Source organism: Elephas maximus, chromosome 25 (assembly GCF_024166365.1).
Source record: "Elephas maximus indicus isolate mEleMax1 chromosome 25, mEleMax1 primary haplotype, whole genome shotgun sequence".
Taxonomy (NCBI): Eukaryota; Metazoa; Chordata; class Mammalia; order Proboscidea; family Elephantidae; genus Elephas; species Elephas maximus.
This window is the reverse complement of record NC_064843.1, coordinates 38,514,987-38,587,075: the sequence shown is the minus strand read 5'-3', so window position 1 is coordinate 38,587,075 and position 72,089 is coordinate 38,514,987. Positions and strand designations below refer to the sequence as shown.

General features: G+C 42.5%; 1 protein-coding gene across 2 annotated transcripts; it reads left to right on the top strand.

The window, feature by feature from the left end:
• The first annotated feature begins 21,022 nt into the window (after nt 1-21,022).
• On the top strand, nt 21,023-69,091 carry CSNK2A1 (casein kinase 2 alpha 1). Of its 2 annotated transcripts, none has more exons than XM_049869099.1 (13): nt 21,023-21,152; nt 46,291-46,498; nt 48,535-48,646; nt 51,611-51,712; nt 52,202-52,252; nt 53,730-53,789; nt 55,194-55,277; nt 59,660-59,770; nt 61,306-61,407; nt 62,800-62,900; nt 63,710-63,858; nt 64,983-65,069; nt 67,737-69,091. In XM_049869099.1, the coding sequence occupies exons 2-13, from the start codon at nt 46,398-46,400 to the stop codon at nt 67,850-67,852; spliced, it is 1,176 nt and encodes a 391-aa protein (XP_049725056.1). In that variant the 5' UTR covers nt 21,023-21,152; nt 46,291-46,397; the 3' UTR covers nt 67,853-69,091. The 2 variants fall into 2 exon arrangements, with proteins under 2 accessions (XP_049725056.1, XP_049725057.1); XM_049869100.1 differs by lacking the exon at nt 21,023-21,152 and adding an exon at nt 45,220-45,303.
• Nucleotides 69,092-72,089: the final 2,998 nt, after the last annotated feature.

Here is a 72,089-nt window from a genome sequence, read left to right as displayed (position 1 = left end):
ATTATCCCATTTTACAGATTAGGAAGCTGGAGTGCAAAGAGCTTCAGGCTCCTGACTCCAAAGCCCAAGCTCCATCATAGCACCTGGCTGGCAGACTGGGGTCCTTGTGCAGGTCTCCATACCTGCACCCAACTGAGCACCCCTTAGGACCTCCTTTAAGCTCTTCCATACTCCTGCTCAGTAACTCCCCTCCCCAATTTTCCCAGGTACTTGCTTACCCCTCCAGGGCTAAACCCCTCCAGGGCTCAGATCCTAGCCAAGCAGCAGAAAACCAATGCCAGGTCAACTTCACTTTTCACCCCGATTCCAGAACAGAAGAGCCTTGGATGTCTGGTGCTTCTAGCAGTTACCTCATGCGAGAGGCTCTTATTCCCATTTTAGACTATGGCTCTGAGAAATTAGTGAGTGACCTGCCCGAGGTCCCACAACTGGGGAGAATGTGAGCCAGAACTGAAATACAGGACTCTCTGCCTCCAGAAACCCTGTTTGCTGGATGTCAGCCTTCAAGTAGCTGAGCGACTTTGCATGTCTTGATTCCCAGCTCTCATCCTCTGTTTCCTCAACTAGAAAGAGGAGATGGTAACACTTCATGGGAGTTGTGGAGATAAAATAGGATGAGTTTGTGATGGGCCCAGCACAGCACTGGGCACACAGGTGTGGCATGGCTATAGGATCAGGGGTTCTGAGGTCAGGCAGACTTGGGGTCAACTCCCAGCCTCATCACTCTGCTTGTGTCCTCAGTCAATTACACCACCTCTCTGAGCTTCATTAGACCCACCTGGAAAACAGGGACCACCAGCTCTTTCTCACAAACACAGTGCTGGTGTTAAAGTTGCTTTTTTTAAAGACATGACTCTCATAGAAATAAAAAGTGAGCCTGTGCCAAAATTGCATTTACCTCATTAGCATTAACTCCTCAGCAGGATGGTGAAGCTGGATGGTGAGTCTGAAATGTCTGCAGTCAATCAAAGACAAAGTGCTGAAATAAGACTGTGAAATGAAACATGAAACTGGTTAATGTCTTACAGGAAAACAAAACTATAACTTTTGGGGTAATCTTTTCTATTGGACAAAAATCATTTGCAACTTAAATCTACAATGAACACATCACTTCTCCAAGTTTGGGCCTTAGTAAATAAATAAATGACAAGTCAAACAAAGACCCGCTCTCCTAGAGAGTTAGATAGCCCTTGAGTGAGGCTGTTGGACAATGCTCCAGCATGTTACTGCAAGGCCATGCAGGCCTCTTTTGCATTATTTCCAAGTTTTGGATAATTCTTTCTATACCCGAGGATGCAGTGCAATCATGCAGGTAAACCTACTGCTGTTGAGTCGATTCTGACTCATAGCGACCCCACAGGACAGAGTAGAGCTGCCCCACAGAGTTTCCAAGGAGAACCTGGCAGATTCAAACTGCCGACCTCTTGGTTAGCAGCCATAGTACTTAACCACTACACCACCAGGGTTTCCAATTATGGAGGTAGAAGGGATTTAACTCATTTCCAAGCCTTCAATGTTCCTTGGCTTCAATTTGTTCAGTGTCTCTGCCCACCAAACCCAGAACTCTGAGGGAGTCCCTGCCAGCAGCCCCTACGCTACCCCATCGAGGTGCTCGGTGAGCTAGGAACACTCACTAGACTGTAAACGGCTTGCAGAAATGGTCTTACTCATCTTTATTTCCTTCCAGAGCGCTCTAACACCAGGGCTGGGACTAGGGTGAGGCCAGCGAGTCCCAGACTGTTAAACATCACACTCTCCATAAGTACCCTTCACCTAGAGCCTCCACTCCCCCACTGACTACCTGGCAGAGACTGGGAAAGTCTTTAGTTTTGTTTATTTAACAATTTTTTCCTGAGGGCCTACTTGATGCCAGGCACTATCCTGAGCATTTGGGATGAAACAGAAAATAAGACAGATGCTGTGCTTGCCCTCAAAGGCCTAGAATCTAGGAGGGAGACAGACAATTAACCAAGATAGAGACTAAAAAATTATAAATCTCAATAATAACTAAACAGGAAAAGGGCAAGAGTTAACCACTCTTTGGGCCACCCAGAGCATCACCAGGGAAAAGCCCCCCTGAGGAGGCGACATTTAAGTTGAGGGTGAAGACCCTGAGGACACCAGCCAACAGAAAGGTAAAGGGAAAGCATCCCAGGTGGAAGGTACAGCATGTGCAAAGGACCAGACTTCAAGCAAAGGAAAGAAACACTGTAGCCATTAGTCAGGGAATGAGGAGAGTGGCAGGAGATGAGGTGGGAGAAAGGCAGGACTGGAATCATGGCTTGCCAAGGTGCTGGCAAGAGGCCTGGATTTTATTCTACATGTGATGGGGAGATAATGGAGTGTTTTGATCAGAGGCCTCCATTACCCCACCTGTGAAAAGGAAGGTGGTACTCATTTCTATCTCAGGGCTCCAACCAGGGGTTCTCGAAGTGTGAGTTCAAAACCAGCAGCATCAGCATCACCTGGAACTTGTTAGAGATGCAGATTCCTGGGCCGAAGCCCAGACCTACTGATGAAACACTCTGGGTGTGGGCTCCAGTAATCTGTCTTGTATTCAGCCCTACAGATGATTCTGTGGTCAAGTTTGGGAACTACAAGCTCTAAAAAGGAGGCAATAACCCACAAGTTAGAAACATGACCCAGCGTCGCCATCTGGTGGTGTTTTGGAGGAGCTATGTTTTGCCCATCACTTCCGCCACCAACCCTTTGTCTCCAGTATCACAGGACACTTTCCACCCAAGGACTTGGGCCAGGTGGCTTTAAAGTCTGCCCATCCCTCTTCTCACATGCAAGCACATACAACATAGGAAGCTTACCCTGGTGAATAACCCTTCAAAGTTTTCTCCCTGTCCAAACTCCTCACAGTCTCACCCTTCCAGATGACTCTGCCCTCATTTGCTCTCCCCCTACTCACTCGCTTCCAGCCACACTGGCCTCCTTGCTGTCTCTCAAGCAGACCAAGCATATTCCCACCTCAGGGGGTTGGTATTTTCTGTTCCCTCTGCTTGGAATGTGCTCCCCCAGATACTGGCATTGCTGCTCCTTCACTTCGCTCAGATGGATATTCGAATGCCACCTCCTCAGGGAAGCCTTCCACTCACCAAGAAGCCCAGATTCCAGTCTCCATCTATGACCCTGCCTGATTCTTCTTCATCCCTGACTTACCTTATCTATTTACTTGATTTTTGTCTCTCCCAGTCATGAGACCGTGAGCTCCAAGAGGGCAGAGATGTTTATCTGTTCTGTTCACTGCTCTATTCCCAGTGCAAACACTAGGTGCTTAATAAATGTTTACTAAATGAGTGAGTATATTCTGTGAGGCAGGTATTATCACCCTCTTTCCTACCTATGGAGAAACTGAGACTCAGTGAAGTGACATGACTCACTCCAGGTCATAGTGAGTGGCTGGGACCTAGATTTGAAACAAGATTTCCGGAAGCTCAAGTGTGAGCTGTGTCCACCATGGCACCTTGAGGCTCCTGGAGCTGGGGAGGCTTCAGTCAGGGTGTGTCTTAGGCTGGGTTCTCTAGAGAAGCAAAACCAGTGAAGAGTGTATACACACACGGAAAGATTTATCTCAAGGAAATGGCTCACATAGTTGTAGAGGATAGCAAGTCCTAAGTCCACGGATGAGGCATCAGGCTGGAAGCTTCTCCTAACTCATGTAGCTGCAGAGGCTGACAAACTCAAGATCAGTAGTAGGTCAGTCAGCAGGCCACTGGCTCATGGATGGCAGAGGCTGACAAATCCCAAGATCAGCAGCTGGCTCAAGACCCAAGAAGCAGAAGTCAGATAATGAGGAGCCAGATGCAAAATCTGGAGCAAGGGAGTGAGCTTTGCCAAAAAGTCCATATATGTACATTGGATATAGGCCACACCCCCAAGGAAACTCCCCTTACAACTGATTGGCTGATCCCATCAGATCACACAACTGCCAAACCACTGAGAATCATGGCCGGGCCAAGTTGACACACAACCTTAACCATCACAAGGCACCCTGTCCTCGTTACTCAAGATCAACAAGCAGGTAGCTGTGACTTCTAAGGGATGTCCCTCCCTGTAAGGGGACGGAGAGGCCTGCAGCCAAGATAGCACTGTCTGGGGGTGTTGAGCAGTGTCCAATGATTGGAAGGGGTTCCTCTGGCATGGAGTGGACTTGGGGAGGGATCAGGGGTGCAGACACCCTGCAACATGCCCCAATTTCTAAACAGTGTTCAAATCTTTCTTATATAATTCACATAAGTGAAAAACCTGTTTATTAGAATGATCCGAGCTTAGGACCAAATTCCATTTTTAAACACAAAGTGTGTTTTGCTTGGTTTTAATACACAGTGAATTTGCTAAGAGAATGACTGCCGCATAAATTGGAGACAGGCGGGGTTGTGTTTGGTTGAGAACTTTCCCTAGAACTGCTGGCATTTTGGAAGCAGTCAGGGTACTTGAGTTGTCAGTACAGCTGCCTGATTCAGCCAGCAGGTTTCCTGGGGTTCCGCTTAGAGCCGCCCCTTCCAACGCCCTCCTTAGGTCTTTTGGTGGATTGTGCCCCAGGATTTACATATTAATTTTTTTAAATAACTTTCATTTTATTTGCTTTTATATTTCCATTAAGGTATTATTTATATTTAAAATTATGTGTGTCAGTAGGTGATATTATTTATGAATTTCATTTTAGAACAGTAAAAGAAGCATCGAAACTATTGCTGAAGGGAGCATAGGGTCTGCTCAGGTTTCACCTCACAGTCATATGCATAATAATCACCACAGCAGCCAGCGCTGGCCCCTCAAAAGGCATTGTGCTGGGGAAGTAACCCATACGTATGCATCAGCCCATCCTCACAGCTCCCCTGCCAGGTGGCCACAAGACGTACGTATGGTGTTATCTCTGTTTCACAGAGGGGGAAAGTGAGGGTGAGAAAGAATAAGGCTCCCTTCAGTGGGGCTGGAATTTCAATCTAAGCCATCTATGCTCCTAACCACCAAGCTACTTAGCTGCAATTTCCTGGGTCCAGAAAGCCCGTTGTGGTGAGTTCAGCATCCCTAGGCAGACAGGGAGCCCAGGAAAGGACAGGGAGGCACGTGGTGGAGCAGAGAGGTCAAGAGCCGGGGCTTGGGGGCCAGAAAGGTCTGGGTTCTAATCTTGGCTCTGTTACTTGCTCATGTGTGACCCCGGTCACTTCCCCTCTCTGAGCCTCCATTTTCTCATCTGTAAAACGGAGGTGATGTCACCCAAGTGAAGCAGGACTGTTGCTCCTTACGTTATTGATGAGAAAAGTGTGGCTCAAAGAAGACACACATTTAAATGCCCAGGACTAAGTGGGGTGTGTTGGGATAATCCTCTAAGGACAGGGCCCACTTGCCCAGCTAGGTCCTTGTGGTTCCTCCAAAGCCCAATCCAAGACTCACGGGTCACCTGGCAAAGGTTAGGGATCACCTGCCCTGGCCACCCCTCCCCCAATCTAACCACCAGCCATGTGAGGTATCAGAAAGCCCCCAATGAGCTGGGAGAGCTGTGGAGCTGTCCTTGGACACACTAGGCCTCAGTTTCCCTGGGATGGACTCCAGCTCAGAAATAGGTCCCAAGTCTATCCACTCTTCTGCATCCAACCTAGTACATGCCACCATCACCTCTCACCTGGACCACCCCCTAGTCCACTTCATCCCCCACCCCAGTTCCTTCCCTGCCCAGCAGCCAGAGATCTTTCATAAATGAAAAATTATATGAAGCCACTCCCCTGCTCCAACCTTCCGTGGCTCCCCATTGCTCTTAAGCCATACTCCTCTGCATGGTGCATAGGCCAGACCCTTCCCACCTCTCTCATCTCACTCCCACCATGCTCCCTCCATTCCTCCATCTTCTCCATCAATGTTCGGGCCACATGGCCACCTTGATATTCCTTTAATGCATCACACATGTCCGTACCTCAAGGCCTTTGTCCCTACAGGTCCTCCTCCCGGGCCAGCCCTACGCACCATCTCCTCCTGCCCTTTCCCTGGGCAAACTCCCCCTCCCCCGCCACTCCCATTCCACCATCACTATGTTGTCAGCTTTCCCTGTCTTGCACTCTCATGCCCCACCTGCTCATCCCTCCTAGCACTAATCCCAGTTTGCAGTGATGGATTGTCTGATTACCTTCTTCCCATTTGACCGAGCTTCACGGGAACAGGGACACTGACCTGTTCCCACTGTGTGCCCAGAACCTGGAAGAGCGTCTGTCCCAGAGCAGATGCTCAGGAAAGACCTACCAAATGGCAGACTGCAGGCATGAATGAGCAGCCACCCAGAGGAGAAGAGTGGCCCATCTCCTCCTCCGTGTGGGCTGACATTCAAAGCAATCTGAAGGGAAAGAGGAACTGGGGGAAGAAATGGAAGGCAAAGGGAAGCTGAAGTACAATTCAGTTTGCTGTTCAGCAGGAGCCTACAGGTGCTAGAAGCCATGTTGTGCACTGAGAATATTGAATATATGCCAGGGTGATTGAGAGAACAAGCTCTGAGCCAGACTGCCTGGGCTCGAAGTCCGACTCACTATTCACCAGCTGTGCAAGCTTGGGCAAGTCACTACACCTCTCTGAACCTCGGAGTCCTTGACCACAAAATGGGGCAATCATAGCTACTGAACATTGTTGTGAGGATCACCTGAGAAAATCCACGTGGACTGTTCAGCGCAGTGACTAGCATGTCAACTAATTCAGCACACATTTACTGAGCCCCTGCTCTGTGCTAGGCACTGTTGCAAGTTCTAAGGGTTCCCCTGTGAACAAAGCAAAGTCCCTGAGCAGAGTCCCATTTCACTGGGGAGCAGACAACGAAGCAACACACACATAGTAATATAATGCCAGGGGGTGCAATCTTAACAGAAGCCGAAGCCTATCTTCCTCTCAGAATAAAGGCCTGGTGATCTGCTTCCATTAAGACTGAAGCCAAGAAAACCCTATGGAGCAGTTCTATTCTGTAACACATGGAGTTGCCATGCGTGGGAATGGATGAGGTGGCAGCAACTAAAAACAACAACAAAAATGATAAGGCTATGGAGAGAAATAAGACAGGGTAAAGGAATGCAGAGGGACAGGGTGGCCAGGGAAAGCCCCTCTGGGGAAGTGACATTTGAACGAAGACCTGGCTGAAGCAAAGGAACGAGCCATGGGGATACCTCAGAGAGGAGGTTTGTGTTAGTTTCCTGTGGCTACTGTATCATGATCTTAGTGCCTTAAAACAATGCAAATTAATTCTCTTACAGTTCTGGGGGTCAGAAGTTCAACATGAGTCTCACTGGGCTAAAATCAAGATGTCGGCAGGGCTGCGCTCCTTCTGGAGGCTCTAGGGGAGAACCCACTTCCTCGCCTTTTCTAGTTTCTACAGGCCGCCTGCATTTCTTGGCTCTTGGCCCCTTCCATCTTCAAAGCAGCAGTGAAGTCCTCACGTCACATCACCCTGACCTTGCTTCCCTCTTCAGTCCTCTCTCTGTGTCTCTGTCTCTGTCTCCTGAACCCTTTTACAGTAACCTGTTGACATGATTCCCCGTAATTATAAATACTTCCATGTGCATTTCCTAAAGGCAAGGACATTCTCTTACATAACCATAGTACAATAACCAAAATCAGAGTTTTACATTGATATAGTACTATTATCTAATCTACAGACCTTATTCAAATTTTACCAATCGTCCTTTACAGTGAAAACTATTTTTTTTTCTGATTCAAAATCCAATCCAGGATCTCTCATTGCGTTTAGTTGTTCTCTTTAGAACTAGTTCCTCAGTCTAGAATAGTCTAAAATTATTTCTCCATCTGTCTTTGTCATTCATGACCTCAACCTTTTTTGAAGAGTATAGGTCAGTTATTTTTCAGAAGTATTCTTCAGTTTGGGTTTGTCTGATGTTTCCTCATGAATCAGTTATGCATTTTTGGCAGAAATACCACGGACATGAAGCCATGTCCTTCTCAGTGAATCCTATCAGGAGACTAATGATGTCAGTTTTCCCTATTACAGGTGATGCACATTTCTATCACTTGGCAAATGTGATGTCTACCAGATTTCTCCACTATAAAGTTACTGTTTTACCCTTTGCAATTAGTGTCTGTGGGGAGATGCATAAGACCATGCAAACATCTTGTTTCTCATCAAACTTCAATCCACTCGTTGTATAATAGCACCCGTCGATGATTCTTTCCTGAAATAATTCTCACTATGGTGGTCATCAAATGGTAAATTCCAAATCCTATTTTTCCACATCTAAAAAAAAAGAAAAAAAATTTTTTTAATAGTTAGCTGTCTACTTTAAGAGCTTTCTCTACCCTTTCTTTCTTCCATCTTCCCTTCCTTCCTTCTTTTCTGTATATATGTATGAATGAATGTATTCATACCTTCCACTCTCTCTTAGTCCCACCTCCAGTCAGGCTTTTGCTCCTATCATTCTGCCTAAACTCTTCCTGTAGAGGTCACAATGCCTTCCACCTTGTTAAATCGGTTCTCATTTCTCATCTTCTTCAACCTCTCAGCAGCATTTGATACAGATGACCACTTCTCCCTTCTTGAAATGTTTTCTTTACTCAGCTCCCAGGATGCTGACATCACTGGTGACTCCTTCTCAGGCCCCTGTGCCAGCTCCTTGTCTCTGCAACCTCTCAACGTGGGATGCCCAGGGCTCAGTCCTTGGTTTTCCTCCCTGCCTACGTTCCCTCCTTTGCAGATCTCATTTAGTCTCATGGCTTTAAAAACCATCACTACATCCAGCTGCAGACTCAGCAACTCTACTTGGAAGTCTGATAGGCACCTCGAATTTAACAAGTCCTAAATGGAAGTGTGAATCCTCCCCCATGGGAAAAAAAAAAAAGTTCTCCTCCAGACTTCCTCATCTCAGTTAATGGCAAATTCATTCTTTCAGACCAAGACTCTCAGAGTCATCCTCAAATCCTTTCTTTCTCAAATATCCCAACCCAACCTGTTAGCAAATCCTTTTGGATTTACTTTCCAAATATTCCCAGAATCTAACTTTGGTTCAAACCATCACTGCCTCTAGCCTGTATTATGGCAGTAGCTTCTTACCAGGTGTCCCTGTGTCTGCCCTCATTCTTTCCGTTTATTCTCCACCCAGCTGCTGGAGAACCCATTGACCCATCCTTCGTGACTGAGTCAATTCTGACTTACAGTGACCCTATAAAAGGAGTCCTGGTGGCGCAATGGTTAAGCGCTTGGCTGCTAATCAAAAGGTCAAAAGTTCAAACCCACCAGTTGCTCTGCAGGAGAAAGATGTGGCAGTGGGCTTCTGTAAAGATTACAGCCTTGGAAAACCTATGGGGCAATAGTGCTCTGTCCTATAGAGGCTCTATGAGTTGGAATTGACTCAGTGGCAATAGGAGCAGCTGGGGAGATCCTGTGAAAATGCAAAACCGATTCTGTCCTGTGGCCAAACCCTCCAATATCACCCCATCTCACTTACAGCAGAAGCCAAAGCCCTAACAGTGGCCTACAAGGTTGTGCACGATCTAGCTCCTTGTGAATCTCTCTGACATCAACTTCCCCTTGCCCACTCAGCTTCAGCCACCGTATCTATCAACCAGTTAAAAAAAAAAAAAAAAATCTTGCCATGGAGTCAGACCCAACTCATGAGGGTCCCACAAGTAGTAGAGCTATGCTCCATAGGGTTTTCAATGGCTGATTTTTCAGGAGCAAATCACTAGGACTTTCTTCCAGGGCACCTGTTGATGGATTCAAATATCCAACCTTTCGGTTAGCAGTTGAGCATGCTAACCATTTGCACTACCCAGGAGCTCCCTTTATCTGTGAGTTGTTCCTTAAACCCACCAGGCATGTTCCTACTTCAGGGTCTTTGCATAACCCGTTCCCTCTCTGCCTAGAACAATCTTCTCCCAGAAACCCTCAAGGTGTTTGCTCAAGCATCACCTTCCCAGTGAGGTTTTCATTGATAACCCTATCTGAAAGTGTACCTCAGCACTCCTTCCTCCTTCCCTGCTTTATTTTCCTCTGTTGCACTCAGCACCATCTGAAAGACCATCCACCTCTCCACTGAGCTTGAGACCCATGAGAACAGGGACTTTGCTTTGTTCACAGCTCCATCCCCAATAATAATAGCTCTCACTTATGGCACACCTGCTAAGTATCAGCACATCTTTAAGGGCTTCACTCACTTGGTAAACCCTTTGCCATAGAGTCAGTTCTGACTCATAGCAAGCCTTCAGGACAGGGTAGAACTGCACCATAGGGTTTCCAAGAAGCAGCTGGTGGATTCGAACTGCTAACCTTTTGGTTAGCAGCGGCAGCTCTCTATAACTCCTAACCACTGTGCCATCAGGGCTCCCGTTTAACAAAGGCTTCATTAAATGAAGGTTTCACTGTATTTACTCATTTAATCCTGATAAAAGTCCTCTGAGTTAGGTCTTTGGTTGTTGTTAGTTGCTCCAACTCATGGTGACCTTATACATAACAGAACAAAAAGTCACCCAGTCCTGTGCCATCTTTGTGATCATCAGTATGTTTGAGGGCATCGGTGTGGCTGTTGTCTCAGTCCATCTCATTAAGGGTTTCCCTCATTCTCCCTCACTCTCTGTTTTACCAAACATGATGTCCTTTTCTAGCAATTGGTGATGGTGTGTCCAGAGTAAGCAAGCTGAAATCTCACCACCTTCACTTCTAAGGAATATTCTGGTTGCATTTCTTCTAAGATAGATTTGTTTGTTCTTTTGGCAGTTCACAGTATATTAAATATTCTTCGCCAACACCACAATTTGAATGCATTGGTATCAGCTAGCTATTGTTACAACAATTTTGCATAACTTTTGTGGATTGAATTGTGTCCCCGAAAAATGTGTGTCAGCTTGGCTACCATGATTCCCAGTATTGTGTGGTTGTCCCATTTTGTGGTCTGATGTGATTATCCCATGTGTTGTAAATCCTAACTTCTATTATGTTAATGAGACAGGACTTAATCTACACGATTAGGTATATCCTGAGTCGATCTCTTTTGAGATACAAAAGAGAGAAGTGAACAGAGAGGAAATGGTCCTACCACCAAGAATGAAGAACCAGGAGGGGAGTGCATCCTTTGGACCCAGGGTCCCTGCAGTGAGAAACTCCTAGACAGACCAGGGAAAGATTGATGACAAGGACTTTCCCCAAGAGCTGACAGAGAAAGAAAGTCTTCCCCTGGAGCTGGCATCCTGAATTTGGACTTCTAGCCTCCTAGACTGTGAGAGAATAAACTTCTGTTTGTTAAAACCATTCACTTATGGTATTTCTGTTGTAGCAGCACTAGATAACCAAGACAATAACAAACCACCCCAAAACTCTGTGGCTTACCAGAGCAAACATTGATTTCTCCCTCTCTCACTGCAATTGGTTAGAGTTTGGCTGATCTTGGCTGGGCTCTGCTGGGCTTGGCTCCAAGTTTTAGTTCAGGTCTATTATGTGTACCCTTCATTCTTCCGGGAGAATCCTGCTTAATGCTCAGGATTCAGATAGAACCTATTGCTTTCTTGAATTGAGACAAGGCATTCTCTTCTGACATGCTTAGTGACCTGTCATTCAAAAGAAAGAGTTCATGGAAAACTACAATTTAGAACTAAATACAAACTAGACACTAAAATACAAAATTATTTTTATCTCAGACTTGCCTACAGCAACTTTGATTGTTGGGACTCTGCTTTGAAAGATGTAATGCACCAATGACAGCTCCATCAATCATGGCAAAAAAAAACCCAAACGTTGCTGTTGAGTCAATTGCCACTCATGGAGACCCCATGCGTTACAGAGTAGAGCTGCTCCATAGGGTTTTTGGGGCTGTAATCTTTACAGAAGCAGAGATCACCAGGCCTTTTTTCTTCAGCACCACTGGGTGGGTTCGAACTGCCAACCTTTAGTTCAGTAGTCAAGCACAAACTGCACCACCCAGAGACTCTCATGGCGGAAGTTGGAAATTCCCGGGGTGGACGGTGAAAACATGAGACCACTTAAGGCCTAGGCTGGAACTTGCACATTGTCACTTCCATTTACATTCCACTGGCAAGTCACATGGCCAAGCCTAATATCAATGGGGCAGGGGAGTATCAACCGCTTTTAGTGAGGGGAGGATGTGAATAGTCAGTGAACAGTAACCTAGTTTACCACATGCCACATGGTACAGAATGCTACACTCTCTTTTCTTTATTCCTTTTTTTTTAACAGATGAGACTAAGGCTCAAAGGGGTCAAATTATATTGCTAGTGTTTTAGTTTCCTAACCAAAAAACCCAATCCGTTGCTGCCGAGTTGATTCCAACTCACAGTGACCCTATAGGACAAAGTAGAACTGCCCCATAGGGCTTCCAAGGCTGTGAATCTTTGTGGAAGCAGACTGCCACATCTTTCTCCCCCATTAGTTTCCTAGTGCTGCTATAATAGAAATACCACAAGTGGGTGGCTTTAAAGAACAGAAATTTACTTTCTTACAGTTCAGGAGGCTGGAAGTCTGAATTCAGGGTATGGTTCTAGGGAGAGATCCTTCTTTGTCTGTTTCAGGGTCTGTTGTTGTTAGTTGCCATGCAACCGACTTCAACTCATGGCGACCCCATGTGTGCAGAGTAGAGCTGCCCCACTGGGTTTTCAAGGCTGTGACCTTTCAGAAGCACATTGCCAGGCCTTTCTTCCAAGGTGCCTCTGGGTGAGTTCGAACCGCCAACCTTTTGGCAAGTAGTTCAGTACTTAACCGTTTGTGCCATCCAAGGATGACCCATTTCAGCTTTTAGTAATGGACAATCTTTGGAGCTCCTGGGCTTGTAGATTCATCTGATTCCATAGTCATCAGATAGCATCAGTCTTCTGCTTATATGTGCTTACCTCCAAGTCTAATCTGCTCTTTTTATCACTCGGAAATGATTAGGTTTATTAGGTTGTATTTCTACACTGATATGGCACGACAGTTAAGCACTCGGCTGCTAACCAAAAGGTTGGCGGTTTGAAACCACCCAGTGGCACCTCGGGAGAAAGACCTGGCGATCTGCTTCCATAAAGATTACAGCCAAGAAAACCCTATGGGGCAGTTAGTTCTATTCTGTCACATGGGGTCACTATGAGTTGGAATCCACTAGACAGCACAAAACAACAACATGGCGCATCAACATAACAAAGAAAACCCTATTCCTGGACAGGATTAGATCCACAGATACAGGGACTAGAACTCTAAAAAAGTAAATGATCAAGCTGGAATCCAATGAACTCGGACTCGAATTTACAAACGCCTTGCACACCAGGCCAAAGAGTTTGAACTTTCCCCACAGGCAACGCAATGCCATTAAAAACTCCTGAGCAAGAAAAAAGTGTGGGGATTATTAAACTTTCCTCCAGCAGCAGGGTGCAGGACCCAGGGGAGCAGGAGCGGGGAGGAGCTCTGAGGTAGTCGAGGAACTTCAGGCCACAATTGATAAGGGCCTGCACTAGGGTGATGTCAAAACCCAAAATAAACAGTAAAAGTAAAAGCCAAATAGAAAAAGAAGTGAGGGACAAGTTTATGGACATTTAAAAGGCATTTTCTTCTTTATAGGATTTTGAAATAAAGTGTTGTGCTTGTTGTAAAACAAATTCAAACAAACAATGTAGACAAAAGTGTTTAAAGTAATGGTTTCTTCCTCTTCCTGTCTTCAGAGAAAAACTCCATTAATAGTTTGTGGTAAATCCTTCCTGACTTTTACCTGAAATTATACAAAACATAAACATCTACCCAGTTTTTAATGTGTTTTTAATGTATTCCGATCAAACTATTGTTTTGTCTCTTGCTTTTGGGTTTTATCGCGTTAACGGTGTGTCAGAGCCAGCTTTCCATGTTAGGAAAGGACATTATATTGTCCTCCTTCTTTTCAACAGCTTTGCCTCTTACTATGTGACCTTAGACAAGTTGTTTAACCTCTTTGAGACTTGGTGTCCTTAATCTCTAAAATGGGGATAAAAATATACCTGCCACACAGGGTCGTTGTGAGGATTAAATGAGTTAATACATGCATTATTGTTGTTGTTAAGTGCCATTGAGTCGGTTCCAACTCATAGCGACCCTACGTACAACAGAACATAACACCACCTGGTCCTGTGCCATCCTCACAACCATTGCTATGTTTGAGCTCATTGGCGCAGCAACTGTGTCAATCCATCTCATTGAGGATCTTCTTTTTCACTGACGCTCTACTTTACCAAGCATGATGTTCTTCTCCAGGAACTGGTCCCTCCTGATAACACGTCCAAAGTATGTGAGACGAAGTCTCTCCATCCTTGCCTCTAAGGAGCATTCTAGCTGTACTTCTTCCAAGACAGATTTGTTCCTTCTTCTGAGAAAAAAGTCCATGGTATATTCAGTATTCTTCACCAACAACATAATTCAAATGCATCAATTCTTCTTCAGTCGTCCTCATTCATTGTCTAGCTTTTGCATGCATATGAGGCAATTGAAAACACCGTGCCTTGGGTCAGGTACACCTTAGTCCTCAAGGTGACATCTTTGCTTTTTAACACTTTAAAGAGGTCTTTTGCAGCATATTTGCCTAATGCAATGCATCTTTCGATTTCTTGACTGCTGCTTCAGTGAGTGATAATTGTGGATCCAAATAAAATGAAATCCTTGACAACTACAATATTTTCTCCATTTATCACGATGTTGCTTATTGGTCCAATTGTGAGGATTTGGATTTTTGTTTCTTTATGTTGAGGTGTAGTCCATACTGAAGACTGTAGCTTTGACTTTAGTATACGTAAGGCACCTTATACAGTGTCTGACACATATAAAGTGCTCGAAAAATATTACCTCTCGTTGTTGTAAACAGCTACATGTATTCCATGTGGAAAAAAAAAAAAAGGACAAACCAGTTGTACCGAGTTGATTCTGACTCATGGCGATCCCATGTGTGTCACAGTAGGACAGTGCTCTGTAGGGTTTTCATGGTTGTGATCTTTCAGAAGCAGATTGTCAGGCCTTTCTTCCATGCTGCTGCTGGGTGGATTCACACCACCCACCTTTTTCAGTAGCTGAGAGCAAACCATTTGCGCCACTCAGGGACCTACGTTCCATGTATAGCTGTACCTTAATTTATTTAACCAGTTCTACAGAAATGGTTACTTAGTGTAGTATATTGTTTGCAAAGAAAGGGCCACAGCAATTCTGCCCACCCTGTACACACGCCTCTTTGCAATGTGATGTTGCCGTCTTTCCCATCAAGAGATGGAATCTGTTTTTCTTCTTCTTGAATCTGAACTGGCCATGGCACTGGCTTTGGTCAATAGAATATAGTGAAGATGATGCTGTGTGTACATTTCTGAGGCTAGGTGTAAAAATGGCGTGGCAAGGGGGTCTGACCTCCTTTAACTTCAAAAGGGAGAAGGAGAACCAAGGTCAACAGTTCATGTCTGATTCCTAGGAGGTAAGGGTCAGACATACCTCCTCTTTCCAAACTTTTTACCAATTCTGACTCCAGCCATCCCTCCCACGGCACTACTTCTCTTTTGGGTTCAATAATTTGTCTCAATGGCCACACAAAACTCACAGACCATACTCACAATTATGGGGTTTGTTAGAGAAGTAACAGGTTACAATTCAGGATTCAGTTCTTTGGTCAGGACAGCTCCTTGCCCATGTCTGCAGGCAGGCCTCTCCCTCAGCCCCTGAGCCCCTCACGCGGCCTCTGCCCTATTCAGGCAAGTGTTACAAAGCTCTTTAGCTCCTCCGGCAAGTGTCCAAAGGCACCCCACTCCACCAGAAAGCCTCTTGCCTGAAGGCACTCAGCTCTCTCACTCCTTGGGTCAGCAAACCCACTGTAACCAACTTGTTCTGTGGTCCATGTATCCTACCACACCATTTTGCTCTGGTTTCCTAGTTCTACTGCCACTGATTCTCTGCCGCTGCTTCTCACGGTCTCACGCAACCTCTGGTGTTACACCTCTCTCTGTTTCCTGGGTCTAGGAGGTTATCAGTACAAGGGCCCCAGGTCCAAAGGACTTGCTCTGTTCCCATCTCTTCTTGGTGGTAGTGAGGTCTTCCCTTTTCCAGCTCTGGGATGGTTCATTTTAAGCCTAGTGGGATGGCAAAACTGACCAATTGCCTCATTATGGTTCCATACACCTTATTTGCGTGATCCTACTCCCACAAATGTTCCATGCACCTTATTTGCATTATTAGCAAGCAGTCCAATCCCCTTGGTGGGCCACAAGCACCTTATATGCATAGACCCACCCAATCATTTGCTGGGAGTTACAAGACCATGGCAAGAAAGGCCATATAAAAATGCACTGTACTAGGCCTTAAGAGAGCTTGCTATTTTCATTCCCTTCCTTTTGGAGGCCATCATGTGAGAAGCTAGCTTACTGAAGGAGCCACTTGGAGGAGAATGGAAGGGCTCAAGGTGGCAGTCGCAGCCAACTGCCAGACACATGAATGAGGCTATATAGGCTAGCCAACCCCAACTGACTTGCTAACTAATTGCCAACACAGGCATGAGCTCAGACAACACTGTGTTGAGCAGAAAAGATCTGTTTCAGCTGAGACATGTCTAAAGTGCCAATCCACAAAAACACAAGCAAATAAATGATTGTTGTTTTAAGCCACTATGTGTTGGGCTATTTGTTATGTAGAAATAGACAGCTGATACAGTTAAGCTCCTAGTGCAGTGATTAACCCTCTAATGGCCCAAGTTGGAATGCAAGCTCCATTACCGGCATGTGACCTTGGGCATGTCCTATAATCACTCTGAATCTCAGTTTTTTCATCTCTACAGTTGGATCCTTTTGGTTCCTACCTCATCAGATTTATGTGAGAATTAAACAAGATGAACAGTGTGTGGCACAGGGCCTGGCACAGAACAAGTGCTCTCAATCTCTTAGTTGTTCTTGTTTGAAGGAAGACTAGCCTGAAAGTTGTGATTTTTGGGGGAGGGAGGGTTGCCACAGAGAGTAAAAGTTTAGGATAATTGACCTGATCTTTGGAGTCTCCATAACTGGATGAACATTGAGGACTGGGGGCTTCCTGGGACCAAAGGCCTGTGCCAAGTTGGCCTGGGAGATTGCAGGGGTTGGGTATCACTGTGTCCTCCATGAGTGTGAAGAACTGTACTCTTGCATCTCAATGAGACCTGGGAATGAGGTCATAGATGGAGGCTGGAATTGAGTGGAAGAGTGGGGAACACTTGCTGTAGGAGAGATCGAGACCATCGGAAGGTCATGAGGGCTAAGCCTTGAGAAACACCCCCACTACACTCAGATGAAAACTCAGACTCCTTACCATGGCCTGAATGCCTTGCCCACCTCTCCCACCATAAGTTCTACCCTTCTTAATGGGCATTGAATGACTTAATATGGCCCTTCCAGCCATAGTCTTTATAACTCCCACCAAATAACTGGGTGGGATCATGCAAATGAGGTGCTTATGGCCCATCAAGAGGATTAGATAGCTTGCTTATAATGTCAATAAGGTGCATGGCACACTTGTGGGGGAGCCATGTAAATAAGGTATATGAAACCCTAACCAGGGGATTGGTCAGTTTTGCCATCCCACTAGGCTTAAAAAAGAGCCAATCCCAGAGAGGGGATTTGACTACCATGAAGAAGAGAAGGGAGCACAGCGTGTCATTTGGACCTGGGAAGATCCCTGCATCCAGACCCTCCTAAACCCAGGAGACAGAGACAGGGAGCTATAACACCAGAGATAGCAAAAGAGCGAGAAATGGCAGCAGCAGAACCAGGAGACGACATGATGGACTTCCCAGCCCACAGAGTGAGAAAGCTGAGCGCCTCCTAGCAGGAGGCTTTCTGGTGGAGTGGAGAGCCTGTGGGCACTTATTGGCAGAGCTAAAGAGGTTTGTAACACTTGCCTGAGCAGGGCAGTTGGCCAGGCTGAGGGGCCGAGGAGACAGAGAGAGGCCTGCCTGAGAAGAAACTGTCCTGATCAAAGAATTGTATCCTGAGTGTTTCTGAACCTGAATTGTAACCTGTTACTTCCCTAATAATATTTAATATACCATGGACTGCCAAAAGAACGAACAAATCTGTTTTAGAAGTACAACCAGAATGCTTCTTAGAAGCAAGGATAGTGGGACTGCTTCTTACATACTTTGGACACGTTGTCAGGAGGGATCAGTCCCTGGAGAAGGACATCATGCTTTGCAAAGTACAGGGTCAGCGGAAAAGAGGAAGATCCTGAATGAGGTGGATTGACACAGCTGGCTGCAACAATGAGCTCAAGCATAACAACAATTGTAAGGATGGCTCAGGACCGGGCAGTGTTTCGTTCTGTTGTGCATAGGGTCGCTATGAGTCAGAACCGACTCGATGGTACCTAACAACAACTTCCGTAATAAACCTCGTAACTATGGTCTGTCTGTGAGTTCTGTGTGGCCATTGCAATGAACTATCGAACCCAGCAGAGGCGCAGAGAGCGCTGTAAAAAGTTGGAAGGCAGAGGCATGTCTGACCTCATAGCCATCAGTCTTGAACTGTTGATGCTTACAGTAAGTCTTCCCCCTTGTGAAGTTACCCACAAAACCGTGGCCGTTGAGTTGACTCTGACTTATAGCGACCCTATAGGACAGAGTAGAACTGCCCCATAGGGTTTCCAAGGAGCAACTGGTGGATTCGAACTGCCAACCTTTTGGTTAGCAGCCAAGCTCTTAGCCACTGTACCGCCAGGGCTCCCTTGTGAAGTTAGAGATCAGACACCCCCTCTATCTCATTTTTACACTTCTCTCCCTCACTCACAGTGCTTTAGCCACCCTGGCCTCCTCTTCCTCAAACTTAATCAAGTTCTTTCCCATTTCAAGGTCTTGGTACTTGCTGTTCCCTTTTCAGAGGGACCCCCTGAACCACTCAAGCTAAAGTTCTCCTCCCCCTCCCCATTTACTCTATTTCACAGCTACTTATCTTTTTCCTTCATAGTACTTATTACTACCTGAAATTCGTCTGTTTATTCATTTGTTTACCTGTCTGTGCATCATTTGGTTCTCACTCTAGAAGGTGAGCTCCGTGAGGAAATGGTGTTTGTCTCGCTCACACCACATCCTCAGCACCTAGCACGGTGCCGGGCACATTGCAAGCGATCAATAGCTGTTAGCTGAATAAACATGAATAAAGATGGGGAAAAAAGAGCCAAGAGAGCGGAAAAGACTTGGCCCACGAGATGGGTAGGTCAGTCATTTCCTGGAAGACATTTTCACAGAAACCTTGGGATCTTGTTTACCCTCCTCAGTCCACAGGTGGAGAAACTGAGGCCCAGAAAGGCAGAATGGCCAGCCTGAGGGCACCCAGAGAGCCATCGCTATGGATTCCCAGCCCATTGGGTTCAAATGGCATAGATCGGTCTGACAGGATTAGGCCCAGAAAAGGTCAAAGCCACCTCCTTGAGGCCATTACTGCAAGTTTGCATCCCTCCCCCATCCTACAGGAGAGGAGGTTGTCTTTCAGGGAGCAGAGGCACCAGTCAGCCGACAAACTGCAAAAAGGGCTGGAGAGGGTGGGTAGGCCCATCCTTGAGCCAGGCAGCTATTCTGAGGTAGCTTGAGATAGTGGCTGGTACCAAAATAACCCAGCCTCCTCACCCTTGTTCCAGCCCTCACACCTCTGCCCCACCTGAAGTGAAGCTAACACTTGAATTTCCCTCAGAAACACTTACACTCACCGGCTTTCGTCAGAGCCTGCAGGGGCAGGGTGATCATCAGATCCAGTCCTGCCCACTGGGGGCTCACAGTCTGGTGCCAGAGCCTGACTAGGAACCAGTAAGGTTGTTGAGTGATGGTGCCCAGGTCTCTCAAGGAGAGAAGATTCCCCTAGGAAATGACCCTTAAATGAGTTCAACGAACATACCATACCGAAGTTAGGCAGTGCATGAGGGTGAGGAAAGCGTTCTGAGTAACAGAGAAATCTGTCAGTACAAAGGGAGGGAGACAACAAGCTAAGTTCCGGGAATAGTTTGCAGTTTTAGTGGGTGGGAGCATCAGGAATTCGAGGGGAGATGGCAGAATAGGAGGCTGGAATAGGGGTTTTCATCAAATTATCTAGGGCCTTGAATACCAAGCTGAAGGGCTTGGGCTATCTTTGGTGGGCAAAAGTGTGCCTTGAGAGATTTTTGACCAAGAGTATGCCATGAAGAAGGAGCCCTGGTGGCGCAATGGTTAAGTACTCGGCTGCTAACCAAAAGGTTGGAGGTTCAAACCCACCCAACGGGCCTGTGGGAGAAAGACCTGGCCATCTGCTCTTATAAATATCACAGCCTAGAAAACCCTATGGGGCTGTTCTACTCTGTTACACGGGGTCGATGAGTCAAAAATCCACTGTGCATTCGACGGTACACAACAAAATGCCATGATAAGGTTTGCAGGTAGACCCTGTGGCTGCTTTGGGGCGTTCGCCCCTGTGCGGGGTAGAGAGAGGAGATCAAAGGGGGATAGCTCTTTATTTTGGAAGGACACCTCACGTAGGAGGCAGGAATTAGGCCTCCGACCCTAGAGAGCTAGTATCGTCACTTCCCGGACTTCCGTGCCAAGCCTCTCCCCGGATCCAACTTTCTGTCACTGCTTCCGAATTCTAAGTTTGAGAAGAAAAAAAGTCCAGCTGGAGCCCTAACCTAAACAAGGGGTGCAAGCTGGGGAAACTTCAACTCCCAGAGCGCTTTGCTTTACAGCTCTGCAGGTCGCGCATGCTCCTTTTTAAGAAAGGCGGGGCCGGCATACAGGTAGGTGGGCCTCGACAGCTGGGTGAAGTGCGGGAAACCTAGGGACCGCCATCTTAGTTTGGGTCAAACCAATTGTACACTTAGTGGGAGGTTCATGTTCGCTCTCTCGTCAGTTCACATGAGCGCTGAAATAAAATGCAAGTAATCATTTCCAATCTCTTTATCATGCTTTGAGTCGAGAACTCCTTCCGTTTTGAAGCTTAATCGGGAACTAAACCCCCTGGGAGACAATCAGACATCCCAGCATGGCCGCAGCCAGCTAGATTCCGCCGGGGGCGGAGTCGGAAGCGACCCGCCCCACCTCCTGGTAGGAGGGGGCTTCCGCTTCCGGCAGCGGCGGCTGCAGCCTCGCTCTGGTCCCTGCGGCTGGCGGCCGAGCCGTGTGTCTCCTCCTCAGCCGCCGCCATATTGTCTGTGTGAGGAGAGGGGAGAGGGGCCGCCGCCGCTGCCGCTTCCACCACAGGTACCGTGGGCGCCGCCAAGCCAGGTCGTTGAGGGCTGGGGGTGGCCCAGAGTGGGACAGCGGGGTGCGGCCGCTCTTCCTGCTTCCAGTCGACTCCTGAGGGGTCCGTCGCCTTCTCCTGCCCCCCTTCCACATACTCACCAACCGAGGCCCCTGCAGCCCATTGGGAGGCCTGGGGCCACCCCCCTCCCCAGGGCAGGGAACGAGGCTTGGGGGCAGGGGCCAATGCGGGGGTGGAAACCAGCTCTCCGAGTCCAGTTTCTTGCCGGGTAGAGGGCTGGACTGGGGCGGGGACTAGGAGGCAACTTGGGGGAGGGGGTCGCTAGAGGGGGAGGGGAGCGCGTGGGGTGGGGCCGAAGGGGGATGCTGGGGGAGAGTGCAGAAGGGAGTGGTGCTTTCTGGGTAAGGCGAGGTGAGCCCTCCTGCAGAGAAAGACAGAGTAGGGGCCTTCCAAGGGTCCCTCAGGGCGGGGTTGGACTTCCCACCTGCAGACCGGGGTGCAAGGTGAAGGGAGTCCCGGGTGCGGTTGCAGAGAGAGAAAGGGGGAGGGGACCATGAAGAGGGTCGAACGGGTGGAGTTGTTAAGGGTTGCTTGGAAGCCTGGATGGAAGAGGACAGGTATGTAGAATGAAGGGTTGGCTAAGAGTATACATATATATACACACACATGCAAGTTGGTGACCTTTTGAAAGAGTAGGACTTTTAAATTTTGTTCTAGTGTTTGTTTTTTTGCAGTGTTGGAATATATCAGGGCTGGTGATGGGTGGAGCGTCTGTAGTTTGTTTTTGCGAAGCACAGTCAGGGTCAGAAGTTGCTTCTTGGTTATTGCTTTTGTGAGGAAGAAAGAGTTTTGAAAAGGAGGCGGCAAGTTATTTGGGAAGACTTGGTTACCTTTCGACTGCTGAATTGTTTGAGAAGTGAGCCTGGGGAGAGGAAATGAAAAAAAAAATTAGGAAGAGAAGATTTTCTGAGATGGAGGCCTCATTCCATCTAAGGAGTGGCAATAGAGGCCAGTGGTTAAAAACTACATTGCCTGGGTTCTCAAATATTCATGCCACCGCTACGCAACTGTGTGACCTAATCTCTGTCAGCCTCAGTTTTCCTTTCTGTAAAATGGGGATGACAATATTTTGTAGCTCATAGGTTTATGGTGAGAAGTAAATAAGATAATTCATGGCAAATGCTTAGCACAGGGCCTGGCAGGTAGTAAGTGCTCACTAGATCTTACATGTCACTCTTATTAAAGGGACTAGCTGGTATATTTGCAGTTCTTTATTCTGAGTAAAATTTGTGATCAAGAATTTGAAAGTATGCAAGGCATCAGAATATTATCTTTGTAGTTGCTGCAGTGTTTCGTTTTGTTCTAAGCCAGTTGGCTTAATATACCCGGGAATGAAAGACCAGGACCAATACTAGTACTAGTTCTACTCCATATCATTTTGAAAAGTTCCTTTGCAATCTTACCTGGACAGGTTTGTCCTTTTGTGACTTTGAAATACTTGACTTTCATCTGCTATGGGGGGAGGAGGTATGACTTGGAGAAAAAATGAAACAATTGGAAACTGCTTAGATTGATTTATTAACTGGTGACAAAGTTAGATCACCCTGGGGCAACTTTTCTCCAAAAAAAAAAAAAAAGTATGCTTAGTTATGCTCTCTATAGGGTACAGTGGAGACTAGAAAGGCAGCGTAGTTTAGTCTCTGAGTAGTGAGTGAATTGCCTTGCTGTTTCCGGGGTGAAACCATTGGCAGCTTCTTTTCCGCATGTATTTTTAGTTCTCCAGTTGCCTACCAACTCTCTTCCAGGATGAGTCCATATTTTTACTGTAGTCTCTGTCTCTGAACATAACATCTTTACTTCACATACTCTTTTGAAGAAAAGGGAAATTTTGTTAGAAAGTGAGTTTAAAGCTTTGCATAGGGTTTTGGGGTTTGTAGTAGGCAGAATGTGGAGCGCTGGTGGCAGCAGTGGTTAAACACTCAGCTGTGAAGGTCAGCAGTTCAAACCCACCAGCTGCTCCATGAGAGAAAAGATCTGGCAATCTGTTTTCTTAAAGATTACTGCCTAGAAAACACGATGGTCCTGTAGGGTTGCTGTGGGTTGGAATGTACTGAAGTGTTCTACAACGGTAGACAGAATGACCCTTCTTCCCAGAGATGTCCACACCCTAACCCCCAGAATCAATGAATGTGTTATCATATAGCCAGAAGGACTTTGTAGATGTAATTAAGAGTAAGGACTTTAAAATAGGAAGATTATCTCGGCTTTTCTGGGTGGGGCCAGTCTAATCATAAACGTATTGCCATCAAGTCAATTCCAACTCATAATGACCCTGTAGGACCAGGGTAGAACTGCCCCCATAGTTTCCCAGGCTGTCATCTTTAAGGAAGAAGACTGTCACATCTTTCTCTCGCAGAGTGGCTGGGGGGTTTGAATGGCCAACCTTTCAGATAGCAGCTGAGCGCTTAACCACCAGGCTACCAGGGCTCCTTAGTCTAATCAGAGAAGCCCTTAAAAGCTAGGTGCATTCTCCAGCTGGAGTCAGAGAGGTTCAAAGCATGAAAGGGACTCTACTTGCCATTTTCTAGAGGGGGCTACATGGAAAGCATGAGCCCACAGCTGACAGCCAGCAAAGCCAAAAAACCAAACCTGTTCCCTCAAGTCGATCCCGACTTATGGACACCCTATAGGACAGAGTAGAGCTGCCCCATAGAGTTTCCAAGGAGCGCCTGGTGACCTTTTGGTTAGCAGCTGTAGTACTTAACCACTACACCACCAGGGTTTCCGGGCAGTCAGCAAGGAAATGGAAACCTCAGTCTCACAACTGCAAGAAATTTAATTCAGCCAACAATCTGAATGATTGGAAGTGCATTCTTCCCCAGAGCTTTCAGCAAGGAACATAGCCCTCTGGGTACCTTTTGAGACCTTAAGCAGAGGATCTAGCCAAGCCTATCTGACTTATGACCTACAGAAACTGTGAGAATACGTTTGTGTTGTGTTAAGCCACTGCGTGTGTGCCGACTTGTTATGGCACCAATAAAACACTAGCAAAGATCTTGGTACCAGGAGTGGGGTGCTGTTAACCTAAAAATGTGGGAGTGGTTTTGAAATTGGGCAGTTGGTAGAGGCTGGGAGAAATTTAAGGAGTGTGATAGAAAAAGCCTAGATTACCTTAAACAGGTTGTTAGAAATATGGATGCTAGTGATTTCTGCTAGTGAGGGCTCAGAAGGAAGTGAGGAATGTGGCAGAGAAATCCTGAATTGGCTTAGAGCATACCTATGTCCAAAACCAAAAAAACCAAACCCAGTGCCATCAAGTCGATTCTGACTCATAGCGACCGTATAGTACAGAGTAGAACTGCCCCATAGAGTTTCCAAGGAGTGCCTGGTGGATTCGAACTGCCGACCCTTTGGTTGGCATCCATAGCACTTAAACCACTATGCCACCAGGGTTTCCATACCTATGTCACCGTGAACAAACTATTAAAGAAAATATGGGTACTAAAAGTACTGTCCCTGAGAGCTTAGAAGGAAGTGAGGTATATGTTATTGGAAACTGGAGGAAGGGGAATCCTTGTTACATAGTGGCAAAACAACAGAATTGTGTCCTGCAGTTATATGGAAAACAATTTGTAACTTGTGAACTTGTATATTTAGTATAGGAAATTTTTCCAAGCAAAGTGTTGAAGATGCAGCCAGGTTTCTTCTTGCTGCTTATTAGAAAATGTGAGAGAGAAATGTTAAACCAAAAGAACCAAGACTTGATTTGGGAAATCCTTGTCCTATCCAGATGGCAAAAGGAGTGTGTGGCTGTACAACCTTTTACTAAAATTTCAGAAATATCAAAAGATCAGAGCATTTAGTCATGCAAAAGACTCTTTGAAGAGATTAACAGTGTGACTCACAGATCCCTAATCAAACTGGGGGCCTCTATGAAGCTTAAGGGTATCATCCCTCAGCCATCTCAACAGAAGCCAGAGATAGAGGAGGATTATTTTTAAAAGATTTGTGGACATAGCCTCCATTTAATGAAGTGAACCCATGTGAATTTCACGCAAAGTTCACAAGGTTCTTGAGAATTTTATACAAGTAGAAACACTGCCAGTTTGGATTGAAAGGGACAGTGAGAGTAAGATATTTAAGAACACTGTTGGACCCCTAAAATTCTACTGGCTGGAAGCAAGCTCATAAAACTACCCAGCTGCAAACATGCTACCTTTTATTTTAAAAAGAAGGGTGATACAGTGGATGCAACCAGGAGCCCAGAGGGTAGAGCCAAAAGCCAGAGAATTTTTTCATGCTTTGAAATGTAGTGGGGTTTGCCCAGCTGGATTTCAGAGCTTTTTTTTGGACGGGAGACTCCATTTTATCTTGATCTTTTCTCCCTGTTTAAACTGGAATGTCTGTGACTGTTACCCTGTGTTTGCCCCATCATTGTATGTTGGGAGCAGATGACTTATTTCTTAGGAATTGTAACTCAGGAGTTGTACTTAATGAGCCATGGCCAGAGCCTCATCCACACCTGGTGCAGATTATGAGATTGGGGGCTTTTTGAATTTACAAGATTTAGGTGAGATTTTTAGACTTCAGGTTGATGCTGTAATGGGCTGAAACTTTAGAGGACCTTAGGATGGGATGAATGTTTTTACATTTGGGAGGGACCTGAATCTTTGGGAGCCAGAGGGCAGACTGTGTAGGTGTGTAGGCAGAATGGCCCCCCTGAAGATGTTCATGCCCTAATCACTTGAATCTGTGAGTCTGTTAGTTACGTGACGGAAGGGACTTTGCTGATGTAATTAAGCACCTTAAGATAGGATGATTATCCTGGATTTTTAGGATGGGCCCAATCTAATCATTAAAAAACTCCATTTGTCCTGAGTCAGTTCCAACTTGTGGTGACCTCAGGTGTATCAAAATAGAATTGCAGTCCATAGTGTTTTCAGTGGCTGATTTTTCAGAAGTAGACTACTAGAGCTTTCTTCCAAGGAGCCTGTAGGTGGACTCAAATCTTCAACCTTTCCTTTAGCAGGTGAGCGTGTTAACTGTTTGCATTATCTAATCATATGAGGACTAAATCTAATCATGAACCCTTAAAAGCGAAGGTCTTTCCCCAGCTGGAGTCAAAGACATGGAGCAGAATGGGAATTCAGAGAGAAGCCTGATGGGAGTTAACCTGGCATTGCTGGAGGGGCCACAAAAAGCATGATAAGTAATGTGGACAGCCTCTAGGAGCAATTGCTGACAGCCAGCAAGGAAACTGTCAGTCCCATAGCTGCAAGGAATTCACTACAGCCAACAACCTGAATGGAAGTGCATTCTTCCCTAGAGTTTCCAGCAAGGAACATAGCCCTGCAGGCACCTTGATTTTGGCCTTTTGAAACCTTAAGCAGAGGAACCAGCCAAGCCCACTTAACTTTGGAACTATAGAAACTGGAGATGATAATTTGTGGTGGTTTAAGCCATGACATTTGTGCTAGTTCATTATGGCAGCAGTAGAAAACTAGTACAGGGGTTTTGCTGATTTTGTTTTAAAATCTTTTAAAGGGAACAAAGACAGCAAAGGTTATTCAGTAATATAATTTGGCCCTGGAAGACTTCACAGAATAACACTGTTGAGTGGAACCTAACCCTCTTTCTTGATATGTAAATACCTTGTTAGCGTCCTTAGATGCAGTTTGAAGGGCTAGATGACCAGCTTGCTAAAATGCAGATTCTAGAGCTCTAGGCTCTTTTGATAAACCCTTTGCTGTCCAGTGATTCCAACTCATAGCAACCCTATAGGACAGAGTAGAACTGCCCCATAGAGTTTCCAAGGAGTGCCTGGCAGATTTGAACCACCAACCTTTTGGTTAGCAGCCATAGCGCTTAACCACTATGCAACCAGGGTTTCCGGCTCTTTTGATAGGATTTCTAAAAAAAGATGATTCTTCCATGTCTATGATAAACTTCTTGGATAAATAACAATTTATTAATTTGTATTGCCTGAATAAAGCAGTGGATTTATGTAACAACCTTTTAAAGATGTAGTTCCTTTTTTAAGATGGAAATGGATGATTTTTTAAAATTGATAACCACCTATACAATGGTTGGTTCTCTCACACCTCCTCCATTCCATTGTCCATTGCCGTCGAGTCTGTCGAGTCGATTCTGACTCATAGCGACCCTATAGGACAGAGTAGAACTGCCCCGTAGAGTTTCCAAGGAGTGCCTCGTGGGTTCAAACTGCCAGCCTTTTGGTTAGCAGCCATGGCTCTTAACCACTACACCACCAGGGTTTCCCTCACGCCTCCTACTCCACCCCAAAGTTGTAAGGTCTTTTCTCCCTTCATTGTCATTTTGAGGTTCAGAGTCAGATTTGGGAATCATAGCTACAGAATGGAGTTTCTAGCTTTTAAGAAAGGCCTTTTGTTTTTGTTCTGTAATAGTATTCTATTGATTAGTTTCATACGTGAACTCTAAACTTTAGTGGTGATGATGAAAGAATTGAGACAGTCTCTTTTTTCGTTACCTGCCTGGAAAGATGGTCAGAGCATTTCAAGGTATAAGGACTTTTGAGATGATCTGTTTGACTTCCGGGCTTAAACCAAAAAAAAAAAAAACCAAACCTGTTGCCATCTAGTCGATTCCGACTCATGGTGACCCTATAGGACAGTGGAACTGCCTCATGAAGTTTCCATGGAGCGCATGGTGGATTTAAACTGCCACCCTTTTGGTTAGCAGCCGTAGCACTTAACCACTACACCACCAGGGTTTCCTTTCTGGGCTTAGAATGAGGAAAATTAGGGCACATGAAGGTTCAAGTGTCTCAACCAAGGTATCTCAGCCCTAGAGCTGGCCTAGAATCCCAGTCCAGGCAGTGGAAACGCATAGCTTTTGAACTATACTCCCTGAGAACTCCTGCTTTGCCCCTTTTCTTGGTTGGTACTACCTTGTGCCTCAGTTTCCTCACGGGGTCTTTGTGAAGATTAATTACGATAACGCATCTGATACATTTAACACAACGCCAAACAGTGACCCTAAAACGTTAAGTGGTGTATTATGATAACTGTCTTAGTTATCCAGTGCTGCTCTAATAGAAATACCAGAAGTGGATGGCTTTAACAAACAAATTTATTCTCTCACAGTTTAGGAGGCTAGAAGTCCAAATTCAAAGCACAAGCTCTAGGGGAAGGCTTTCCCTCTCTGTGGGCTCTAGAAGAAGGTCTTTGGCTCCTTCAACATCGGTGGTCCTGGCCTCCCTTGGAGATCTATGTGTGTCTTGACATCAACCTTCCACTGGGTCTAGGAGATTCTCAGCACAGGGATCCCAGGTCCAGAGGACATACAGTACTCCCAGCTCTTCTTTCTTACTGGTAGTCAGGTCCCTCCTGCTTGCTTGTTTTATCTATTAAAAACGATTGACTCAAGATACAGCCTAGTCCTGCAGATTGTATCCTGCCTCGTTAACATAACTGTCTCTAATATTGCCTCATTAACGTAGAGGTTAGGATTTACAACACATAGGATAATTACATCAGATCACACAATGGAGGATAATTGCATAATACTGAGAATTATGGCATAGCCAAGTTAACACATACTTTTGGGGGACACAGTTCAATTCATAACAGTAACTATTAGGACAATTTTATATGATTAAAAATTGCATAAATAATTACAATATAATTTGTACAAGTTCAGAAATTGAGAACTGATAAGATTTGGTCTTATTTAGGATTAAGTAAGGGATAAGCATTTTAAGGTAATAACGCTTGTGACACTGGATTGAAAATGAGAAGCTCTATGCTAATCCTTGGTTTATCAGAATTCACTGGGTGACCTGGGCCAAGTTCAACAATTTTGTTTCACAAGAGCATTAAATGTGTTCATACACCTAAATTTCTTTGAACTCCTAAAATGAATAATTTCAAAAGTAGTATCATATCATTTGGTTGTTTCTTTATAGCAAGAAATCTAGGCCAGCTGGCTGTTCAAATGAAGAGAAGTCCTCTAGGATTATTAAGGAAATGAGTGGCTGTCATTTTAACAAGCAGTGTATTTGCATTGAGTTGTAGGCAATTGGTAGTTTAAAAAATTATGTATGCTCCAGAGTAGATGTTAATAGTCCTCGTTGTTTACCTGGAGTCCCTGGGTGGTGCAAATGGTTAAGCGCTAAACTACTAACCAAAAGGTTGGTGGTTCACATCCACGCAGAGACATCTCAGAAGAAAGCCCTGGGGATCTGTCGCCTAAAGATCACACCGTGGACAACCCTACGGAATGCAGCCCTGCTCTGACATCCAGGGGACTGCCGCGAGTTAGAGCTGACTCCCTGGCGACTGCTTTGGTTTTTTGTTATTGTTTTTTGGTTTTAGTTGTTGACCAGACATGGTATTTTCTGCATTATTGAAATCAGGAGTTCAGTCTTTAAAAGTTAAGGGTGAAAGAAGTCACAGTATCACAAGACACTGCTAGGAGTGGCATTTCACTGAATTCTACAAATTCTGTCTTTCAGTCCTAGACAGAAGGAACCTACTTAGCAACAGTTGCTATGGTGGACAAGCTTTTTTTTTAAAACATTAGTGGTAATCGTGTTTCCCTGCGTAGAAAATTCTGCAGTATCCAAGTAAGGGTCTCAGGTTAAATAAACATAAAGAAAACCAAACCCATTGCTGTCAAGTCAATTCCAACTCATAGCAATCCTACAGGACAGATTGGAACTGCTCCATAGGGTTTCCAAGGCTGTAAATGTTTTTCTTTTCTTTTTTTTTTGTATTTTAATAATTTTTATCGTGTTTTAAGTGAAAGATTACAAATCAAGTCAGTCTGTCACACAAAAACCCATGTACACCTTGCTACACACTCCCAATTACTCTCCCCCTAATGAGGCAGCCCGCTGTCTCCCTCCACTCTCTCTTTTCGTGTCCTTTTCGCCAGCTTCTAACCCCCTCCACCCTCTCATCTCCCCTCCAGGCAGGAGATGCCAACATAGTCTCAAGTGTCCACCTGATCCAAGAAGCTCACTCCTCACCAGCATCCCTCTCCAACCCATTGTCCAGTCCAATCCATGTCTGAAGAGTTGGCTTCGGGAATGGTTCCTGTCCTGGGCCAACAGAATGTCTGGGGACCACGATCACGGGGGTCCTTCCAGTCTCAGTCAGACCATTAAGTCTGGTCTTACGAGAATTTGGGGTCTGCATCCGACTGCCCAAGGCTATAAATCTTGATGGAAAAAGACGGTCACGTCTTTTCTCCCGTAGAGCAATTAGGTTTGAGCCACCAACCTTTGAGTTAGTATCTGAGCACTTAACCACTGCACCATCAGGACTCTTGTAAGATTTAAATCCCAGGGTACAATTAATCTCTTGTAATTCTGTGCATATCACACCTTAAATGCCTTTGTGTTGGCCAAACCAAAACCAAACCAGTTGCTGTCGAGTCAGTTTCGGCTCATGACAACCCGATAGGACAAGAGTAGAACTGCCCAGTAGAGTTTCCAGGGAGCTGCTGGTGGATTTGAACTGCCGATCTTTTGGTTAGCAGCCGAGCTCTTAACCACTGTGCCACCAGGGCTCCTTATTTTGGCCACTTTTTTTCTTTTCTTTTTTTTTTAAATAACTTTCTGGACTTCTATGTTTTTCAGACAGGTTTTCATTAGCTGAAACATTTTAATCTGCTTGCAAAAGCAAACTCTTTCATCCTTTTTCTGGCTTAAAGGTGAAGAAATGAAAGTCACCCAGAGAGTACAGTGTGTATGCTTGTGTGTATTGCCTTTTAAAATAAAAGTGGTGTAATTTTTGTAGGTGGGAATAACAACAGAAGTCCACAGTGGTATATTAGGATTGTAATCTTAAATAATCCTGAGGTTTACTCAAGGAGTAACTTCCTGAGTTAGCAAATATTGTATGGATTCGGGCCCTTAACCAGGAAAAACTTACACTGTTGGTTTTAAACAGGTCGTTTCCTTACTTGTTCAGTGTGCATTTGGAATCTTGGGATTTGAAGCTCAGTGGGTTAGGGGAACGCAGACAGCTAGTTGTTAACCTTTTTGAGCTGTGTCCCCCCTCCCCACCCCCACCCCCAGTTTAAAAAAACAAAAAACCACTACTTAGGTATTCTTAGTTTGACAGGTGAGAGAGAACGTTGTTGTCCATGGTTACTACCTTAAGTTGAGACAGGGAAAGAGAATCAGTAGGAAGTAGAGGGAGGGAAATAATTTAATCTTACATCTGTTTTTAGTGTTAACCTATTTTCTTTTAGTTTATTCTTCCAAGCTAGCGTTAGGAGATTTAGTTTGTGTTGTTTTTGGTTTTTGTCCCAGTGACCTCCGTATAGAGGATCTCCCAGAATAAATGGTTTACCATTAAGTGGTATACATGGACTATATCTGAAAGCTGCAAGAGATGATTGTACATCTCTTGAAATAAGGGGATTCGTGAAATGGTTTTTTCAGCCTACTGCACGGATTTTGACTATTCAGTTCGTGATGTCTACAGGTTATTTAAACCAGAATTTCTCAACCAGTGTACTGTGATGGGGGATTACAGATGGATGTGCCTAGATACTGGTCCTCTTAACCCTCTGGCCATTTGTACAGGGCACAGGGCATTCAAACCAGGAACAGTCTGGATCATTTACTCCAGTATGCCATACAGATACTATTTTCTCTGTGTGTCTTGACTTTAAATAATGCTGGGAAGCAGTGATTTAGATATTAAGGAAGTTCAGTAGTTTTAGGATTCAGGAGGCCAACAATCTTAAAATGATCTTTGTGTGTGAGTATGTGTGTTTGTGTTTTAGGTGAAAGTCTATAGTGCAAATTAGTTTTTCATTCAAAAAAGTATACACAAATTGTTTTTCTGATGTCGGTTGTAGTCCTGCAGCTTGTCATGACTCTCCCTCTTTCCCTTTACGCTCTGGGTTCTTCGTGTCTATTCACGTTTCCTGTGTGTTCCTGCCTTTTCAGCCTTGCTTTTGAGCAGGTCTTGCCCACTTGGTCTTGTATACTTGCTTGAACTAAGAAGGATGTTCCTCATATATGTTATTGCTTGTTCTATAGCCTTATCTAATCTTTGGCTGAAAGGTGGACTTCGGGAGTGGCTTTAGTTCTGAGTTACCAGGGTGTCTGGGGGACAGAGTCTTGGAGGTTCCTCCAGTCTCTGTCAGACCAGTAAGTCTGGCCTTCTTTTTTTGTGTGTGAATTTGAATTTTATTCTACCTTTTTCTTTTACTCTGACTGGGACCTTCCGTTGTGATCCCTGTCAGAGCGGTTGGTGGTGGTAGCTGGGCACCATGTAGTTCTTCTGGGCTCAGGCTGGTGAGGCTGTGGTCTGTTAGTCCTTTGGACTAATATTTTCCTTTTATCTTTGGTTTTCTTCATTCTCCTTTGCTGCAAACATGATGAGACCAATAGATGTATCTTAGATGGCTGTTTGCAAGCCTTTAAGACACCAGATACTACTCACCAAAGAAGGATTTAGAGCATTTTCTTTATGAACTATGTTATGCCAATTGACCTAGATGTTTTCTGCATGTAAACCTTCTCTTAAGTTTTCATAGTAGTGGTCTCACACAATATTTGTCCTTTTGTAATTGTCTTATTTCACTCAGCATAATGCCTTCCAGATTCGTCCATGTAATGAGATGTTTTAGGGATTCATCACTGTTCTTTATCATTGCTTAAAATGATCTTGGCTTTTAAGCTTGGAAAAGACCGTTTTAGGTATCTCTCTGATCATAATTTTCTTTCCACACAAGGGTCAATATGTAAAAATGTAAGACTAAAAGATTTAAGATTGGATACTTGTGAAGAAATTCAAGTTCTAGCAGTAACATGAGGCAAAAATAAAGTTCAGCCATTTAAGATACAACTATTGGTCTGTGCTTATATGGAGCAAAAGAGAATGAAGGAAATCAAAGGCTCAAAGGAGAAACTAGAAACTGTCCATGGGACTTGTAGTCCACACAAACCACAGCCTCCTCTAACCTGAAACCAGAAAAACTACTACCGCTACCAACCGCTCTGACGAAGAATGCAATAGAAGTCCAGATAGGATGGGAGAAAATTGTAGAACAAAACTCAAATTTCTAAAAAAGGCCAGACCTACTGGGCCGATAGAAACTGGAGGAACCCCTGAGACTGTCGCCCTGAGATAACCTTTGAACTTGGATTTGAAGCTATATCTGTAGGGCACCTTTCAGCCAAATAATAGATTGGCTTATAAAATGAACAGTATCATCCATGAGTAACGTGCTCCCTTAAACGATTAACTATGAGACCAAATGGTCAACATTTACCCAAAAGCAAACATGACAAGGCAAGGAGGGGAAGGGAAACTAGATCAGTAGAAGCAGCATTGTAAAAATTGTAACCAATGGCAGAGAAAAATTTGTATAAAAAGTGTTAAACAAGAACCTGATTTGCTGTGTAGACTTCCACCTAAAACACAATAAAATATTATTAAAATAAAATTCACTTTTGTAAAACTGTTATCCTCACCTGGCTGTGGAGGCCACTGTATCTTCTCTGAAACTGATATTTTGTTATTCATAAACTTGGATTTCATGCTGCTACAAACATTGAAGCCCAGTATACATTGTCTTCCTCTCTTCCTTCAGGGAAGAATAGATGATATTTGATTTGAGAAAGATTTTTAAAGTTCATGTAAATTATAAAATTAACCTTTTAAAAATTGGTCTTTTATAGTCTTAAAATGTACATTTCCTGTTTATCTAACTCAGGATTCTTAGTTCTGCTGAGGTTTACAAATTCCTCTGAGCATCTAGTAAAAGCTGTGCACCTTTCTTCAAAAAATATACGTACATATACTATCTGTACTCTCAGGGAACTCCTGAACCTCTGAGCTCATTGATGAACTCCATTTTCAGTGCCATAATTTGTAGTCCAAATAGTAGTTTCCCCGTTCTCTTATTTTTAGTAACTGTAACATTTGCGTTGTTTATCATTTGTTGCAGTATTGTTTTTTCAACAACTATTTCTAGGCCAACTTCTATATACCATCCTCTGTGGATGCAGAGGTATTATTCCCTGCCCTTGGAGCTTTCTTAGCTCGAGAGATGACCATTGTCACGAGTACAGTGTAAGTGCTGGAAGAGGCAAGCCCAGAGGGCCCCAGGCTGTTAGGATTTTCCCGTAAATCCATGGTCAGTTCTGTATTTCCTTATTGTCAAAAGGTAGAGTGTAAGCTATTCCAGGGCACTTAAAAAACACAAGTTCCGTTTAGACTAGTGATGGAAACGAAATCAAGGAGTGATGCTGAACATTTGCCTTGCCCGTATTTTTTCCTGGCTACTATTTTTTAATGGTATAGTGTAGAAAAGGAATTACTAACTTTAATGCCTAGGAATCAGCAAGATAAATGACCGGATCTGTCCATGATTACCTGTGGCATCTCCGCTGGGTTGGACAGTGGGCTCTGGTTTTTGTCATGCAGGAATGCAGAATCGTTGTTACCAGACGGACCCTCCCACCTCCCTTCCCTTTCTTCTTTCTTTTGAGAAACTGAAGGTTGATTTTTTTTTTGAAGTTTTTTTTTTTTATGTTGGCAACGCTATCACTTTTTACAGTATTATGAAAAACTTCATAATACATAAAAATAGATTAGTATGATCGTATCATCACCTTTCAACTTAACCGCTGATTCACTTTTTAAAAATACTACGTGATACACATTACTGAAGAAGTCAGCACAACTTGACCAAGGCAAGGTCACAGAAGCTTCGTAGACGCATCCAAACTCCATGAGGGACCGAGGGCTAAGGGCTGGGGACCATGGTTCTGGGGAACATCTAGGCAAGTTACAGTCTCTAAAGAAAATGTTCTGTATTCGACTGTGGCGAGTAGCATCTAGGGTCTTAAAAGTTTGTGCACCGCTATCTAAGATACACTCCACTGGTCCCACCCCATCTGAAGCAAGGGAGAATAAAGAAAACCAAAGACAAGGGAAAGATTAGTCCAGAGGACTAATGGACCACAACTACCACAGCCTCCACCAGACTGAGTCCAGCATTGGATGGTGCCCGGCCGGCTACCACCACCAACTACTCTGACAGGGATCACAATAGAGGGTCCTGGACAGAGCTGGAGAAAAATGTAGAACAAAATTCTAAACTCATGAAAGAAGACCAACCTTATTGGTCTGACAGAGACTGGAGAAACCCAAGAGTATGCCCCCCCCATACACCCTTTTAACTCAGTACTGACATCACTCCTGAGATCCACCCTTCAGCCAAAGATTAGGTCCATAAAACAAAGCGAAACTAAATGGGCACACCAGCCCAGGGGCAAGGATGAGAAGGCAGGAGGGGACAGGAAGACTGGTAATGGGGAATCCAAGGTCAAGAAACGGAGAGTGTTGACACATCGCGGGATTGGCAGCAAATGTCACAAAACAATATGTGAACTAATTGTTTAATAAGAAACTAATTTGCTCTGTAAACCTTCACCTACAGCACAATTTAAAAAAGAGAGGGAAAAAATACTGTGTGAAAAACTTGTACTGAAATGTTCATAGCAACATTATCCATAATAGCCAAAAAGTGGAAATAACTCAAGTGTTCATCAGGTGACTAATGGATAAACAAAATGTTGTATACCGATAGAATGGAACACTATTTGGGAATAAAAAGGAATCGAGGTACTGATACATTCTACATACAACATGATGAGCCTTGGAAACATGCTAAGTTATAAGAAGCCAAACAAGAAAAGTCCCACGTTGCATGATTCCAGTTATATGAAATGTCCAGAATAGGCAAATCCGTAAAGGCAGAAAGTAGATTAATAGTTACCAGGGAATGGTGGGGCTGGGGGGGTGGTGGGGGCATTGGGAATAAATGTTAATAGGTACAGGATTTCTTTTGGGGATGATAGAAATGTCTTGGAATTAGTAGTGATGGTTGAACAACATTGTACACTTCAAAATGGTGAATTTTATCTCAGTTTTTAAAATTGAAAAAAAAAGTTATGTGAGCCAAATAGAGTGTGTGTGTAGCTACCAGTTTACAATCTTTGCTTTAGAAGAGAATGAATAGGCTTTGAATCTTAACTATTTTCAAATCACTACCTCTCTGTGATATTGGAGAGGTTACTCAGTTTTGCCTTATCTCAAATGGGAAAGACAGTACCTAGGTGCTGAACTTGTTAGGTTTAAAAGTGATAAATATAAATCTTAAGACTTGATGACTGGCCTACCATAGGCACTCACATAACATCTCTAGAATTGAAAGCCAGGCTATGTTTGTTGTCCTTAGTTCCATTTTCCATTGTTGGCAGGCCTAGGGCGACCCACTGTATTAGTTATTGCTTATGGATCACCTGCAGGGAGTGTCATTGTCTCCTATGTAACCTACTTATTCCATGTTGGTAAAGGAGCGAGTGGGAGGGGTTGTTAATGCCAATATTCTGCAGTTTACTGACTGTAATCAGATAGGTTAAATGATATATCCAAGGTGACATAGTCCCATGAAGAAGTGAATCTCAGCTGTGCCCCTTAGTGGAAGGGCAAAGCTGAGACTCGATGCAGTTCTTCGTGGTTCCAAACTTCCTGTTCTTTCCACAATCCTGATCCCTTCTAAATCCAAGGTTTGTATCTTTCAGTAATAGAGTACTGAATTCTCTCTGTAGCTCAAACAAGGCCTGGCAAGCACTGTGCTTATCACGTAGGTATATCGCACAGCCTGGAACCTCACGAAGCTTATGGCTCCAAAGAAACATCTCTCACTCCTACTGAGTTCGTATCTTTTTAAAAAGTGATAGAATGAAACCATTTTACCTATGGTGTTACTAATGGATGGGATAACACTTACATGTAAGACTGAAGAACATCTTTAAAACCAGCCACAGCAGACCATATACATGGAGCGGAATATCCATCATACAGGCAAACTGCTTTTCTCGTTTTTGAACAGGAGAGGGCTATATGGACATGTTTTTTGTTTTGGTCAGAATACTGTCTACTACTGTCTTGCTACTCGGCTCCTCAGACATTTATGAAACACTTAACCCTGCTGGGCACTGTGACCAGGTCTTTGGATTCATACTCTAATAAGGACAGACAGGTGTGTAAACAAAATGCATTCACTGTGGTAATCTAATAAGATGGGGGTGCTTCAGCCCCAAAGAGGAAATAGCTCATTTTGGAAGGGAATGGAAAGGTTTCATAGTGGACATAAAACTGCAAGTTCTTGAAGGGTGAGTAGGATTTCTACTAGCAGGCGGCATTGAGGGCATAGTCAGAGTGTAATGGCACAGTGACAGAAAATGAGTTCAGTTCTCACTTGTTTAAAAATGTTTTAGAAATATTCAGCTGTGCTACAGAAAAACATTAGGATAGCACAGAGGTTTCAAACTGATACCCAGTTATAATATGATTGAATTTATTTAATGGTTATGGAACTATTCAGGGTTTTCATTTTTTCTTGTGTGAGTTTTGATAAGTCCCCCCCCCCGCCCCCCGGAGTTTCCAGTGTACTTGGATAAAGTTGTTCGTGATACTCTTTCCATTGTTCATATCTGCCAGATCTGTGGTGGTGTTCCCTTTTCCATTCCTGATATTGAAATCTAGATCCTCTCAGTGGACGGAGCTAGGAATTTACATCAAGTAAAGCCCACTCTTTGTGGTGTACAGATTTGTGAGTTTTGTCAGTGCATAGGGTAACATATCCACCATTACTATGCTATACAGAATCATTTCACCCTGTGGCAGTCTCTCATCTTCCCCACCTCAGTGGTTTTGCCTTTTCCAGAATGTCACGTAAATGAAAGCAAACAATACTTAGCCTTTTGGATCTGGCTTCTTCATGTAACAAAATGCATTTAAGATTCATCCATGTTGTTGCCCAGATCAGTAGTGTGTTCCTTTTTATTGCTGAGGAATATTTAATTGTACAGTTGCACCACCATTTGTTTATCCATTTATCTGATGAAGGAGATCTTGGTTATTTTCATTTTTGGCGATTATGAATAAAGCTGCTATACACATTCACATACAGGTTTTTGTGTGAGCATAAGTTTTCAGTTCATTTGAGAAATACCTAGGAGTGGAATTGCTGGGTCATATGGTAAGTGTGTATGTTTTCCAAACATGCTGCATTTCCATCAGTAATGAATAAGTTTTTATTACTCCACATCCTCAACAGCGTTTGGTATTGTCAGCTTCTTTTTTTTTTTTTTAACCATTTTAATAGGTTTGTAGTGATGTAAAAATGGCATGGCACATCGCGTCTGACCTCCTCGAACTTCGTGAGGGAGAGAATCAAGATCAACATCCCAAGGCTGATTCCTATGAGGTAGAGGTCAGACATACCTCTTCTCTCTGACCTTTTTACCAGTACCGATGCTAGCTGTTCCTCCCACAGCACTCTGCTTCTCCGCTGGGTTCAATAATTCGTTGCAGTGGCTACACAGAACTCACAGACCATACTCAGAGTTATGAGTTTATTAGGGAAGTAATAAGTTGCAATTCAGGGTCAGGAACAACTCAGGATACATCTCTTCAATCAGGACAGCTCTTCTCAGCCATGCCTCCAGGCAGGCCTCTCTCTGGACCTTGGCCTCTCGGCCCCTCAGCCTGGCCTCTGCCCTGCTCGGACAAGTGTTACAAAGCTGTTCAGCCCTGCCAGTAAGTACCCAGAGGCACCCTGCTCTGCTAGGAAGCATCCTGACCAAAGGTGGTCAGCTCTCCATGATTGGAACACCCACTGTAACCAACTTGATCTGTGGGCTAGGAAGCCCATCGCATCATCTCACTGGTGTCCTGGCTCTGCTGTCACCGTTTCTCTGCCACTGATTCTTGCTGTCTTGTGCCATCTCCTGTGTTACAGCGCTCTCTCTCTGTCCTGGGTCTAGGAGGTTCTCAACACGGGGACCTCAGGTCCGAAGGATGTGCTACACTCCGATCTCTTCTTGGTAATGAGGTTCCCCCCTTTTCTGCCTCTGGGATGGCTCATTTTAACCCTAGTGGGATGGCAAAACTGACCAATCCCCTCATTAGGGTTCCATATATCTTATTTTCTTGGTCCTACCCCCACAAGGTTCTGTGCACCTTATTTGCATTAGTAGCAAGGTGTCCCAATTCCCTTGGTGGGCCACAAGCACCTTATTTGCATAATCCCACCCAGTCATTTGGTGGCAGTTAAAAGACTGGTGAGAGAGGTCATTATAATAGCCATTCATCACTCTGCAAGTGGTATCTCACTGTGGTTTTAATTTGCCTTTCCCTCATCACTAACTTTGCAGCACGTCTTTTTGTATATTTATCTATGTTTTCTCTTATGAAATAGCTGTTAAGGTCTTTTGCTCATTTTTTAATTGGGTTGTTTGTTTTCTTACTGTTCTCTATATATTATAGATGCAAGTTTTTTATCAAATATTTTTGCACATATTTATTCCCTATCTATGGCTTGCTTTTTCATTCTCTCAACAGTGTCTTTCACAGAAGTGTTTAATATTATCTTAATATTAAAGTCCAGCTTATCAATTTTTCTTTTATGGATTGTGTTTTCTAAAAGTTTTATAGCTTTATATTTAGATTTATGATACGTTATGTGTTTTTTTTTTGTATATGGTATGAGGTTTAGGTTGAAGTTCATGACTTTGCGTGTGGATGTCAAAATGTTCCGACAATAGGTTATGTTCTAGGATTTTTTTTTTCTCTTCTTTACCATTCTTTTTATCATTCAATTTTTCCCTTCTTTCTGGTTTGGGAAGACATGGCTTTTCTGTTCTTTTAGTAGATACTATTGTGGATGATATAACTTGCAGCCATAACTTTTCAAAGTCTAATACTAATAAATCTACCGTCCTCAGATAATAAAAGGACCTCAGAACACTTAAATGCCATCCTCTGGTATTACATGCTATTGTCCTGTATTTTAACTTTTTTTTTTTAAACCTACAAGATACTGTTCTTTTACGTAGTCAACGTTATCTTTCAACTCAAACTTGACAAATGGGATTTTTTTTTTTTTTTTTTTTTGCCTGAAATACAGTGTATATGAAGTAGAAAATACCAAGTTCTATAGGAATGAAAAAACTTTAGCCTTGGAAGCCAGCAGACTTGACTTTGAATCCCAGCTCCATCTCTACTGCGTGTTCTCAGTCAAGCTACTGAACTTGCTTAGTAAGGTTGTTTTCTTACCTACAGATGAGGGAAAGTAATGCCTGCCTCATAAAACAGTTTGAAGGATTAGGTATTTAAAACTGAGAAGCTATTTTAGCTCCAGACTTGTAATATCTGTATCTGACTATTCAGTACCTCCTTTTGAATGTTTCAGAGCTATTTTAGCCTCAAGTCCAAAACACTAACTTTTGTGAACCCTCTTCCAGATTTTTTTTTGTCTCCAGGAATGGCACAACAATCTGTCCAGCCAGAAATCTGAGTCACCTCCCACTTCTTACCTATTGTCCAGTCCACCCAGAGCTATCGAAATTACACCATAAATTTTTTTCTCAAATTAGTCCACTTATCTGTACTGCTACCACCCTAGGTCAAGCCGTCATCATCTCTCTTCCGTTGACTACTATAACAGCCTTCTGACTTCCTACATCTGTTTTCTCTGTCCACACCCAGCCAGGGTAAACTTCTCAAAATTTACATATGGATAACTTTCCTGCTTAAAGTTCTTCAGAAAATTTCTGTTATCCTTAGTCTGGAGATAAAATCCTTCATGGCACACTTGTGGTACTTTGCTCCATGTGATTATTTGGTTAATGTTGACCTTGTTCTGCCTTGCTCACTATTATGTTCACAAGGCCTAGCATAATACTTTTTCATAGTAGATGTTCAGCTACTTAAGGGATGAATACAGGAAGGAATGTATGAAACAAGCAAACTAATATTGAGAAATTTAGGCTGTTCTGTTAATGCTACATATGAATATACCTGTATTTATTGACGTGCATGTGAAATACTATTTCTGAATAAAACAGTGGCAATCTTTGATTTCTTCTCTTTCCTGTCTTTCTGTATCTCCTTTATATTTCCATTCTGTCACCTCTCACCCCTCTTGGCACCATATTACTTATCTGAAGTCGCTGAGCCATCATTCAAGAAACCCATTTAATTCTCCCCTTGTAATTAATGAAGGCCAACCATTTGAAATTCATTTGAATGCTTCTCCTAGTATAAACAGATTATTTGGTATGCGTGACAGTAAAGTGAGGCACCTCTTTGCGGTACTGCGAAACAGCTAGTTGTCTTCCCAGTGGAGAATCAAATCCGCCAGTTCATAAATTAGGTCCCAGCTGATGAGGCCCAGAGCTGCAAGGGTCATTCACACAGGTACTGGAGAATCTCTAGAGTTTTCATTAGTCTTACTCTCCTCTTTACAGAGAATGCTAAGACCTTAAAGGGACAGAGGAAGACTGAGTGTGATACTTGGACCAGTAAATAGTATATAGGAATTGAGTATTTTCCGTTGTGAGTCAAGTGGTTTCCCAGGAGAAATGAGGTCTCGTTTTGTAATATCATGTCCATCTATGAATTGGTTATCAGAGTCGTGTAATTTTTGTATTTTAAGGAAAACTAAGATTGAAGACTCCAGTTTTAAAGGCATGCTTCTGCTTATTAGCTTTCACTAAGGACCTGTGGCATAGTAATCATTTAATAATAATTTACATGTGTTTGATATTTCTGAACCCTTTTTGGAAGATCATTTCACTGGCTCTTCCTTTCAATCTGCAAGTACAGTTGGGCAGATTTTTATAAGTTATGAACCAAAACTGGCAGAAACCCAACTGAGGTGCTGCAGCTGGCTAGGGATTTGAACCTAGGACTCCACTACTTTTTTCATCACCCTATTGTACCTCTTCTCAGCTAATAATTTTGTGTAGTAGCAGAGAATCCCTGATGGAGCAGGAGAAAAGTGGGATGCAGACCTCAGTTTCTAGTAAAAAGACCACTTAGTGGTCTAAGCCTGGAGGGACCCCAGAGGTCATGGTCCCTGGACTCTCTGTTAGCCCAAAATAAAACCATTCCCAAAGTCAACTCAATCAGACAAAGATTAGACTGGACTATAAGACATAAGGAAACCCTGGTGGCATAGTGGTTAAGTGCTACGGCTGCTAACCAAAGAGTCGGCAGTTCAAATCCACCAGGCGCTCTTTGGAAACTCTATGGGGCAGTTCTACTGTGTCCTGTAGGGTCACTATGAGTCGGAATTGACTCGATGGCACTGGGTTTGGTTTTTTTGGTTTATAAGACATAAAATGATACTGGTGAAGAGTGTGCTTCTTAGCTTAAGTAGACACATGAGGCTATGTGGGCAGCTCCTGTCTGGAGGTGAGATGAGAAGGCATAGGGGGACAGGAGCCAGTTGAATGGACTTGGGAAATACAGGGTGGAGAGGAGTGTGCTGTCACATTGTAGGGAGAGCAACTAGGGTCACATAACAATGTGTATATAAGTTTTTGTATGAGAAACTGACTTGAATTGTAAACTTTCACTTAAAGCATAAAAAAAAAAAATAAGATAGAAAAAAAGAATAAAATTTATTAGGAACCATTAAAAAATTTTTGTGCGTGTGTGTTGATTTTATAAACTTCTTAAGTTGATAGGGAAAGGATTTTGAGATCCACGAGAAAACATGCCTTAAAAACCAAATCCACTGCCGTCAAGTTGATTTTGACTTGTAGCAACCCTGTATGACAGAGTAGAACTGCCCCATAGGGTTTCCAAAGCTGTAAATCTTTGTGGAAATAGACTGCCACGTCTTTCTTTTGCGGAGTTGCTGGTGGATTGGAACTGTCACCCTTTCAGTTAGCAGCTGAGTGCTTTAATCACTGTGCCACCAGGGCAGCTTATCAACAGGAAGAGTAAAGCTGCCTGTAAAGGAATATAGAGACTGAAGAAAGAGATGTTGTTTCTCTCAAAAGGCTGAGAATGTTAAAGTTTGATGTCAGTAAAAGTCATAAATTCCTAGGTGCAATATTTGTATTGGTTTAATGTTGTTATCTATACTGTCTTGGCTATTTTCATACATATACACCTAACTGTTAACCCATCTTCCTAGTGTCTTTTGCTGCTGATAATGCAGACATAGCAGTCACATAAAACGTCAGTAACGCTGTGGCCTTGTTTCTTTGGGAAGAAGAAAAATCAGTAGAAAAGAATCTGCTTTCTGGTTTTTTGTTTGAGTATTGCGTGTGTGTTTATACTTTTTACCAATATTACATGAAAATGAACTGGCTAATGTTGCCTAGATTGTTTTGTAAAAACAAAATATCAGGGAACGATTTTTAAAGACAGTTCCGGTTCACTTTTTAACAAATACTTGAATGACTTTGTTTTCTGGTTATTTAGATTGTGCTCATGGAACCCGGGGATTTGAGTTGAGCAGAGGCAAGTTATGGGAGATTTGTGGGTGGGAGAATTTGTAAGTAAACACATAGTTTTTTTTTCATCTCTTATTTTGGGGGTGCAGGTCGTGAATATCACTTGTGTTTGTCACACCTCTGGAATATAGTATTAACTCCTATCCCAATCTCTCTTGGCCTTAAGCCGCTGAAGCCAGGGACATGAGGAGGCGTCTCTTCTGGCCTTATGTGGGCATGGTAGCTAAGCTGCACCTTAAATACAGCCTTTGAAAAACAAGTAATTTGTCATAAGTGAGTCTCTTCAGAGCTCTCAAGTAGGTACTATTCTAAATATTTTACATTAACTCATTGAATCCTCACCACAAGCCTATGAGGTGTAAATACAGTTATCCTTTTTTATAGTCTGGGACCAGGCTGAGTGGGTTTGCACATTGACTCCTCCATCTAGCTCTGTGTCCTTTAGCAAGTTAAAAAAAAAAAAACTCATCGCTATCGGGTTGAATCCTAGTCATAGCGACCACCCCCCATGGGACAGAGCAGAACTGCTCCCATAGGATTTTCAAGGCTGTAAATTTTTACGGAAGCAGACTGTCACACCTTTCTCTCTCTGAGCAACTGGTGAGTTCGAACCACCGAACTTTTAGTTTGCAGCCGAGCATTTAACCACTGTGCCCCCAGGGCTCCTTTTAGTAGCAAGTTACTTTTTTTTTTTTTAAACCTTAGTTTTCTCATTTGTGAAATGGAAATAATGGTAACATCTTCACCACTTTCAAAGCACAGTGGTTAAGTGCTAGACTGCTAACCAAGAGGTCAGCGGTTGCCACTCCAAGGGAGAAAGATTCAGCGGCCTGTTTCTGTAAAGGTTTACGGCCTTGGAAACCCTATTGGGGCAGTTCTACTCTGTGTGTAGGGTCGCTATGAGTTGGAATCCACTGGATAGCAACAACGTTATGGGTCACCACTTCTGAGTGGTGAAGGTTAAATGAAATAATCTATGTAAAGCATTTAGAACATAGACCAGTATCTAGCACGTGATGAACGCTTGTAAATGTTAACTGTTGTTGACTACCTGGTTTATATGGTAAAAAAGATCACTGTCACAGGAATCAGGAACATGTTTTCCTTCCCCTGCACTGCTATTAATTATGTGATTGTGGGTAAATCTCTTTATGAGCTTCAGTTTTCCTATATTCATTGTTTTAAACTTTTTACTTGAAAATAATTTTAAATTTACAAAAGCTGCAGAAATAAAAATAGTACAAAGAACATCTGTATTCGCTTCACCGAGCTGTACCTATGATAACGCCTTACCCCATTTGCTTTGTGTTTCGTGTGTGTGTGCGCGCGCTTTGGGCACAGTCTGTATATATGCATATGCATGCACACGCCAGCACACACTTTTTTCTTAGCCACTTGAGGGTAAGTTATGTACATCATGATCCTTCACCCCTGATTACTTCAGGAAAATTTCTTAAGGATATATATTTTCTTAGCTACTCGGGTTATGTAACAGCTTCATGCATTTGCATTTAATATGTTTTATTTATCTGCCATCTATATTCTAGTTTTGTCTGTTGACTTCACAGCATTGTCCTTTATAGATTTTCCCCTTCTAGTGCAGTATGCAGTCTAGGGGTAGGGTTATTGCATTTAGTTTTCATATCTCTGTCTTTTGTGAACATTGACATTTTTTGAAGAATACAGTATCCCCTCAGTGCCCCCCTTTTTTTCATAGAACCTTTCTCGTTTTCTGTTTGTTCAGCGTTTCATTGTGATTAAATTGAAGTTACGTGATTAAATTGAAGTTACGCAATCCTGGCCAGAAACCTTTGTAGGTGATGTATCCTTCTCAGCTTATCATATCTGGAGATTCAATAAATAAAAGCAGTGTAAAGAGAATCAACAAATGTTACAGAAATTTCAGAGAATGGAGACAGATGGGAATGGCCAAGGAAAATATCATTAAAAAAGGCCGAGTTTACTGATTTGACAGAAATCATATTTATAAAATTTTACCAATTTTCCCCCAGTGTCAGTTTTTGCATTAGCTCAGCTAATGTATATTACTGTCTCCTCCCAGTTTTTGTTAAGCTTGCTCCTATATTATATAAATCAAGAGGAAAGTACTAATTTCTGTTTTCAAATCTAATGAAATCAGGAGAGCTTAAGCTTTTTGGACCACTTTGAAATTTGAAGTGTTAACTTGTGTGTCTTTCAAATGGTGGTCAAGAGTCTACTGATTATTACATAAACTAAACCTGTTGCAGTCTGGTCGATTCTGATTTTAGCCACCCTATATAAGGTTCCCCAAATGATTTAGATCAGTATAAAATAACAGTAAACTTTGATGTATGGGAACATTTACTTCCTTCCTTGTTTTATCAAATGTTGGAGTCAGACTGACAGTTTGTACTCTCAACTTTGCCACTGTTCTAAAATCGTTCGGTGCGCCTACTTGCTGTAGACAGCTGCTGAAAGGGAAGTGCTGTCCTTGCCAGTGCCTTTTTTATGTATAAATAATGATAGCGTGGGTGCATCTATTCTCAATGCCGTTTTTTCCTTGCAGGCCATCTTGTAAAAAGCATGCAAACGTTCCCTGAGGAAATAAAAAGTTATTCCATAGAATATTATTAGGCCCAATATCAGTTTATTTCTTGAGATTTTTTTCCATGTTACATGTAGTTGACAGTTGAGATACATTCTTTAGTTAATAGGTGAGAGAGCCAGAGGTATATTTGAAGATAATTTTTCTTTATTGTAAGTTTTTTCTTATACAAATTCAAAAAATAATTCACTGGCCTTTATGAATTTTGTTTTTACAGTTGAAGAAACCCAGTCTGAAACCAGGCCTTACCCCCAACTGCCTCTAAACTCGTAACTGCCGGATCTCCAAACACCAAGTCCAGCTTTATTCGCCAACCTGTCTGACATGTCGGGACCCGTGCCAAGCAGGGCCAGAGTTTACACAGATGTTAATACACACAGACCCCGGGAATACTGGGATTATGAGTCACATGTGGTGGAATGGGGGTAATTGTTCCTGTTTACTTCATTATACTTGCCCCAAGAGCTGATGCCTATGGATTTGTTGCATAATTTGTGTCAGGAAATCTACCTGGCTGTGCAGCTATAAAACTCAAGATTGAAGTCCAATTGGTGTACTCTACTTTTGAGCTACAGATTTGGTTCTTCAATGAAGAAGCAGAGTGTTGCTTTGGCAAATTAACAGTTTTGATGGGCTTACCATTTAAAAATCACTTTCATGTTATCTTATTCTTTTCTCTGATTTTTGTGTACAAAGCTGGTTAACAGTTACGTCTCAGTTTGGCTCTCAAGCTAAGTGTTTTGCAAATAGGTGAGAATACTTGAGAGACTTAGAAAACACCATACTCTTACATTAAAGTATTTTTGAGGTCAGAGAATGTTGTCTCTTGATGGATACTGAAGGCTGAAACACTTCTTCAGAAAGCCGTCCTCTTTCTGATGAGAAGCAAACTTAAGTCCTTAAACGTTTGCCCTTATCACACAACTAGGCAATGTGTAATATGGAATGCAGCCCAAATTCCATCTTGAACAGTTGTTGTCTACCTGGATAGCTGTGTTTGCCCTCCTAATTCTCTGTGCAGTCTCATTTGGATGTTTGCATTTCCTGGCCCAGTGTGGTATGTATTTAATTGATCAGGTCATATTTTTTTGATAAAAGCATTTTGACATTCAAGTGCAAAAGAGTGCAACTTTATAATTCCAAGCTACAGCTCCTGTATACTACATTGCATGTCTGCCCATATGCAATTTCTATAGCCTGTAAGTGATTAAAGACAGTTTCCCTCAGTTGTCATAGAGTTTATTTTTAATCCTGATTGGGCCATGATTCTTAACCGCTCTTAATTGCCTCCTCACAAAAGAGACATTTTGTGTTTTAAAGATACTGCCAACTGATGGAACAATACCAGTAAACATTATCACTATTGACAATCTAATAAAGTTCCCCTCATATATCAGTCTTTGGAACCCAGATAATACCTGTGTGAGTTTTTGGCATGGTGCCATTTGCTTGCTTGCGTTTGTATTTTTATGGAGGAGGACTCAACCTTCCCCTAAATCTGCTGTGATTATTATTACGTGTTCCATCATTCTTAGTACCTTTTGCCTTCTCTCTCCATTCACTTTTCTTTTTTAGCTACTTAAGGAATATGAATGGCTGATGTTTTGCATACTACATTCCTAGAGTCTCCAGCAGGAGGAAACAAAATTTAGGCCTTACTAAAGGGACCATGGATGGCACAGGACGGGGCAGTGTTTCGTTCTGTTGTGCATAAGGTCGCTATCAGTCGGAACAGACTTGATGCCACTTAACAACAATAAAAAGGGCCATGTTTGTCATCTTCAGAGCAAAATCCTCTAAGTTTGAAGTAAGGGCAGGAGAGAAATGTTGGCATTTCCCTTATTCTTTATCTCTATTTATTACCTCTGATGTTGCTTACTGGTCGTGGGCTATGGGTAAAAGTAGAAGCGACCCGTGACTATGGCTCATGATGTGTAGTGTGGTTTACAAAATCCATCGCATGGACTATCCTCAGAACTTGGCTTGAAGGGCAAGTGAGTGGTCAGGCCCATATGTTTGGAAGCTGTTTATCTGCAAGGAGGCCCATTAAAAATCAGCCCCTTAATGTGGCTGAATTGGGCCAGGCACTAGGGGATGGGAGTGTATAAAAATGCATTGATATTCTAATTCTCCAAGGGAAAGCTGTCTTTTGTTGGAAACCTACATATACATAACAAATCCTAATACAAACTAGATGTGCATAGAGTGTCAATAGAGATGTAAACAATTTCGGATTAGAATAATTGAAAGGCTTAAATTTTTCTTATCCTAGGATTTAGAACACAGGTTTTTAGTTGGCCCAATTTAAAAACAAAAACCAGCATGATGAAACCAATTTGGAATTATTTGAAATAGGTCTTATTTCTTTAACCGGTGATAAAGTTTTGTAAGTTGAATTGGTGTTTAATAATTGACCTTTTTAATCATTGTGACTTTGATTTTTGACTTTTTTTGTTTACAGAAACCAAGATGACTACCAGCTGGTTAGGAAATTAGGCCGGGGTAAATACAGTGAAGTATTTGAAGCCATCAACATTACAAATAATGAAAAAGTCGTCGTTAAAATTCTCAAGGTGAGTGCAAGAAGAAAGAAATTGTGATTTTAGAGGTATTTGTAATATTGATTTTAAGTATTAATAGTGATGTCTTTTTAAAATAGCATTTTAAAGGTTTTGGGGGTGCTTTAAGTACTTTATCTTACTGTATCCTCTGAGGTAGATAGAATAAGTATCTTCATTTGACAGATCAGGAAACAGGCCAGAGAAGTGATTTAACTCATCATAGCTAGATTGTGCTGGAGGAAGGGAATAAAGCTTAGGTCTCCTCTCTCCTAAGTCTTGTCTAATACTGATTTCCTATTTTTTAGTTAAATTGTAGGTTTTTGTCTTTAGTAAAAAATTGTTACCTCTACTGTGAAAGGTTGAGGAGTCAGACCCTTAGGTCAGGCAGGTGGGTGATAGACGTAGCTAGTGTGAGATACGTACTCCTGCTTAAATGATGTGGTGGTAGGGACTACAGCAAACTGGGACACATGTATCTGGTCAAAAGGAGATAGCTGCACTCAGCTCTAGCTGATTGTTGCCCTGCAGTAATGCAGGTCTACTGTTGCTTGATATTCTGTTTGGAAATTTTTATTTGTATATGAATTCCTCTGATTCTTAAATGCCTGCTCAAGACTTTTTAAAAACACTGCACAAGCCAGATTTGGCCAATGGGCTAGCAGTATGCAACTTGTAATTTAGTTTTAACTGTATTGCACACTATCGTATATCAGGAACTTAGTGTAAAACTCCTTGCCACAGGAACTTTTCTATATTTGACACTCGATTTACAGCACCCCTAGTGTCTCAGTAGTATTTTCATGGTACCCGTAAGCCAAAAGAAGTACCTAACACTTCTGTATATTAAGTGTAGTTAGGTTCAAATAACTAAGTATATATTTGTGTTTTAACAACTTGGTAGCCATTTAAAAAGTCATATGCATAAATTGAAAGAAAAAAGTCATTTTATTTTGTTCTTAAACGAAAACCCGTTGCCACAGAGTTGATTCCGACTCATAGCAACCTTATGGGACAGAGTAGAACTGTCCCATTAGGGTTTTCAAGGAGTGGCTGGTGGATTTGAACTGCCATTCTTTTTGTTAGTAGCCCAGCTCTTAGCCACTGTGCCACCAGGGCTCCATTTTGTTCTTATATGACCACAGTTAATTACTAATGGGATATTCGCACATATTAGGCACTACACACCTTCTCAAATGTTACAATCATGTGACATCACTATCCTCATTTCCTATGTCACAGTGATTTTTGTGCAGTACTTGCTTTTTTTACCACAGCAACCACTGAATACCCAGCTTCACAAAGAGATGATGTCACCAGAAGGAATACAGTGCAATCTAATGAAACAATGAACTACTTGAAGCTAGTGGTTCACTCAGTGTCTAGCAGATACCAAGCATTGGTGTGCTTCCCTCAAATATTTAAAATATCCTACAGTGCCAGTTGAGTTGGCCAGGGTGTCTTGGCATACCACTTGGTAACCAGAAAAATTTAAGTATATCTATCCTGTGACAGGTAGAAAGAGAAATAAGCTAAAAATCAAAAAACTTGGATTTAACTCACTCTTTAAGTAACTAGCCATAGTTATCTAAGACATGCTTCTTCATCTGTGAAAATGAGATAATCCTTCTTTACCTACCTCAGGTTTGTCAAGAAGATCGAATACAAAATCTTATATAGAAATATGCTTTAGAGACTGAAGTTCCGTGTAATTGTAGAATGGCATTTATTTGGAATGGTACACTGTAGAATGCGGTGATATATTATTAGAACCACATGAAAGGTACTGACAGTGGGTCTTATAGAGGTTCAAAGAGGGTATTGGTTAAGAAAAGCTCCCTGGAGCTGTTTTCATTGCCTGAATGGGAAGAAGATTTGGATAGGTATGGGTGGGAGAGTGGGGAAGCATACACTGGAATAAGAAGAGAGGAAAAAATAAATGAGAGAGATGTTTCATGTGAAAGATACCGTGTTGACCACACACAGGAGGTGAACTTGGAGATAAGTGAAGGTCTGGAAAAGATAATCTCTGCATTTCCTTCCAGCCTTGAAAATTATGACTCTGTCTCCTCTAGGTAGCTAGGAGCTGTTGATGGTTTTGAGTGGAGAATGATTTGGCAAGTGTTTTTTTTTTTAGCTCAATCTTGTCTTAACTATACTGTGTATTAGATAGAGGAGCCCTGGTGGTGCAGTGGTTAACCATTCAGCTGCTAACCAAAAGGTCAGCAGTTCGAATCTACCAGCAGCTCCTTGGAAATCTCATGGGGCAGCTCTACTTTGCCTTATAGGGTCACTATGAGTCAGAATCGACTTGACGACTACAGGTTTTTTTTAATAAATTATGTATAACTGTAGATGAACTTTATTCATAAACCGTAGTTAATTTTTTTATCTCCCCCTTCTGTTTACTTAATAAAACAAAATTTGCCTTGATCATATTGAATTAGAGTTTAAGTCACCTGCCTAGTCTGTCACAAACCAGCTTTTTAAGTTTATAGATTTTAAGGATTCTCTGACTCCAGAGCCCACGCTTTACCCACAAGGTTGTACAAAGGTAGTTCGGCCATCCTTGCAGTTGGCTTTGACCTCCTTCACCTATAGAGTATTTTTAGAGTTAGAGAAAGGGGTAGAAAGTGCCTGTGTTTCATCCTAAATAAGTTTTGCAGGATACCTTAGTACTGCTAGCCATTTAAATTGCTGCTTTGGAAGGTTTTAAATAGTTAACATTTTCAAGCTGATAATCGAGGTTAATGCTAGTTCTACGAAAGTCTGGTTTTTGGTATGGGAGTCTTTTTTTTTTTCAACATTTGCCAAGTACTTGCAGAGTGCCTGGCACAGTGCTAGGAGAAAGGGACTCCAAGATGAGTCTGACACATTTCCTTTCTTCAGGGAGCTCATAAGTAAGCCAACTATGTATTACATTACTTGCTGAAATACTCCGAAATGATTTATTTTACTGATGTACTTTTACCCTTTCAGCCAGTAAAGAAGAAGAAAATTAAGCGTGAAATAAAGATTTTGGAAAATTTGCGAGGTGGGCCCAACATCATCACACTGGCAGACATTGTAAAAGACCCTGTGGTGAGTATAGTAGGTGTTAGCAAGGCCCACCAGGGCTGAGGTAGCGTTTGACCCACAGCACAGCTGGCCTCTTTCTGCCCCCTTCTACTATTAAGTCCTGCTTTAAAGTGCTTAATCATATCTACCATTTAACTAGCTTGGGTCTTTCATCCAAAGAGACCTCGACCTACAGACTGTTACTCTTCTAGGCTAAGAGACAGATAGCACTGGAATCTGAAGTGTGTTAATCCATTTTGCAAACTCAGGTCCGATGCCGATAGGCGATGGGTGCATTGTTGGGCTGCCTAGAGCCTGGTGAGACTTCAGCTCTATGTGTTCTATTTGAAATCCATCCCCAAAATAACCTAAGTGTGGTGACCAGAGCGGGGAGGGCTTGTAGCAATAGAAGAGAGGACTGCCAAGTTCACCACACAGAATCTACAAACATAATGTCCACGAAAGCTTCCAGGGCTGTTGCTAATGTATGTTTTCTTTTTTTTTTTCCTGTAGTCAAGAACCCCTGCCTTGGTTTTTGAACACGTAAACAACACAGACTTCAAGGTATAATATATAACCAAATATTCCAAGTTGTTGGGTTTTTAGACCCCCTAGAGAACCTTTATGAGGGATGATACTGTTAGAAGAGCTTGCTTCTAACTTATTTAAAAAGCTGTTCATCCTTACAGTGCTAAATTTTGATGCTAGATAGGAGAAAGGAAAACGCCTGTACAAGCAGTATCCACTTGCCACATCTTGGTGTATTGCCCCTTTATTTATTTGGTGCTCTTTTTAATAACCAGTATATTTACTTCTCAGCACTTTTGCCATTTGTTTGACAGTTTCCACTGACACCCTACGTAACGAAGGCAACAATACATGTTCAGTCAGGATCTGACCTTTTTGCAGTCTACCTTAAAACAACAGTGTTCAGGCATGCATGCATTGTGTATGTTAATGCAGAAACTCTGGGCTGCCGTTCTTAAAAAGGTGGGGGGGAGGGGGCTGTGTCAAATTCTGCTGTGACAGAAACCTCTAGATCAGTTAATACCTGAATTCCACCCTGTCCTTGGGGCTTCCTTACTTCAAACAGTTCTTAATTCCACTACCACGGAAGAATGTAGGCAGTCTTTTTTGGGGTACAAGTTGTAAAGGTATTTTACTGGCCCCGGTGGTGCAGTGATTGAGAGCTACGGCTACTGACTGAAAAAGTCAGCAGTTTGAATCTACCAGCTGCTCCGTGGAAACCCTATGAGACAGTTCTGCTCTGTCCTATAGGGTCACTATGAGTCGGAATTGACTCGATGGCAGTGGGTTTGGTTTGATTTGTTGTGTTTTCGTACCAGTCCCGTACCAAGAATGTTAAAAGTGTCAATAAATGGATGAATGGAGGTGGGTGGGTGGAGATTCTTTTAGCATCAGGATAACTTCAGGAAAACCTGTGTCAAAAACATCGCTAGCCATTTAAAGATATGTACATGTACAAACCAAAAACACAAAAAACTGCAACTTTTTAGAACCTGGAAAGGATACGTAACAGTTGTTCATAGAATTTACTCTCAGTTTGGAACAGGAATAGTTCTGTTAAATTGGCTCAACAGGTATGGCAACATTCCAATCTGCATGCCCACTGGTGCTCTGCAGTGCTGACTGTGTGAGCCAAAAATGAGTTAGTTCCCTACTGAGGAGGCTGTGTGTTTGCCAAAATGCTTTTTGTGAGAAGGTCTGAAGGTAAATGAAAAGCAAACTAAATTGCAAGTGTATATCAACGCATATTACCTGTATAAGCTGGTATGTTCCCAACGGTGGGTTGTAGCATTAGCAACGTGAGTTTAAATAGTTCTTCACTTTTGTATGTAGAGTTAAAGACCCAGAGCACCTGTAAATGCTATGTTGGAGAAGAAATGACTAGCGAACAGACAGACCTTGGAACAATAGCAAATGAGTTAGGTCTTGGTTTAAATTACTGTGAATGAGGATGAGAAATTGCCTTCCTGGCAGCACCATTTCATGACTTAAATGTTGCATTTGTCTTTAACAGCAATTGTACCAGACGTTAACAGACTATGATATTCGATTTTACATGTATGAGATTCTTAAGGTAAGGGAATGTTGGATACTGTGTATCTTTAGATTCATCATTCCTTTGTTAAATAATCCAGTTAACAGTGGAAAGGCCAGTGAATTAACTTTTTAAAGTATACTGAAAGAAGGGACCTCTGCATTTTAAGTAATAGTATCAGAACCCTTGTGCTAATAATGTAAGGGTTATAAAATAGGGTCTAGTAGGAGTATAATTTACAATGCTTGGAAAGGTGTATTTGGAAGAGAGATGGAACCCCTTTACAAATATTTGTAAGCTCCATCATGCCCCCTAAGCAAGTTATAGTTACATTGTCAAAACTCGTAAAAACAATTCCTGACTTCGGTGTACTTAATTTCATTTAGGATTCAACAACCAAAACAGTAAACTTTAACTTGGCCTTCAAAGGATCATTGTCCTAAGAATTATATAAATCTCTGCTTAGAGATCACTGATTGAAAGTGGACTTTGATTTCTAAAGTGGAATCACCAAATACCTTAATCCCAGTAGTCACAAGATCAGCTTTGTAGATGAGAGAATTGCTCGGAGTTGGCCACGATTTCTTACTAAATGAGGGTTACCATAAAGCCTGTTGTTTGAGCCTTAGAAACACCCTGAAGAGATTGTGCCAGCAGAGATAACTTGATCTTTCCATTGGCTCATGCAGTCTTGTGCTAAGCAGGGCTTCAGAACGTATGGATATACTTGCCTAGCCTTGGGAACCATAGGAACCCAAGTTGTCCTTCACGAACGGCAAGAACTTGGATGGCTGACTTCAGCTGACCAAAAGATCAGGATCAGCAAACCCTAAAAGTTATAACACTCTGTTCGCTTTAGTTTGAGGTTGGAAACTGTAAATCAGAGGTTGGAAAATTACATTTTAAAGGGCCAAATAGTAGGCATTTTAGGTTTTGCAGGCCATAAGGTCTTTGTCACGCTACTTAACTGCTGTTGTAACACGAGAGCAGTAATAGTAAGCACACAAATAGGCATGACTATACTCCAGTAAAACAGAGTTCACAAAAACAGCAAGTCAGATTTGGCCTGTGGGCTGTAGTTTGCCAGCATATGTTGTAGACTCTTACCTGCTAAAGAATTACTATTCTTTGAATAAGAGGCATGTGGTACAGACGAATTTTATTCTTTGGAGGAGCCTGTGTTTGTGAAAGCACTCCAGGCTTTGGGTGATAGAGAGAAATTGGAAGGAATACAATTGGTGTTCACTTTGGGTCTTTTTGAACAGAAAGGATATTGTCACAACTGTGTCAAGAACAGAATGTGGAGTGTAGAGACCTCAGTTTGCTTGATTGTGGTATATTGGGCAAGTCTCTGAAAAACAGCTGAGGGGAGTGATTAAGGACTTTAATTGTAAACGTTTATGCAAGTTAACGCTTTTCCTTTCTTACCTCTTCCCTTCACAGGCCCTGGATTATTGTCACAGCATGGGAATTATGCACAGAGATGTGAAGCCCCATAATGTCATGATTGACCATGAGCACAGAAAGGTAAAATGATAGATTATTTATCTGCATGGTAAGGTTAACAGACCATCTTCAACACTTCAGCCCCACCCAGCACCTGTCATAGTCCCATTGGGCACTTGGGAAATATTTGATGAGTAGATGAACTAATTAACAGATCACCATGTTTAAGTCATTATTCATATTCCTAAGAATACTTTCAAGAAGGAGGACAGATTAATATAGTGGGAAAAGTAATAGTCTGAAGTCTTATTTATTGAATAACTGGTTTCCCGGGAAACTCCTTTCTCCTCATTTGCCTCCCTTTTATTATCTGTACAATGGGTGTAATGGATATTTGCCCTGCACATGTCACTAGGTTATCATGCAAACAGAGTGTGCACAGTCATGAAATAGGTGAAACACTGAAGAAGTGCTGCTTGTTACTAGCGAGTGTCATGAGGCCCTTGACCTCGACAAATGCCTTCACATGAGAGCTGCACTGATCCCATGCTTTAGAACATTTCAGTTTTTTAAGATGGCCTAGTACACACACCTCTTGCAGGCAGTGATGACTCTGTCTGTAGGCTTTGGGGACTTAGGTGGTTCTTTTGTTAAGCGAATATTTTCTGGATTCATATTATGTAACAGGAACTGTTCTGGAGGCTGAGGATATATGAGTAAACAAAACAGACGAAAAGTGCCTGTCCATAGGGAGCTTACATTCAGGGGAGGCTGATGGGCTAGAACATTATAAGTGATACGAAAAATCAGGAATGGGGAATAGCAGCAGCTGTTGCAGTTTTAAACAGGATGGTCAGAGAAGATTTCTTTGAGAGAGCACTTGAGAGGATCCAGCCATGCAGTCTCAGGAGGAAGTGTGTCCCAGGCAGGGGAGAAATAGCAAGTGCAAAGGCCCTGAGGCAAGAATGTGCCTGCAGTGTTGGAACAGCAGCAAGAATAGAGCTGGGGTAGAGTGAAGGGTGTGAAAGGAGATACAAGTCAAAAAGTAAGGAGGACCAGCTGATCGTGTAAGACCTTATCGGTCACAGGCTTTTTCTCTCAAGATGGAGAGCTTTTATAGGGTTTGAGCAGAGGGTTGGCATGGTCTCACTTGCATTTTAAAAGAATCAATTCTGGTCCACTACACATCTGTTAGAACAGCTAAAATAAAAAAAAATTGTGACAACACCAAATACTGGCGAGAATGTAGAGAAACTGAATCTCTCATGCATTGCTGATGGGGATGTAAGATGGTACAGCCACTCTGGAAAACAGTTGGGTGGTTTCTTTAAAAACTAAACGTGCTTACCGTCCAGCCCAGAAATTGCACTCCTGAGCATTTATCCCAGAGAAGGAAAAACTTGTCTACTCCAAAGCCTGTACACGAATGTTCAGTTTGATGTGTAATAGCCCAGAACTGGGGAGAAACCCAAATGTCCTTCATGGGTGAATGGTTAAACAAACTGGTACATCCACACCTTGTTGTCTTATTACTGAGTAGTATTACTCAGCAACAAAAAGTAAAGAACTACTGATAGATGCAACAACTTGGATGGATCTTACTATGCTGGGGGGAAGAAAAAAGGCAACTTCAGAAAGTTACATACTTATGACTCCATTTAAATAATGTTTTTGAAATGACAAAATTACAGGGTTAGAAAACAGACGGGGGTTGCCAAGGGTTAGGACATGGGGAAGGTATGACTCTCAAGGGGTAGTACAAACTAAATGTACAAATGACAGAACACCTCTGTATCTTGTGGTGAAGGTTACACGGGTCTGCTCGTGTGAGAAAATTGCATAGAACTGCACACATACAAGTGCGTGTGAAGGTGGTGAAATCCAAATAAGGTTTGTGAGTGGTGCCAGGGTCAATTTTCTGGTTTTTATATTGTCCTGTGTTATGTAAGCTGTTAAGTTAGGGGAAACTGAGTGAAGGGTACTTAGGACCTCTATGTTATTTTTACAACTTCTTGTGAATCTTTAATCATTTAAAAATAAAAAGCCCTTTTAAAAGGGTCATTCTGATTGCTGTATAGAGAATAGAATGGAAGGCAGAGTGAAAGCTGGGAGACCAGTTAGGAGAAGAGGCTACTGGAATAGATCAGACAAGAGATGGTGATGACCTGGACTGGGGCAGTGACAGTGGAGGTGATGGTCATGGTCAGAATATGGTAGAGTCAGCAGGACTTGCTGACAGGTTAGTGGTGGAGTGGGAGGGACAGAAGAATCCAGGGCCAGTTTTTAGCCTGAATAACAGGATGGATAGAATTGCCTTTAGCTGAGAAGGGGGAGACTCTGGAATGGGTTCGATTTGCTGGGAATAATCAGAGGTTTATTTTTTTGTTTTATTGTGGTAAAACATATATAACAAAATATTTGCATTTTGACCATTTTTAAGTGTACAATTCAGTGACATTAATTACATTCATCATGTTGTACAACCATCACCACTATGTGTTTCCAAGTGTTTTTCATCACCCTAGACAGAAACTCAGTACCCTTCAAGCAGTAACTCCCCATTTCTCTCTCCTGCCCCCAGCCCTCGGTAAAAAAAAAAAAAGGTAGCCACTAATAAATTTTGTCTCTGTGTGTGTGCCTATTTTAGATATAAATGGGATTATACAGTACTTACCCTTTTGTGTCTGACTTCTTTAACTTAGCATAATGTTTTCAAGGTTTGTCTGTGTCGTAGCATGTCAGAACTTCATTTCTCTTTGTGGCTGAATAGTACTGCATTGTGTGAAGATACCACGTTTTGTTTATGCATTTGTCTGTTGATGAACACTTGGGTTGCTTCCCCTTTTGGCTATTGTGAATAATAGCAGTTTAGTTTTGAGATGTCTGTTAGGTAATTATAAAGAGATGCATGAGCACACACTTGAAGAGATCTGATAGGAGGCCTGGGCTAGAGAGTATAGGTGGGAATCGCTGAGATACCCAGTGCTTAAAGCCACAAGACCAGAAATAGTCATCTGGGGAAACTTGTTGATAGATAAGAAAGGAGGTTCAGGTTAGGGATAGAGTTCTGGAGCACTGATGTTAAGGGGTTGATGGGAAGGACAGACTAGACTGTAAAAGTAATACTTCTTTCATACCTTTCTTTTGCTAGATTTCCCTTCATTTACTAAAATAGGGAACTTCTTGGATGCTCTGTTGGTGCCAGAGCAGCCAGGCATCATACTGCCCGCATTTTAATTCCTGGTCATGCTTTGTACAGTGACTACATAAGGTTGCCTCTTTTCCCTGCTAGTGCTTTTTCCATTTTCAGGACATATTTTGGTATAAAGCTGTTTTGTGTGGCTTTTCTGTTACATCATTCCCTCAGCAAACATTTATTGATTTGCTTCTATATGTTGGACAGTTTTGTTGAATTCTGAAAATTACAAAGATGAATAAAATAGCCCTACTCTCAAAGAGCTGATAGCCTAAATTGAAAGAGAAGGGCAGAAAAATGCATTTTGTGTCATCCCAATAGCTTTTCAGCAGGCAGTTTATGCACATCCATAGTGGTCTCTCGTGTAAAATATAAATCACCTCAGTTCATCTCTCATACCTTACGTTGCTTTTCTTGTCATAATGTTAGTAGAATATGAATGCATTTGGACCTAACTTAAGGGATTATACATCCACAATGCTTTTGGGAATATATAATAGAGAGTTGCAGGTTCTATTAAAAAAACTTACCAAGGTTCAGGAGGCTGAAGGCAGTGATCGGCTCTTCTTGCATGATTAAAAAAGGCTTCATTACAGACGAAGATTAGACTAGACTATAAGACAATATGATACTGGTGAGAAATGTGCTTCTTCGCTCAAGTAGGCACATGAGACTATCTGGGCAGCTCCTGTCTGGAGGCGAGGTGAGAAGGCAGAAGGGGACAGGAGCTGGTTGAACAGACGTGGGAAATACAGGGTGGAGAGGAGGAGTGTGCTGTCACATTGTAGGAAGAGTAACTAGGGTCACATAACAATGTGTATATAAGTTTTTGTATGAGAAACTGACTTGAATTGTACACTTAAAGCACAATAAAGAAAAAGGCTTCACTGAGGAACTAAATGTCTCAGGAGAGGAGATATTCACCAATAAGAGTACAGAGTAGACAGTGGAGACATTCTAGTTAGATGAGCAGTTTAAGAAATTCACAGATGCACAAAATGAGATTGTGTCTTTCAAGAACTGTCAGTCTCACTGAAGCACAGGAACTAGGTCGTGGAGAGCCCTGTATGTCAAGCTAAGAAGTTGGATTTTTATACTAAAGGAAATAGGTAGCTACTGAAAGGATTTCAGTAGAGTGACTTGTCTGGTATTGTTTAAAGAGTACTCTAATAATAGTACTTCTACTATTTCTAATAGTAGTATGCTGAGTAGCATAAAGGAAGGTAAAATTGCTCATACTTACTCCCTTTTTTTTTTTTCCTTTCAGCTACGACTAATAGACTGGGGTTTGGCTGAGTTTTACCATCCTGGCCAAGAATATAATGTCCGAGTTGCTTCCCGGTATTTCAAAGGCCCTGAGCTGCTTGTAGACTATCAGGTGAGGAGAGAAGAGCGAGTACAACTTCGGTCACATGTTTATATTGCACATAAATTGTGAAATATGTCACTTTGTGTCATCCTAGTAGCTTTTGAATAGGCCATTTATGCATATCCATCGTGGTCTCTCTTATGTGAAATATAAGTCACTTCAGTTCATCTCTCATACCTTATGTTGCCTTTATTATCATAATGCAAGTAGAATATGAATGGGTCTGCATTTGGTCTTAAATTAAGGGAATATACACACCTAAGAAGCCTTTTCTAATCAGAAATTTCAGACCTAGTTTGAGAATTTTAAGCAAAGTTTAAATATAAAGACCTTTCCCCCACCAAAAAAAAAAGCCTTTTTCCTCACAGAAGAAAAAAAAGAACCAAATTAATAATTCGTCTAGCATGTAAGGTTTGCCAAGCCTTTTAAAAATCCTTGGCAGTACCTTTCATGACCCAGTGATGATAAAAGTCCTCCCAGGTGGTATTATCAGATGCCTTAAAAAGTTTCAGACTCATGTGTGTGTGTGTGCATGTGTGTGCGTGCACGGGCGCTTTAGATGACAGTTTACAGAGCAAATTCTCATTAAACAATTAATATACATATTGTTTTGTGACACTGGTTGCCAACCCTATGACATGTCAGCACTCTCCCCTTCTCAACCTTGGGTCCCCCATTTCCATTCGTCTGAGTTTACTGTTCCCTTCTGCATTCGCATCCTTGCCCCTGGGCTGGTGTGCCCTTTTAGTCTCGTATCAGTGGTTGAGCTACATGTATTGTTGTTTGTTTTATGGGCCTGTCTAATCTTTGGCTGAAGGGTGGACCTCAGGAATGACTTCAGTACTGAGTTAAAGGGCTTCTCGGGGTTTCTCCAGTCTCTGTCAGACCAGTAAATGTGGTCTTTTTTGTGAGTTTGAGTTTTGTTCTACATTTTTCTTCAGCTCTGTCCAGGACCCTCTATTGTTAGAGCAGTCGGTGGTGGCAACTGGGCACTATGTAGTTGTGCTGGACTCAGTCTAGTGGAGGCTTTGGTAGTTGTGGTCCATTAGTCCTTTGGACTAATCTTTCCCTCGTGTCTTTGGTTTTCTTCAGAATTTTCAGACTCTTTGACCTAAAAATTCCTTTTCTGGAATCTTGAGGATAGGACCCTGAGTTCAAAAAGTATTTTATGCACAGATATTCCTTGTAACACTAAGAGTGGGGGGGGGGACTTCTATTATTATAGGGGAGATTAAAGATTAAATTCTGTAACATTTATACAATAAAATATTAATGGCAGACATTAAAATCATTCCATGGCCTGATAGTTTGGGAACACTCTTATGTAAGTGATAGAAGCAATTCAAAACAGTATGTACAAATTGTTTTAAAACTGTGAGGGGAAAATGCATAGTCAAAAGACTGAAATCAGTGATGATGTTACTAGTTTTTGGCTTTGAGACAGAGTTTTGTTTTTTTTTTTTAAATAATGAAAAGCAGTTTTATTTCGAACTGACAAGCCTGGGGATTTATGTATAATAACACTTTTCTTTACTTTTATGCAGATGTATGATTATAGTTTGGATATGTGGAGTTTGGGTTGTATGCTGGCAAGTATGATCTTCCGGAAGGAGCCATTTTTCCATGGACATGACAATTATGACCAGGTGATACATATTGTTCTCATTAGGGAACTTACTGATCTAACCTGATGATGCCCAGACCTGTCTGCTCATTAAAAACTGCTGTGGGTCTTGTTAAACCACAGATGCTCAGTTCCCACTAAAACCCCCCACTGGTGTCGAGTCGATTCTGATTCATAGCGACCCTCCCTATATGACAGGGTAGAACTGCCCCATAGAGTTTCCAAGGAGCGCCTAGTGGATTCGAACTGCAGACCTTTTGATTAGCAGCTTTATCACTTAACCACTATGCTACCAGCATTTCCCCAGTTCCCACTGAGACTAACTCAGAATCTCTGAGGGTGGGGCCCTAGAATAATTCTTAATTGACCACGTGTTCAGCCAGGTTGACATTGGTCCTCAGCTTGGTGTGTTTGAGAGCTACTGGTTTAGCCTTTTGAAATCAGACGTTTTCCCCCAGTATTGTTAGTTTGTATTTCTTGTTCCATTGTGAAATACACTTGTAAAATATTTTAGAAGACATGTATAGTTCAAATAGTAATATTGAAATGAACAACCATGTAACTTATCCAGTTTAACAATTAGGGTATTACCATAGAATCTTCTGAAGTGAGCTCTTATTAGAGTTGGAAATAGTTTCTCCAGTATGTTGTTTTATATGGCATTTCCATGATCCTTTTTTCTATGCCTCTTTCTACCAAATGAGTTGATCTCGGAAGACATGTAGTCGGTTTTTTATACTAGTTCCATTTCCGTCTTGAAGATCAAGACTCCATTTCATTCAAGAGACCCTGGGATGATTCCAGGACCTCTGGAAGGCACTGTTGTTCTCTTTGAGTACAATGGCCATTTTTAATGTGAGTCAAAGAATACCGTCTGGATTCTGTTAAAATCATCAATTCAATCTCAGGTGTCATGCGAGGTTGGCAAAGACAAAATAAGAGAGTAGTCTTTCGGAGAGCTCATGGTTTATCTAGTAAAGAAAGCAAACTTAATAAGGAAATAAATTACAATCATAAATGGCAGAGTAGAAGTGTGGACAAGGTACAAAAGGCAGTAGTGTTGGAGATGAGTGGTCTTAGTGTGCAAGTGGAGCTTCCAGAAAAACAGTGACATCTTCAACTGGTTTTTAAGGGAAAAAAATAAGACTTCACCAGGGAGAAATTTCAAGGGGAAGGAACCAGATTATAAACAAGGTTTGCTTTTTCTTTCTGTCATTTTCACATTGAGTCGATTTAGGGAATTTTATGTGGAAGTGCACTCCTGCCATTCACAGAAATTTGAAGTAAACTGCTAGGAGGTAACATTCATACTGGTAGCCATGGTGGTACCTTTCTGTTAATTCAGCAATAATTAATTGTTTATTTAATCACGTAATAGTTTGTGGTGTGAGTGTTTGTGTTTTTTCAATCCCAGTTGGTGAGGATAGCCAAGGTTCTGGGAACAGAAGATTTATATGACTATATTGACAAATACAACATTGAATTAGATCCACGTTTCAATGATATTTTGGGCAGGTAAGTCATAAAACAAAATCAATGCATTCGTAGCTTGAGTACTATAGGTGTAAACTGACACTTTGAATCTTCAAGAAAGTTATGTTCTCTTTGTGGTCACTGCTTAGGTGTTGAGGGCCCAGTGCCACAGTATGCTGCTTGAGTAGGACTGTGATAAAAGCATTGGGTTGCGTGGCCATCTTCCCAGATTCTCTTACCGGAGCCAGCTTAGGGGCTATAGTCAGAGGATTCCTTTGAAATGTAGATTCTAGTAGAAAGGGTTACAGTTAAGTCAGAAATCAAAATCTCTTTATTTAGCCTGCTTCTCCAAATGGCAAAACCTCTCCAAGAGAGAGAAAATGTATACTGCAAGACTGGTGTGCAAACAGCTGACAGTACTGACTAGACAAAATACTAATACACTACACACTTAACAACAGGAGCTGGACTTTCCTGATACAAAGGCTTTTGCTGGCCAAGTGGCAGAGATGCCAGGAATGTATATGGGGATGGGAAAGAGGCCTGGTTGGCCTTGCCACCTGACCCTCCTTGCTGCATAGAAGCATTCTCATCCTGTAAAGTAACCTGAATTGTGTTCAAAATTGTGAGGACCCAGATTTCTACAACGCCACTATTTTCAGTCTTTCCAGTTAACTTTTGTTGTTTCTCTGGTAATGCAGTGGTATGAGATTACTCCTCTCTTGAGTTTTGCTCCTCTTTTGCTATTGGCTGGGCTCCTACACACTAAGGAAAATCTGGGAGGAAAATGTTAGGCTTTTGTGCCCCTTCCTTTCTGGTCCATTTCTTATTTTCCCTCTTGGCTTTTGCAGACACTCGCGTAAGCGATGGGAACGCTTTGTCCACAGTGAAAACCAGCACCTCGTCAGCCCTGAGGCCTTGGATTTCCTGGACAAGCTACTGCGATATGACCACCAGTCAAGGCTCACTGCCAGAGAGGCCATGGAGCACCCCTATTTCTGTGAGTCCAGCTGCCTGGTCCACAGAGCCTGTGCACACCCTCCCTACCACCACTGCTCCAGCAGACTATATAAAGCAGAGGAGAATATGCGCTCTGAGGAAAGCTCTAGGCCCAGAGTCACACAGAGCAGGGTTGGAATCTTAGCTGCCATTAACTCCCATTAGTTTTATGACCTTGACTAAAGTTACTTCACCCACATGAGCCTCATGTCTTCAAATGGGGACAGTGATGGCAATTGTCTTGCAGAATTGTTGGAAAGATTCAGTGGGAGAGTAAGGAAACCTGCCTAGCTGTGTATGTGACACATGAGCACCCCTAAATAAACTGCTTTTCTTACTATGTGGGTGACACACAATGGTACTGGCTGGTCTGGAGTGGTAAGTTTAGAACACGCAGCACTTTGTCATGTCTCTGGTAATCACTCATTGGAGAGAGCCAATGAGGCTTGAAAGTCTTAATGTAGTACAAACATTCTTGACTTAGGTTTGTGAGTATACCTAACTGTGATGTCCTGAGTAAAAATGCCGCTTAGACCCACCCCATCGTCACTGTGGTGTTAGCTTCAACATTGGATTATTCCTTAGGAAGTAGTGGGATGGTTTTATGGTGAACCCATTATGCTCTTGCTCAGTCTCATGTACCTGAAGCAGGCCGATGGGCTGGTTGGGATGGAGAGTGGAGTCTGCTGTTGTAACGCTAACCTGTACACACCTCATGCTTTGTCCTCTTTGGCATCCTGCTCTGACCAGCTGAGCTGTGGGCTGCAGTGAAATCTTGATAATATATGTGAGGCATCATTTGATCATCCAGACCATTTAGATTCTAGGAACTTCTGTCTTGACCAGGTTGGGTTGTAGGTCTCCATTAAACCTCATGCTGTCTTTGTTTTATTTAGCTCTTCTATACTATTTAGTTTAAGAGTTGGCCTTCACTAAAATTTGACAGGGAAGATACCTCTATTTGATAATACTTGTCTAATTCATGATGAAAGTAGTTGCAACTTTAAGTTCCTCTGGAAATAATATGGCGTATAAAAGAAATACAAAGGTGGCTACTTAAGGCCCCAGATCGTTAGTTTAATCCTTCAAGCTAAACAGAACCTAACCTTTTCATTTCTCTTCTAGACACAGTTGTGAAGGACCAGGCTCGGATGGGCTCATCTAGCATGGCGGGGGGCAGTACGCCTGTCAGCAGCGCCAACATGATGTCAGGTTAGTTCATTTGGCAAATTTTCTAAAAAATGTAGAAGTCAGTTACTATTCTCATTTCTGTCCCTTCTTTGTGGCCTAAACATTTTCTTCTGTGCCTTATTTTTTCTGTAATGAGGCTTATCAACATGCCGACCTACGCATGTTTGTGGGGTCTCCCTACCAGGTTTCAAAATGTTTCTGAAAACTGGTATACTTCAGTGACACTGCCTTGAATGGGGCAATGACAGTCTCTTCTGGGTCAGAACCCCAGCATCTGTAACTGAAAATCTCTTGCAGAGGGACTTGAGCAAGCCATGAAGTATAAAATGAGAGCCATTCATCTCGTGGTTTAGAGTGATAGTAATCGCACAGCCCTCGGAAACAAGATGAAGAAATTGGGGATGGGATTTGTATGTGTATGAGGACAGTTCTCTGATTTTTGGCAGAGCAACTACAGTGTGCCTAGTAAATTGTAAAGATTTATATGAAGTTAGTTTTTCATTATTGTTAAATAATTTTGTAGAGGGTACAAAATTATTCAGAAGAAACCACAGGCCAAGCCCCTAGAAATTACATTCGTAGGTGACTTCCAAGTGAATATACTTTTGATAGGGCATTTACTCAGACACTCTCAAGGGATTGCTCTTGTCCTGATTCTTTTTTAAAGAACTAGAACCGCCTCCTAGAATTTATCTTCTAGATAACCCTGCCTGTGTGCAAAACGTTGTATATTCAAGGTTACTCATGGTAGCCTTATTTGTAATAGCAAAACTTTGAAAACAGCTGTCAGTAGGGAGCTGGTTAAATCAGTTACAGGACATGAGTTCAGTGGGATACTGGTGCAGCCAGGGGAAAGAGGGAGAAAGTGCTTCATGTTCTGTTATACCTCAGATTCCAAGATAGTGTGAAATGAAAGAAAGCTAGATACAGGGCCATATCCAAGAATAAGGAATGGGCAGGAATATATTAATCATGTTCTTAAGTTTCTTATATGCATATAATTTAAAAATTATATTCATGCATATGCATAAAGGTTCCTCATGAGCACAGTTAAGTGTTCTGGAATTCCCATTCTTTGCAATGTTATCCATAATTTGTTATGGGTAAATCTGCTGCAAAGGACCTCTTTAAAGTGTTGAAGAGCAAAGATGTCACCTTGAAGACTAAGGCATGCCTGACCCAAGCCATGGTATATTGTATCGCATCATATAAATGTGAAAGCTGGACAGTGAATAAGGAAGACCGAAGAAGAGTTGATGCCTTTGAGTTGTGGCGTTGGCGAAGAATATTGAATATACCATGGACTGCCAAAAGAACGAACAAATCTGTCTTGGAAGAAGTGCAACCAGAATGCTCCTTAGAAGCAAGGATAGTGAGACTGCGTCTTACATACTTTGGACATGTTGTCAGGGGGGATCAGTCCCTGGAGAAGGACATCATGCTTGGCAAAGTACAAGGTCAGTGGAAAAGAGGAAGACCCTCAACGAGGTGGACTGACACGGTGGCTGCAACGATGAGCTCAAGCATAACAGCGATTGTAAGGATGGCTCAGGACCGGGCAGTGTTTCGTTCTGTTGTGCATAGGGTTGCTATGAGTCGGAACCGACTCGACGGCACCTGACAACGATAATATGCATAAAATAATTCCAGAAGGATACACCCCAAAAATTGTATCATAAGTTGGTTGAGCTGTAAAGCAAGGGAGATTTTTCACTGTACTCTTTTGAACCTTTTGTATTTTGACCCATGTGAACATATTGCCTATTTGGAAAATTAATAACATTTTGAAAATTAAAGAACTGACTGAAGGTAATCTATCTGGCTGGTTGAGGATAATCTAACAGGTCATTACCCAAAAAAAAAAAAAAACCCGCTGCCGTCGAGTCGATTCCGACTTGTAGCGACCCTATAGGGCAGAGTAGAACTGCCCCATAGAGCTTCCAAGGAGCACCTGGCAGATTCGAACTGCTGACCTTTTGGTTAGCAGCCGTAGCACTTAACCACTATGCCACCAGTGTTTCTAAACAGGTCATTAGAGGGGTGGAAAACACCAAATGGAAACACAACTCAAATACTGTTTTAGGTCAGAAGGGCTCCTTTCTCCATTCAAAATATTAGTAATTTTGAAAGCTGCCAGCTGATGGCTCTTCCATATGAGGCAGCTTGGTGTAAGAATACGTGAGCTTTGGCTCTAGTCCTGTGCTGCTTAATGTGGTAGTAACTAGCCACTTGTGTCTATTTAGATAGAGTAAAACTAAAAATTTAGTTCCTAAGTCACACAAGCCACGTTTCAGAGCTCAATAGCGACATGTGGCTAGTGGGCCACCATGTTAGCTGTCGGAAATTACAGAACCCTTCCATCATCACAGAAAGTTGATTGGACAGCACTGCCCTAGACAGAAATGCACTGGAATCCAAGTGTAATTGACACCTATTGCCTTGGACAGATTGCTTAAACTCCAAGCTCCGATTTCTTTGCCTGTCTTCCTAAATTTTATTAGGACTTGCCATTTTCACCTGGATTTGGGAGGATCCTACTTGCAGGTGTATGCAGAAACCTGGCTAAGGGAACATCCTCTAAAGAGAGGACTGCGGTCACGTCGCTTTTGAGATGGGTGCTGTGAAAACCTGACGACAGGGCTTTCTGTGGTTGATGTCTCTGGCTCACTGTCTGCTGTTTTCTTTCAGGGATTTCTGCAGTGCCAACCCCTTCACCCCTTGGACCTCTGGCAGGGTCACCAGTGATCGCTGCTGCCAACCCCCTTGGGATGCCTGTTCCAGCGGCCGCTGGCGCTCAGCAGTAACGGCCCCTTCTGTCTCCTGATTCCTGAGCAGAGGTGGGGGAGTCTGCCCCTCCCCTTGATGCGGCTTGCGCCTGGCGGGGAGGGGTGAAACACTTCAGAAGCACCGTGTCTGAACCGTTGCTTGTGGATTTATAGTAGTTCAGTCATAAAAAAATTATAATAGGCTGATTTTCTTTTTTTTTTTTTTTTAAACTCGAATTTTCATAACTCAGGGGATTCCCTGAAAAATTACCTGCAGGTTGAAAATTTCATGGACAGATTTTTTTCTCCCCTTCCAAATTGAGTTCCGCATCACGAAAGAACAAAGATGAACCAGCCTCAATCCTGGCTGCTGCATTTGAGGGGAGATTTCTTCCCGTTCCCCCCATTGCTCCCCCACCAGCCCACTTTGGGGGGTTTGTATCTCATGCTTTTCTCCAGAGATTACCAAAATGTAGCTTCTGAAGGGAGGCCAGAAGGAAGGAGGCAGGAGGGAAGCGAGGAAGAGAGGACCCAGTCTGTAAGAGCGCTGTACTGCTAGTCACTTACATCACTTTACTCCCCAAGTGCTGCTTCAGTGGGTTAGCCTGGTGAATCTGGTGGAAACACATCTTAGTTACATTAAGATGTTGAAAACCTAGCCAGAGTACAGACAGGTCCTAAAAACTTCTGTATGAATCATGTCTTACTCCCTAAACCTAAATCCATCTCACTTAAAATTTTAGTTTCAAAGAGTAGTTTAAAATTTTAATATTTTCCCTCACAGGCTCTTGGCCCTTTCGCCTTTCATCTCCCAACACTCTGTGCTCTATATAGATGGTAGGAGAGAAGGCAGAATCTTTTCAGTTTTCTTTGACTTGGCCATTTTAAAGTCACTTAGTCACCAGGCATAACTCTTTGCTTTTTACAGAAGAAACGAACATTAGCTATATAGGTTTCATGCAAGCAAGTCTTTAAGTGCTAAAGGAAGATATGGCCACACTGAGTGTCATTTTAAGCTTTCTACCTTCTTCTCCTACCTTCCGCTTCCCTCACATGCCATCCGGTGAGAAGACTTGTAAATGTGACCTGAGAGGCAGGAGCAGAGCCACTATCTCCATTGAAGCTGAAGTGGTAGACTTCTAATTGTGGGAAAACTAAACTCTCTTGTTACAGTCCTGCCACCCCTTGCTGTGTGTATATATATAATACTTTGTCCTTCATATGTGAAAGATCCAGTGTTGGAATTCTTTGGTGTAAATAAACGTTTGGTTTTATTTATCAAGGTTAGATTTAAGTTCCCTGTGTAAAGGTCTCGCTGGGTGGGTGTCTCAACGTTCACATCTGAGGGGCCTGCAGCCCTGTACTGTGGGGGCATCCCGAGGCTCCCATTTTTATATACCCCTCCTTCAACCTGTGGTACCGGGCAGGGCAGAGAGGCCTTAAAAAAGTACCACAAGCCAAAGCGTCTCTGGGGATTAAGGATCCTTTGCCATAAAGCTCATTTTGTGTCTCAGCAGTGCAGGGATTGGGGATGGAAAAAGTTGCCAGTTTTTGTGTGTTTGTGTGTAAAGTGGATTTTCCACTGTAACCCAACCACCTAAGTTTATCAGGTGCTTCACTGAGGAAGCCTAGTTTTTTAAGCACAATAGCAAAACCATCAGCTCTATATTTTCTCGTGTTGTTTCATGACAGTAGCTGCTTGTGGGGACTAGGAAAAATCTTCCAACATATCTTAAGGCCTAATGTCCTAGTTCCCCATTCTCCTACCTTTATAGATTCACAAGCCTTTCTCACCTGGGCATCATAAACAGTTGTTTTGGGGAGTTAAATTTAATGAACTTATCTAACTTTGTAGCCCATTTTGGCTTTAGTAACTTTACCGAGGTGGTGGCTTTAGTGACTATAATGGCAAGCTTTAGACAAAGCTGAAACCTTCTATAACGCTTCTCAGCCAGAGGGAGAGCTGAAGGGGAAACATTCTGACTGTGTGGCAGGGCGATTTTCTTCCTTGTGGCCACTTAACAGCAGGTATTTATCGTCCTGGACCCCTTTCGTTTGTGCAGAAGCTAAAAGCACCAGATGTGCCGGAGATGGAATTTGTGATTACGTTTGCACTGGGTTGTGATTTGAACAGGACATTTAACGACTAATGAACTCTTTCTTTTGAGGTGGTAGGGGTTGTAAATCGAGTCTTCTCACCCCACCCTTGTAGCTCAGAGAATCTAGGTATGTAGCTGAAGGTGACGTGGGGAGCTGCAGACTGCTGGCCATCCTAGCGCCCGTCAGACCTTGCAAGAAAGTGAAGGTGAATGCAGAGGACTCAAATACAACCCAGGAGCCTTTTAAGATAAATAGAAGTTTAAAAATGCTACTTAAGGAGTCACTGCAGAAGCATGAAAGCAAAACAAACAAAGACCCAGTTGGGTGGGTGGGTGGGGGGCAAGGGTTTACAGAGTAACAACTTCTGTGTTGTTGTAAATTACCTCATCTGTATACCTTATATTGGGACACTATTTCTCAGCACTACCTGTATCTGCATAGATAGCAGGAAATGAAATGCCAATATAAAACACTTGTGTTGGCAGTTAACTCTAAAAGATTTTTTAAATATTTTTTAACTTTGTTTGAAGAGGCCCTTTTTTTTTTTTTTTAGTTTGAAGTCAGAGGTTTTTTTTTTTTTTTTTCTTCTCCCATTGACTTATTGGTTGTAATTGTATTGTAATTGATATAACTAAAACATAACTGTGCTGGGAAGAAGTTGTGCCATGAAGGTCTTTAATTTTTTTTAAATAAAAACATTTAAACAAATGAAATGTCCCTGCAGCCTGAGCAATGTGCTTCTCCAGCCGACACCGTTGTGTGATAGATGGCTTAGTTTTCACATGTTTTGAATTCAGTATTGGGTTGATGGAGATGTAGATGGGGATGAATTAAGGTTGGTCAAGGAGCCCTGAAATCTGGGAGTTTTGGACATTAAGGTACAGTGAAGAGTGTGATGATGTGGTCAAAGTGGACTGGTCTTATTCCTGCCCTTGTCACACTTGGCTTCTTGGCAAGTTATTTAACTTCATCTGTAAAATGGAGCCATCATTTCCTTGGGATTAAATGAGCATCTATGTCCAGCATCTGGTACCTGTTACACCCTTGATAAACCTAAATCCCCTGGCCTTCGGGTATGGAGAGTTAGTCCTGGGTCCTGGCTTTACCAGTGATTCACAGTGTGACCTCCGACAAAGGCCCGCCCTTCCTCAGGGCCTTTGTGTGTCTTCGGGGAGAGGGAGACTGGACAAAGTGTCTTCTGAGGTTCTTTTCAACTCTGACATTGATTTTAGAAAGTTCGAGTGATGTTTAAATAAAAGGTCCGTGGAGACAGCTTGTTTTAGCAAAAAAGAAAAAGGCCAGTTGAAGGTTGGCCTTGGAGATCACCCTAGCATCGCAGGCAACTTGCTGAACCTTGGTACCTGGACAGAGGATGTGCTGGTGAGCTTGTGGGAACATAATTTCCAGCTTAAATAGAAACCATTGAAAGGATTGCAAAAAGGTAAAACGATTTACTTGTTTATCAGTGACAAATGAGTAACATCTACAGGAGTATACCTGAATTGCCATTTATTCTTCCTCATTTCACCACAGTAAAAAATTAAAATCAGAAAATACTGGTATCCCAAATTTCTAGTTTCCCTTAAATCTTCACTGTGTACTATTTTATGGCATCCACATACTAATATTGGAGTTGAGAAGTGTGATTTACATTACGAGGAACCATTGTGCAGTATCTTGCATCTGAAATGCCCTTTAACTTACGTAAACTTTCATTTCAAATATATTTCCATTTTACAGATGAAATGGAGGAAGATTTACTTTTTAGAGTGGATCTGTTAGACAAATGTTTTTTGTAAAATTAGATCTTCCAGGGTAGCATTAATTACTGGAGGCTAAAATAGTAGAGAAAATTGGAGATTAGTGGCCAGACAGGGGAATTTTCATTTCCTCTCAGTCTTTAAATTTCATCTTCACCTAATATCAGGTGTGGTTATAATTAGAACTACTATTTTGAGCATCTCTTGAAAAATATAGTTTTGTCACCCTTGCCTACAGATTCCCATCAGCATATTCTCTCCGGAGATTAGAATTAGGTTTGAGTGGTTCTCATTCACCAACCCTTGCCTTCCTCCCTGCTGGTAATCTCCTCCTCCCTTGTGCCTCAGCTTCAGGGATTGCAGTTGACCATCAGTGACATGCATGCTTGAGAGGCCGTTCCCAGGGCCTTGCCTGG

Excerpts from the sequence above, each read along its gene's own strand:
- CSNK2A1 (XM_049869099.1), top strand. The coding sequence starts at position 46,398 with ATGTCGGGACCCGTGCCAAGCAGGGCCAGAGTTTACACAGATGTTAAT. Across the intron at positions 55,278-59,659 it reads TTGACCATGAGCACAGAAAG|CTACGACTAATAGACTGGGG; the intron begins GTAAAATGATAG and ends TTTTCCTTTCAG. Across the intron at positions 63,859-64,982 it reads CATGGAGCACCCCTATTTCT|ACACAGTTGTGAAGGACCAG; the intron begins GTGAGTCCAGCT and ends TTTCTCTTCTAG.